General features: G+C 37.1%; 3 protein-coding genes and 1 pseudogene across 7 annotated transcripts; 2 read left to right on the forward strand and 2 right to left on the reverse strand.

Moving 5' to 3' along the window:
- Nucleotides 1-8,082: 8,082 nt before the first annotated feature.
- Nucleotides 8,083-11,422, forward strand: LOC149022867 (small COPII coat GTPase SAR1A-like). The gene is made up of 3 exons (XM_089150760.1): nt 8,083-8,473; nt 8,571-8,702; nt 10,773-11,422. Exons 1-3 carry the CDS (start codon nt 8,345-8,347, stop codon nt 11,091-11,093), a joined length of 582 nt encoding a protein of 193 aa, XP_089006886.1. The 5' UTR covers nt 8,083-8,344; the 3' UTR covers nt 11,094-11,422.
- Nucleotides 11,423-14,304: 2,882 nt separating this feature from the next.
- Nucleotides 14,305-27,522, reverse strand: LOC149022868 (holliday junction resolvase). 2 transcript variants are annotated; one of them, XR_016172476.1, is made up of 8 exons: nt 27,423-27,522; nt 25,761-25,853; nt 24,337-24,471; nt 24,147-24,236; nt 20,809-20,958; nt 18,537-20,140; nt 17,439-18,417; nt 14,305-15,336 (listed from the first exon to the last, which is right to left on the reverse strand). XR_016172476.1 is itself a non-coding variant. In XM_089150761.1 (7 exons), exons 1-7 carry the CDS (start codon nt 27,483-27,485, stop codon nt 17,526-17,528), a joined length of 3,027 nt encoding a protein of 1,008 aa, XP_089006887.1. In that variant the 5' UTR covers nt 27,486-27,522; the 3' UTR covers nt 17,186-17,525. The 2 variants fall into 2 exon arrangements, 1 of the variants encoding a protein (XP_089006887.1); XM_089150761.1 differs by lacking the exon at nt 14,305-15,336 and having other exon boundaries at nt 17,186-18,417.
- Nucleotides 27,523-37,084: 9,562 nt separating this feature from the next.
- LOC149022869 (HIT-type Zinc finger family protein) lies at nt 37,085-48,057 on the reverse strand. Of its 4 annotated transcripts, none has more exons than XM_089150766.1 (8): nt 47,882-48,057; nt 45,912-46,015; nt 45,719-45,750; nt 41,851-41,892; nt 41,379-41,495; nt 39,918-40,006; nt 39,730-39,780; nt 37,085-37,958 (listed from the first exon to the last, which is right to left on the reverse strand). In XM_089150766.1, the coding sequence occupies exons 2-8, from the start codon at nt 45,983-45,985 to the stop codon at nt 37,935-37,937; spliced, it is 429 nt and encodes a 142-aa protein (XP_089006892.1). In that variant the 5' UTR covers nt 45,986-46,015; nt 47,882-48,057; the 3' UTR covers nt 37,085-37,934. The 4 variants fall into 4 exon arrangements, with proteins under 4 accessions (XP_089006892.1, XP_089006891.1, XP_089006888.1 ...); XM_089150765.1 differs by having other exon boundaries at nt 37,087-37,958; nt 45,912-46,073; XM_089150762.1 differs by having other exon boundaries at nt 37,087-37,958; nt 45,912-46,083.
- An 8,217-nt stretch (nt 48,058-56,274) lies between these two features.
- On the forward strand, nt 56,275-56,772 carry LOC149022870 (non-specific lipid-transfer protein pseudogene; annotated as a pseudogene).
- Nucleotides 56,773-72,089: the final 15,317 nt, after the last annotated feature.

Below are 72,089 nucleotides of genomic sequence, written 5' to 3' on the forward strand. Positions count from 1 at the left end.
AAAAGGAAGTCAAACCCCACTCTTGAAGTAATTGATGTAAATAGAGAACTCCCCTGGAGGATTGGAGTTAACTCTCTCATCCGGGTCTAAGACATGAAGAGCATAGGAAGGCAGAATCGAATAATCAGAGCGAAGATCTTCAAGGTCTGCGGGGCGGACCTCAAATACATAGTCTGAGGGGCTGGTCGAAGGTCTCTTTGACGATCGAGAACTCCCAACTGTCGATTACTTAGGAGCCTTCCTCTTCTTAGAGGAAGTCCTTTGAATTTCAGGAGCATTCCCAAGTGGATCCCTAGGGCTAGCAGGAGTAGATCGCAGCCAATGATCGGTTACCCTATAGTCCCGATCACTGGAAAGCTCAACTGAGGCAGTGGGAGTTCTTTGCTCAGCAGAACCTTCTCCCTCAACCATACGGTCAATAGAATCATCGTCTGAAGTCCTACCACTACCCATTTTCGAAGAAAAGAAACATGCAACAGGAAGGATTTGGAGCGAAAAAAGGAAAAAGAAAACTAGTAGAATCGAAGTAGATAGCCCGAATACAAAGAGAAACAAGAATGAAGATATAACAAAAGCAAGGAGAATGAACTTACTTGTGATCTCAGAAAAACTGTCAAAGCAAGGCTTGAATCATGAAGGTTGTAACTGAAGATTCGTAGGAACTCAAGCAAGAGCGATTTCTGGAGCGGAAACAGAAGCGCAGAGAAGTGAAAAGGAGAAATGAGGCAAGAGGAGCTTTTTATAGGTTCAAAATTCAAATGGACAAACAAGATTGAACTTTATCAACAAACAAGATCATACGTCGGTTCGAGTAGAAAGAACGAACAACCCAGATCAAAGATCATCAACGGTCTTTAATCGCCGACGGTTCGAAAATTTTAGTAATGATGATAAAAATTTGAGACACGACGGTTCGAACGACAATACGCAATGTCCGCACCTCCCACTGTGCACAGGGAGTGAGGAGTTAAGACGGCTCGACAGCACCTTGCTAGAAGTGGGTGTCAAGAGCATTAAATGTGAAGATATCTTAACGTGAAAAGACTTTTCTTCTTCACTCATGTTCAGTAAAAAAGCAAACCACACCAAGCATTCAAGGGCGTTGCTCGAACGCTTGTCTGCCGGGGCAAATGATACAAAGAAAATTGCACCGAACCCATTGGACCGGGTTCATACCCTTTGTTCCAATTAGACCACAGTCAGGACCCACTTTAACCTAATCTCACGATCGTACGAGGGCGCCACACTATCTTTACCAGTCACGACGACCTCCCGAATCATGCGGTAGGCAAGCTAACTTATAGGAAGCAACTATCGTCAAGGCGGAGAGGGAATCGTGCTAAGATCGGTAACTACTTGCACCCCCGAACATCCAGGGAAAAACCCTACAATCGGACGCTCATCCGCAAAGATCATGAACTCATCTTACGGTCGAGAATTGGAGGTAAAGTCTATATAAATGAGTAACCCACTCACTCGAGAGGTATCTGAATCGTTTCCCTACTATTTGAATTCAAGTTTATGCTCTGCAACTAGCCAGAGCTTTGTGATCAATTCAGCAACTGACTTAAGCTTCAGAGGTGGCCTCCTACCCCCATAGTCGGGCCACGTCTAACTCTGTTTTGTAGATCATCTTCAGAGATCCGGAGGCTTAACAATTTATGGACGCATCATCTAGAGTTTCCATATTTCTTACGAATATTTTTGACAAAGGACTTTTTTGATAGTGACAAAGTCACATCTTTCTATATCTTTGAATTTCAAGTCCAATAATTTGTTGGCCTTGACCAGGATCTTTCATTTCAAATTTTTGCTCAAACATTCTTTGTGCTCTTCAATTTTGGCTTTGTCCATAGTCATCAAGAGCATATTATCCACATATGCAACTAAAATTATATATATACTGTTATCGAAGAAGTTCGTTTTTAAACAAAAATATTCACTTCTTTTGCAATCAAAAGTTAAAATAAAGGAGTTAAAAAGTTTTAATATTATTGTCTTGAAGCTTGTTTAAATTTATATAAAAACTATTTTAACTTGCACCCAAGCTTTCCCTTCCATTTCTCAACAAATCCTTCCAATTGCCTCATATACACTTCTTCAAGAAGATCTCCATGTAAGAATGTCGTTCAAGGCCAATTATTCAAGCTCTAAGTCATATATAGAACAACACCAAACACCAATCTAATAGTTACTAACTTCACAACTAAGGCAATACTTCAATAAGCTACACCTTCCTTTTGTGCAAAGCCTTGAGCAATAAGCTTTCTCTACACTTTTCTACCTTGTCATCTGTTTGCAAAATAAAATAACCGCAAGTGCACAGTATCGTGTAGCTAACGGGTCGATCTCAGGGAGATATGCCACCTAGAATTCAACTTCTTAATAGTAATGCGAGAGTGGAATGATTCAATTGTTGTTAACTTATTACTTAAACTAAACCAACGATCCTAATCCATACATCTAATGCAATCGAATTGAAACGAAAAATAAAGCAAACATAACCAATGCATAAATAAAAGACAAGAAAAATAATGCGAACAATAAAAATAAAAGGGAAGTGATTCGAGTGTCAGCTCTGGATCGAGGGAAGGGGAGTATAATAATAATGACTTTGACCGTGGACCATTTGCCGTAGCTTACAGTCCATCGATCGGGGGAAAGGATTTTAGAGAAAAAGAAATTGCAGAAAGGAAATAACAGAAAAGTAAATAACAAAGCAACAAACAAAGCAATAATAGTAAAAGGGAAACCTTAACCAAAGAGAGGCACGACTGTAGACATCTTTGATCAAAGACCCAAGGGGAAGAGAGAACAATAATAAATGCTGAAATTTAAATCCTAAATTAAGAATATGGAGGGGTAGATAGAAGCGGGAATAGAGGGAGAGAGAGAAGATTATTGAAGAATCTTACGTACTTGCATCTTCCAAACAAAACTTGAATAAACGATTCGAATCTTAACCAACCCTAACAACCAGATCTAGATCTAGAACAATCTAGATCTGCAATTGCTAGACCCAGAGAGTAAGCAAATCCTCGAACTTGAAACTTGAATTTGAACTTAAACTTGAAATTGCATTGAAAAACTAAAAGAATTACACTTGCATAAAAGAAAAATTACACAACTTCAATATTCCTAACCATTCAATCTAAAAAAAATAGAACCCACAAATTAATCAAAGAACTAGAGAAAACCTAGCACAAACTAAAGATAATAGAAAGTGCAAGACTAAAGTAAACTAAAGAGAAAATTAAAGTGTAAAACTAAAGTAAACTAAAGAGAAAATCAAGTGTAAAACTAAAGTAAACTAAAGAGAAAATCAAGTGTAAAATTAAAGTAAAACTAAAGAGAAAGTAAAGTGTTTTCTAGACCTAAGAGGGAGAAAATATTTATAGTAGAAGGAGAATAATTTACAAACAAAGAAATAAAATAATAATACCTAATAATAATAATAATAATAATAATAATAATAATAATAATAATAATAATAATAATAATAATAATAATAATAATAAAAATAATAATAATAATAATAATAATAATAATAATAATAATAATAATAATAATAATAATAATAATAATAATAATAATAATAATAATAATAATAATAATAATAATAATAATAATAATAATAACGACAACAAAAGAGTAAAATAGAAAAATAAAACAAATAAAGAAAGAGCAAAATTCGTTAGAAATAAAGAGAGAGAGAATGTGAGGAGAAATAAAATAAAATTAAAAAATAGAAATACGTTAAGAGGGAAAGTGGAGAAAAAGAATAAATAAATAAAAAACTTTACTTACAAGTAGAGGATGTGGAGAAGAAAGAGAGAGTGTGGAAGAAGGAAAGAAGGAAAAAAATATATACTTTTAAAAAACGATTTTGGGTTAATTAAGGAAAAAGAATAAAATAAAATAGTGAAAATAATAGAAAGTGGGAAGAGAGAGAAAAAACTAATTAGAGAAATAAATAAAATCTAACAAAATAAAATCTTCTAAAAAAATAGAAAATCCTAGTCTTTGACTATTTGTGGGACCCATACAGTTCTCAATTACAATAAAGAAAAATAAAATAAAAATCATAATCTAATTTTACAAGATATTCTAGAGTTGGCCCATAATTGCATCTCTAGCCCATCATGCTCCAAATTAGGCCTACTTTCGCACTGAGAATTTGAACGGACCTCTTGACGTGTAAAATCGCATGTTTCATACCCAAAACTTTAGATATTCGCTAAAGTCCTAAAAATTCATAAAATCTGCAAAAACAACATAAAACTCAAGGTAGCTCTACTCAAAGTGTGTAAAATGCATGCTTTATGCCCTAAGATTTCACACATAAATGTGCTCATCATCATCCACCCTCTTTTGAGTTTGTACACCCATTTACACCCAATGGCCTTTCTTCCCTTTGGCAATTCTACTAAATCTCATGTTTGGTTCTATTGAATTACTTGAAACATCTATTTCATTGTATCCTTCAAACACTTTGTATTATCCCTAATGATGGCATCAAAATTGAACTTAGTTCTTCATTTAAAGCTACAGATGCTCTAAGAGTATTTAGATCAACATAATCGTTGTAATTTTTGGCAAACAAGTTTGTCTTATCGATCTTCCTACCAAAAGAACCACAACTTCTTCTTCAATGTCAATCAGCATTACATCTTGAGTATCTCCTTGTATACCTTGATTATCAAGATCGATGACATCGTCGTCATGACCACCCTCATTTAAAAACCATTTAGGTTTCAAGTGAACTTCATAGTTATCCTCAAGAATTGGATTTTCTTCATCACCAACATAGGGTATTCATCAAAATTCACAGTACGGGTTATGATGATCTTATGTGCATTTGGATCCCATAATTGATACCCCAATTTCATATCCAATACAAGAATATACTTCTTAAATTATGGATCAAGCTTACTTCTTTGACAACTTGGAATCAATGCATATGAATGACATCAAATATTTTTGAATCTGAATTATTACAAGGAGTTTCATACCATAACTCATTTAGAAGCTTTCCACTCAAAGTCATTGAAGGAGATCCATTCACAAGGTAGCATGTCAATAACACAGCTTGGGCCCACAATTCTTTATTTAAGTTTGCATTGCTTAGCATAGTTCGAACTCTATCTGTCAATGTCTTACTCAAGCACTCTCCTACTCCAATTCTTATCTCCTTGTGAAAATTAGTAAATTCATTTTTTTCATATCTCATGACATTATCTATCTTTAAAACCTCAATGCTTCTATTGATTGTTTTATCCACCTTAATCTTAAAGTTTTGTAATGTCATTAATATATCGTTCTTTTACTTGAGAATTAACACTCATACTTTCTTTGAAAAGTCATCAATGAAAGTAACAAAGTATTAAGCACTACTATAAGACACATCCGGAGATGGACCCCGAATATCCGAGTAAATGTAATCATCTATCAATTTACTTGTGTTCATACCGACTTTAGCCCTTCAATGATACTTCTCATAAACACAATACTTATACCTCTGAAAAAAATTTGTAATATGTTTCTTTTTTATCAAAATTTATATCCCCTTTCACTCATATGCCCAAATTATCGATGCCACAACCTAAGAGGAACATCTCATTTATCAATTGCCACATTTACAACATCATCCATGACGAAACTATCAAACAAGTTGTACTAGAGAAACCTAGACTCCCTTCATGATAATAAGAACAGTTCTTGTAATTTTGAGGCCTCCATCTCCCATGAAAAATTTACAAACGTCCTTTTCTTAAAATAGGTTAAGAACTCAAAACTGTTGTTACATCCAAAACATGTTGAATATTTTCAAATGTGCAAACAAAACCATCTAACATCTTGATACTTACCGATCCAATGCAAAGTTTTTACATGGCTCATATGTGCTAAATTAAGATCTATGTGGACATATATGATGTGCTTCCAAGTGAAAACCCAATTTTTGTAAAATTCTGAATTATAACCCACCATCAACACTTCATATTCGATAAAACTAGATGTAGCAGCACAACTTAGTTTGCTTCCTTAGAATTGTCACTAACATCATCTTTAGCTTTTGCATTTCTAGAGTAAGAACTCTTTTTCTTTAGTTTAGGACAATTCTTTTGATATTCACTTTCTCTACAAAAACAATAACTATACTTGCCATCATGCCCCATGAATGATGTCTTGAGTTGCTTCTTGAAGAATCATTGGAAAAGTCATGACACCCCTTGCTTTTACGCTTGTCATATTAACTTCTGATCTCATCTTGAAATAACTTCTCAAATCAGCATTTTTTGGTGTTCCTCGACAAATAATGTACTACAAAGCAAATCTTAGTAGAAAAAAAAAACCCTCCTTGCTACAACTTAAGGTCATTACCCAAGCTGCATCCCTTTTTCCGGCCAATTCATCATCATCTTTATCTACTTCTTCTTCTTCTTCTCTCTGGTTCTCTGTTTTCTGAGGTTTAGCAACTCTTTTCTCTTCATTGTCTCCGCCGTCGCCTTCATCATCTTATCCTTTTCAATCTTGCAACTTGTGAGACATTCTGGCAAGAACAAACACGAGAAACAAGGTATTAAACTAAGGTTAAAACTTTAAATAAAATTGTTATACATAGAAAATCTGCCAAGTAAGAAAACCCAAGAAACCAAACAAAGATACAAATAAGGGGAAAGTTCGACCTATGTGATGCGCAGATGGGATTAGATTCAGCCCTAGCAACATATAAATTATTTAATATACCCTCTCAATGTATCCTAGAAACTGTAATTGTCTTATGATTGTAATTTTAATTTCTCGAGTGAAACTAGGGTTCAATGTTTATCCTACAAAGCAAAGGAACTGGTCAAGAGGAGTACTAGAAGCTCTAGGACTAGTGGTGGGTGATTTCAAGCAAGATGGCTGGGTGTGGGTGGGGGTATTTTGATCATCTCAGGAATAAGGTTAACACCTTTCAAAAGGCGTCAAAAACCTCTAGACTTAGACATAAATTTTCTAAAGGGATTCAACCCGATTTCAACCTTCACTAAAGGGACTAATGTAAATTTTTCAAAAAAAAAAAAAAATGCTTTGATGACTAATATAAAAAAATTACTAATAATTAAGATACATTTGTGAATGTGCTTCTAGCATAATGGTGGTAGAAATAGTAAATCTAAGAAGGTCTTGGGCTTGAACCCCCCACCCCCCTCCTTCCCCTCCCTTGTGCTTTGTGGACTCCAATTTTGGTGACTAGTCTGAAGATGACAAAGTCTAGTTGAAAGATATAAATTATTTCTATTAAAAGATAGAACTTGTCAAAGTTTAGTTGAAAAATATTAAATATCCAATGTAAAAATGAATCGAATTGTCTTACATATTAGGTTTTGGTGTGCATCTTGAGTGCAACCAAAAAAAAACAAATTCTTACATAATTCATAAATAATATAGCCTTACTATAGCCTTATTAGGTTTTGGTTTGCATCTTGAGTCCTTTTTTTTTGCCTTAAAAACTCAGGTTTAATGTATCGTATCAAGAGTCGATCAATTGATTTTAAGGCTGTGGTGGGTGAGTCTAATGAAGAGACGATCAAGATGTATATTCGGTTAGGAGATTTTTTGTATCTACACCGGAACCTTCGTGGATACTTTAAACCTTGTCAGACACAAGTGGCTGAACCAACCCCCGTTGATTGAGTCCTTTACTACTCAAGAGGATAGCTATCATATATGTAATTTAAATATAAAGTAAGACTTCATCCTATTCAAAGTAAGACTTCATCTTATTTCGAGAGGATTCGAGCTTTAATCTCCTATGTAGAAGTGTTGGTATTTTGCCAGCTGAACTGCCATCCCACACCAAACAGTAAATCCTCGCCGCTGGCTTGGGAATTGACGGTCAAAATTCAGACGATGACTATGCATAATCAATCAAATGTTTCCACGAAGAGTTTACCGGATATCCCAGGTTACCTATTTGCATCTTACCACCTCGTCCTGCACAATTTGGCCGTTACAATACTGGTTATACCGGTAACCTGTTCCACCCCAAGTCACAGCTGCTCCGCGGATAAATCCATTTTCTTACAAGCTTTCGTCTGTTTTTCAAAGTTCTTTGCTCTTACACATTCACTCGTTGGTTCTGGGGTTTCTCTTCTTCGATCTCGACCTCTCTTTCTCTCTCTATCTCTTTCCATATCTCGCTAGAGTCTCTGTGATCTTCAGCAGTTTTAATGTAGGAATGAGATTTGTGATCTTTCGGTAAGCGGATCTGGTAGCTAATTCGGCCGGATAGTATTATATTTGTGGATTCTTTGAGTGGTTTTTGTTCGATTTGGGAGTCTGATTCTCTTCAGCAATCATGTTTCTTGTTGATTGGTTCTATGGTGTTCTCGCCTCTCTTGGTCTTTGGCAGAAAGAGGCCAAGATCTTGTTTCTGGGCCTCGATAATGCCGGAAAGACAACCTTGCTTCATATGTTGAAAGATGAGGTTCGTTTTCTTCTTTCTTCTCCACTAGATTCTGTGTTATTGTTACTATTTTCTTCTCGGTTTCGTGTTTATAACAGTTTCGATGGATTACTTGCAGAGGCTAGTCCAGCATCAACCGACACAGTTTCCGACGTCAGAGGAATTAAGTATTGGGAAAATCAAGTTCAAGGCCTTTGATTTGGGAGGACACCGGATCGCTCGCAGAGTCTGGAAGGATTACTATGCTAAGGTATTCCTCGATTACAGAAAAGGGCTTTTTTTTCCCCAAACCTAAAATGGGTACATGATGATTATGGATTATTATTTGGATGAAGGATTTCACTACATTACTTAATTCGGCAAGCTTCTGTTTGGGCAATTTCAGTATGAATTCATCTAACATAAAATGCGCTAAGGAAACATAAAATGGTTCCTGTTGACTTCGATTTTTTAATTGAATGGCATGGAAATTATACTTTTTATCAAATCCAGGCATAGCCTGTACTGAAAGTACAATACAACTCAACCTAGCTTTATCCCAATTCAATGGGGTCGATTACATGGATCATATTTCTTCGGCCAGCTCTTTTCAAAGCCATACACGATTCCAGTCCTAAGCTATTCATGTTGATGTCTTTCCTCAAAGCTCCTATCTCTAGAAATCAAAATAAATAATTTAAGGTGCTAACAAAAACCAGAGTTAGGTCTAAAATAGTCTTAAGAGACATAGAGAGGAAGCCTTGTATAGCTTAGAAAGAAGCATTGAGTTTTTATTTCTTGATAGGTTTTTCCCCCTTTTTTTGGTTGGTGGGAGAGTCCGGGTTAGGGAGCTCAAAGATTTCAATAGGTTATACTATAGGATGAGTCATCATTATTTTTCTATTTGTCTCAGTTTGAGTCCATGAATATATTTCGTTTCACGGGTATGTTGTAAGCATCAGTTAATGTTTCTTTTTAGGCTTTAAAAAATTTCGTTGTTTTTATTTGTTCATGATATTAGTTGATTCTTCTTGATGCCCAGAACTTGTTGAGCTGTACAAAATTTAGCTGCTGGAACTCCCAGCATTTGATCAATGCTCTGTGTGACTTTTGGTCTATCAATTAATATGTTATTTTATTCTTGTCATCTCTATCTGAGGAGAATGTATGGTTCCTGAATGGCTCAATAGCACTTGGGCTTGGTAGGATTGTGTGCCGCTTTTCTTTTCTTTCTTTCTTTTTTTTAAATTAATTTTTCTAGTTAGTAGCTTCATGTCTTTGAACCATGTTTGGGGTATGATAGGAATTGATGATGACAATTGGTGACATCCTTGGCAGGTTGAACTTGCCATGGTTTGTTGATTTGAGCGTTTTAAGGCATGAGCTGTGTATGTGCCTTTCTACTATTTATTATTTGCTTGGCTTTGAGAAGATGTGAACTTCTGTTATTTCATTTTTTCTCTTTTCAGACCAGTTCATGTATTTCCGTACGTTCATCTGGAAACAAGATTTGTATAATTGTACATTTTAGTCAAGCATCCTTTTCTTTGTTTGTTTTTGTGTTGTGTATACTCTAATTTCTGCATGGAGAATCAATAAGAAATAGATTGTTGAGAAGCCCAGCCTACCTCATGTCACTTGTGCCAGATGCTCCTTTTTTTTGGATATGCTATCCTCGAAAGAGGCTGAGTAATGTTGGACCTCAAGGGCTATTCTTTTATTCCATGTAATTTATTATTTCAACCCTATCTTTTGCTTTTGACATCAAAACGAACAGCATAAATCTTATTCTTTTGAGAGATCATACCCAGTGCACATTGCTCCCATGTTTAGTAGGGTTTAGGGAGGAGCAGATGTTCAGCCTTATACTTGTTTTCAAGAGGCTGTTTACGGGCCCCCCATCTATGGTCGAATATTCAACTGAGCACTTGACTAATGTTCCAAAAATGACCTCCTGGAAACCCTGTTCTATACAAAATAGAAGATAAAAATATCCCGCTGGCTTTGTACACTAAGAAATGATATGGAGGCTTTCAGCAGTCAAATCAGAATCTTTTAGATGGTGTTTGTTTATTGTCTTCTCTTTTTTCTTATTGATGGAAAGAGAGGAATCTTTGTCATGTGTTCATCAAATTTACTTCTTTGCATTCCTAGAATTTTTTGAAGAGGAAGTCACAAGTAATGGCATGTAATGTTTTTCCATTCCTTGATATGGTCACGGCCTCTATCAAGCTAGTTGTGAATCGTGAGTTGTACTCTTGTTAATTCTTGATGATTTCATCTTTGAGCTTGACATGTGAGACTGTGATTCATATCATAAATGTGCTCATTCGTGGTGCAGGTTGATGCTGTGGTGTACCTAGTTGATGCTAATGACAAGGAGAGGTTTGCAGAGTCAAGGAGAGAGCTGGATGCCCTCCTCTCTGATGAGGCCCTTGCCAATGTGCCCTTCCTGATACTTGGGAACAAAATTGACTTACCCTATGCAGTTTCAGAGGAAGAGTTGCGTTATCATCTCGGCCTAACAAATTTCACTACAGGCAAGGGTAAGGTAAACCTTACGGACTCCAATGTCCGTCCCCTTGAAGTCTTCATGTGCAGCATAGTTCGAAAGATGGGCTACGGTGATGGCTTCAAGTGGCTTTCTCAATACATCAAGTAGGGAAGGTAGCGAGATATAATCCACACACCCAAGGTGATATCTCAACTCCATTCTGTTGCAACTAGTGTGATTGAACGTGTAGCTTCATGGATTAATGGGGCAGGTATTCTATTTACTGTTATCCGAGTCAAATCAATGTGGCGTACGTAGTTGCAAATTGGGCGTGGTTTTGTAGCTTCTTCAGTTAAGACACTGTTAATTTTTTTTTCCCCTTGTTTTGGTCCTTCCTTTAGCAAAAGTAGAAGATTGTTGTTCTGTATTACTATCTATTTTTACTGAAGAATTCATGATTTGGCAAACTTAATAATGAGAATTAGCTTAGTTTGGCATCTCTGTTCTTTCAAACAGCAGTGGGTGAAATGCTGAGACTTCGTTCATGAAGGTAGAAACCGGCAAAATATCGCCGAAGCTTCCCACCATGCAAATTGCAGCAAAATCGGTCACTATAAAATTGTCATACACATCAAGCCGCTGCTGGTGTAAAAAACCTTTGGACTATAACAGGAAGGCAAGTGAGGAAATGACCTGGGTTTTGTTAGATTAATGGCCAATAGCTGAAACCTGAATGTGAGGGGGGAAGTTACAAAAAGCTATGGCTTGGATCCGCTAAACAACGCACCCTGTGCACACACAAACAAGTTAACATACATGCAGATAGACTAATCTCTTATAACCAAATGTCCTAAATTTAACGAGTTTCACCAAAATCCAAAATTTTTCCAGGGCCCTTTTCACTGTTCTGCAACGATTCTATTACTCCCGAAGACATTTTCTCACCACTTCATCTTCTCCTGAGTGTTGGTGTTGAAAGTCTATTGTACGTAGATAATTGTTTCAGTTGTGATCGTCGAACAGATTCTTGACTTTTTGAGTTGTTCATGGAATCGTCGACCAGAGCTTCATTCTTATACCACGTTTAAGCCTTTGCTGGGACGGACTTTTCAGTCATGGGGACCAGTGAGAAATTCGAAGAAACTGACAAATTCCTCTCCTTCAGACTTCTTGCTTGGTAACCGTGACTTGTTTCAGATATTGAACTTCCTTGTTTTCAACAATTTTTTAAAAATCCTTTTGAATAGTAGTAGGAGGTAATTTACATTAGGATGGTTGGTCTAATTTGCTATTATAGTTTTCCTGTCCCTAATTGTTTAAAGTTAAGCTATTAAAACCTATACTTCCACCTTTTGGCTATTCTCCAAAAAGTTCAATTGTATTTTCAAATGCGCCTTTCAATTTATGATCTATACCCGTTTTTGGTTTCTCTATTTAACGTCTTAGATAAGCCTAGAGATATAGGAGGTTGCTTCACCCAATCTTTAACTGATTCTTTTAAGAGGTACTCCTATTCAACCAACACCCCCTTACATCAAATCTTATGTCTCTCCTCCCCTATTTCTCTCTCATATATATTATTCATAACAGCAAAAATTCTCAATATATTTCACCCTACACCAAAAAATCTGCCCAAAATTTTATTTTCAAAAGACACCTTTAAAATAGAAAGAAAAAAGGTAACCCCTAAATAATTGCCACTTCAATCAACATTAATAATGCTTAGAGTTTAAAACCATGAAAGGAAAACTGATAATTTAACCTTAACCCTTTTGTCTATTCTCCTAAAAGAAAAGGTTTATATATTTAAATTATCTCATGAAATAACAAAATCATTATGATATCCAAAGTAGAAAAAAGTTGTAAAAATGATGAAAGTTGGCAAGGCACAAGTTCCTAACGAGATCCTAATAGAGGCTTAGAAGAGCTTAGGCACCTATGGACTAACTTGTTATTGACTAAATTAGTTAAGATTATGAGTACAAAGAAAATGCATAATGAATGGAAAATCATTGTACAAGAAAGGCGATATCAAAATTGTAGTTAATAGAATCAAATAAATGATGAATCATACTATGAAATTATGGGGGGAATAAATGAAATCCGTTTTAAGACAATAAATCACTATTACTAAGTATTAGTGATGTTTCGGCAAATAACCTAGCAAACCACACAAAACCCTAGACACCACTTCCTCTCAAGCTTATGCGGCAAGGGTTACTTCTAAGGCATCCACAATTGATCAAACTCCTCCACTCAAAATAACCTCTACAAATGATACTCACAAGGACTCTAACCAATCCAAAGAAGAGTTTGAAGAAGACTATAGTTTCTATAAAACCTTGGTTTATATTTTTTGTAATCTCAAATACTTATTTTCATATAAATCCAAACTCTACAAACATTGTAACTCAAGGAATCCACACGAAGACAACTACAAGAAACCTAAAATTCTCTAACTCTATATAAGAAGCCATGTACACAACTCAATTATAGTAGTAGAAAATATCTCAAAAACTCTACCATAGACGTAGGTCGCATTCACCTGGTCTCTCTTTTCTCAAACGCCTATTTCTCTCTCTAAGACATCATGGTTTCTAGCACAAAAACTAGTTTGATTTATGTCAAGAAGATCTACAATGGAAACTATTTTTCTTTTTAGGAGACTAACGGAAAGGTGTAGAGAACATAAGAAAGATATTCATATAATATTTATTAACTTGGAAAAAGCTTACGATAGAGTTCCCTAAAGCACTAATTTTGCAAACCTAGAAAAAAATATATTGCAAGTATTTATGTGGACATAATTAAAGATATATATGATTGTTAGTGACAAGTGTAAGAATGGTGGAGGAGACAAGGTGGTGAATCCCCAATTACAATTGGTTTGCATCAAGGATCAGCTATAAACCCATACTTATTTGCACTTATAGTGGATGATCTAACCAAAACATTTAGGATGAGGTCCTTGGTGTATGTTTTTTGCTGATGATATTGTTTTGGTAAATGAGACACAAGTTAGGATTAATACCAAAATAAAATTATAGAGAACAACCATGGGGTTTTAAACTAAATAGAACATAGAAGGAATATCTAATATATAACTTTGGTTGTGATAGCGGATGATAGAGTAGTGAAACTTGAGTAGGAAGAGGACTCCATAAAGTGATTACTTTAGATACAGAGGTTCAATCATAAATAAAAAACTTGATATAAAGGATCATGTTTCCCAAAGAATTAAAATAAGATGGATGAAGTATAAAGGTACAAACGGAGTCTTGTATGATCGTATCAATCTAAAGCTCAAAGGAAAATTATATAGGACCACCTATGACCAACTGTGATGTATAAAGCAAGTTGTTGGACTGTAAATAAACATTATATAGATAAACTCAATATAGCAAAAATGAAGATGTTAAGATGGATGAGTGGTAACACTAAGAAGGATAAACTAAGGAAATATCATATTAGAGTTGATCTAAGAGTAGCTCCAATAAATGATAAGTTACAAGAAAATCAATTAAGGTGGCACAACCACATTTAACAAAGACTCTTAAATGTTCCTGTATGGAGAAATGATCTAATCCAGATTGAAGAGATTACGGGAACTAGGCCCAGATGTAAGATAACCTTTCAGAGAAGTGATGAAAAATGATATGCATAGGTTAAGCCCTATATCTAATATAGCCTCAAATAGAGCTGTTTTGAAGGGAAGGGTTGATGTAGCGAATTCCATTGAATTGGGGCAAAGTTTCTTCTTCTTCTTGTTTTTATTGAACAATTTAGTCTTTCATTTTCTTATATCCTTCACTATTGATTTATTTATTTACTTAGATTTGCTGAGTTTGTAGCAATGTTAACCTTTTTCCATGATATTAAGGAATTAGGATTCTGTTATCGAGTGTAGAGTTAGGCTATATACTTTTTCGCTTAGTGATAGTGAACCATGTATTCCTAGCTTGGACATAATTTTGTGTATTGGATTTGATTCTGGTGCTGGTCTTATATATCAGTTTATTTCTTTATTTTATGAAAAAAAATACATATCATTCATAAAGAAAGCACAACCTAGGTACAGAAGTCATCTTGGGCTACAATTCAGGTGAGGTCCTTGTAAAACCAAGAGCAGAATCATAACTGTTTGATATTATTCAACAGTAGCAGAGCCATACCTAATGACCAGGGAGCAGAGGGTTTTGGTAGCTACCCTTCCAAAAAGAGTTCTGTACAGATCCTTTTCCATTCTCAGTTTGCTGGATTTGGCATTTTGAAGTGCATCTTATAAAGCCCAAATGACAGCCCTCAGTCTCTCTCCCTGTCACTAGGCCCCCTGGTTCCTGCAAAATACAGTTACCACTATGTACACTACAAGAAGCCCATCCTCCTTTCTTCAGGCCATCCAAGGACACTCCTGCAATCACCAAGATCTTGCCTTGAATCAGAGTCCAATTTGATTGGAAGATTCAAAGAACAGCGAGTTTTAGTTTGTACATTCTGAGTTAAAGGTGATACCTGTAAGTAATCCAACCAAAGATATATCTTATTTAGGGAACTAGTAGGATTAGGGGAATCATTGAATGCTACCTTATTGCTCACTTCCCATATGTAGTATCAAGTTGAAGATTATAACCAAAAAGATCCACTGCAGAGTACCATTATACCACTTTGTGAAATACAGAGTTTAGGACAAAAGTTCAAGCATTACAGCCTAGCAGATGTACCATTACCCATCAAAAGATTTTTAACTTTGGATGCAAGCATTTTGACAATTAGTCCTCAATTTATGTGAATATCACAATATTATTATCACTGCTTTTCAAGTGTAAACATTCAGAATCCATTTGTTCTATCTATAAATTTTTGTCATTCTCAAGAATCAGATTTCGACCATCTTGTTAAGATTCTGAGCCAGTTTAAATGCATCTGAATTGAATAACATTTATGTTACCATTTCTGTTTAACAATGATTTTGGGTTGACTTGCAGTTTTATAGCCTAGCAGATGCTCATTTTGGTGTAAATTCTTCTTGCTGGTCCCAGGGAAAGCCTCCATACTGTTTGCCATAGGCAAGCTTTTGATCACATAACTATTCCCAATCATTAATGGAATCCACCATTTTTCTGACAATTTAAACAGAGGAGAGTCTTCAAGAGTCATCACTATCTTAAGAAAGCGATACTGTTTAGTAATATAACCTATCTAGAGGGAGTCATTATGAGTTTATGCTATTATCATCCACACAAAGCTATTTATTTTCTTCTAAAATCTTCAGCTTGGCCATTGAAGTTTCTTGTTATAAGTGCTTCACTCCCAATGGACAAATACAGTTCGTATTTCCCCAGTAGCAGGACAAATACAAGCAACTGTTGAAGGTTCCCCCCAACTTTCCATTACCATGGCTGCAATGAATAAAGTGGAGATGGAAGTGGCGGGTGTACTTTTTCATCTGTCTTAAATAGCACAGGGAGCCGAGCATCCAAATTACTGTTCTTGAGGGTTATTTCTGGATTTTAAACAAAATATACTCCAAAAACAATCAAATTCTCTGAGTCACTCTCCCCTTTCCCCATTTTCTGTCATGTAAAGTGTAAACTATAGACTACAAATGAAAGAATTTCTATGCTCTCAAGAAAGAATGCAAAATTTGAAGATTCTGAATTAATGAACCTACACCATATCTGTAACATTATAAACATATTTGTTACTTGTTTTTTTTTTTTTTTTCTTTTTTTTTTTTTTTTTTTTTTTTTTGAGTATTATAAATGGATTTTGATGTACTATTGAGAGAACATTGAACTACCCCTCCAGGTCATTTTATGTGCACTTTATCAATTGATGAAGCCTTGTTGAAATTTAATAGTTCTTTAACAAACAACAACAACAACAACAATAAGCCTTGTCCCAACTAAATGGGGTCGGCTACATGGATTCTTGCCCTCCAATTAGTTTTGTTCAAGGCCATGCTAGATACAAGGCCTAAGCTATACATATCCTTTCTCACCACTTCGCCTAAAGTTATCGTAGGTCTACCCCTAGCTCTTCTAGTTCTTTAACAAAGGAACCTGCAAAACCCAAAAGGCTTCTTTATGCTTTCTACAAAGCCAACATGCTCCCATCAAGGATTCAATACCAAACTAATCACAGTATACTAGAGATCCTTAACTAGCTTACGTTATGCTGAATGATGAATCCATTCTCATAACAGTAAATGGCATTACTTTTCAAGCAAAAGCTCTAGACTTTTTATCACTTTAGGGCTTCAAGGAGTTATATTCATGATGAGACAAAACATTTACGCATTGGATCCTAAATATAAAATAGCTGCAGATCCCAATTATCTTTACAAAGGGAGTGATATATGTTGTTCCACATATGGACAAATTTCAACCCTTAAACTTTTCACAACTATCACACTGTGATTTCTAACTTTTGGCATATATGGTTTAGAGACGGTGTACATAAGAAAATAAAGAAATATGTATACCTTTTCGGGATTAGTTTAGAAAACATTACCTTTCATTTTGTCAGCATACTGGAGGGAATCCAATTTATGGAGTTCCCCACTACATAAATTGCTTCAATAAATGACCAAGAAAAGAGTCACCCGCTATCTGCAAGATCCATGATTTGAGCAATTACATCTTCAAGGCAAGAAAGGTGATTTGTAAGTTTCTCTTGCAATTCTCTGGATTCATGTTGTTGCTGCCATAAAGCAAGACCTTCTCCAATAACCTTCAAACCATTCTGCATCAGACTCATTCCTTCTCTTATTTGACCAGGAAGTTTTCTTTTCTTGTTCGGATGGTTTTCCTCATTAAACTCCCTGTTCTCCGATCCTGGATCCACTAAAATAATATTTGAGACCTTAAAAATTTCTTTTAGCACCAGGCCTTCCTTCAAAAGCAGCCCAAGTTGATCTGTACATGGTTTAAATGCAACAATAGCCACTTCCTTCTCGAGAAAGGTCTTCAGCTCAGACATAAACCTCTCTTCATTTGAATCACTCCCTGTCTCTATATCAAAAGAAAGAGCAGCATCTGGTGGTACGAATCTCCATAGTTGATTACAAGAAGTACGAGCTGCAAAATATCCAAATGCTGTGATTGCCGAATGAACAAGTGCCCAGTGTCGTTCCCTCAACAACATGTGATATAACTCCCATATGGCACAGCAGGTTGCACTTTCCTCACCTTCTGCAATTTGAATGTGACCAAGACCTGCCATGAAAGAAGCTAAATATGGTTTGCATTGATACAATTGACTATCAGATGCTGCAGATCCTTTGACAAACAAATTTTGAAGCTCAAGGATGACTTTGCTCATCTGATCGGATGCATATAGATGCTTGACATTAGAGACAATTCTTAAAGTCTGACTCAAAAGTGTAGAGCACAGGCTCTTTGTGAAACCATGCACAGCACTTCCATAGTGATGAATAACATCAACTGTGAACTTCAGGGTCTTTGCATTGACATCACTGGCATTGATATTGCTAGACAAATAAAAGAACAATAACAAGGTTAAAAACATTAATATTCTCCCTAAAGGAACTCTTAATTTACATTACAAATAGCATGAACATCATTAACTCAAAAGAACTTGACTACTTACAGACAGTGTAAAGCAGATGAAAGGGCATATACTGGTGCCTCGAGTCCATCTGAACTAAATGATCTTGAACCATCCAGCCATAGCTTTTCATCATTAGTCTCTATGACCCCAGAAAAGGATGCAATGATTCTCTCTTTTGCATTCTTTCTCAAGTTGTCTGACATCAGATTTAATGGAAACCCTTCCATGAGCAATGCAGTGCACATAACAGATGATAAGTTAGATTTATCATAGATGATGGAATTGTAAACACGGTCTATGACAGAACAAGAGGCACAATGAATAATCACACAAATTGATCTTGCCATCTTCCTCAGAGCACAACCAGGCATTAGTGATGGTTCTGAAGATGCTATAACCTTGAACAGTAAAGAAAATTTATCGACAATTTCGTTCACCATATCTATCTCGGCATGACGCACAATGAAGCACCAGAGTTCCACAATGATCTCCCAGCAAAGAAAGTGAGGATGAATAAGGTTCTCAAGTAGGAAAGACTCCATCTCCCTCCAAGCTAGGTCTGAAGATGCCAGGATCAAGAATGTTTTCAAAGCATGCAAGACAAAAGAAAACATGGACCACCACACTACTTTTGGCGTTGATCCAGAACCATATAGCATTGGAACATCCAAAGCAAGAACAGTTGAATAGATATACTCATCCATCAAAAAGTTCAGAAGACATCCAACTTTTCTGGAGATACCAATTCTTATATCTTCTTCAAGATTGGCAGAACTTCTCAAAAGATCAAGAAACAAGATAACCCTGCCAAGCACCAGGATTCTTGCTCTGGGCATAGTTTCACAGTTCAAACTAAAGATTTCATCCATTTCGGTTGTTGCACCAACAGTTTCCTCATTCTGTGAACTAATGTTGCTTTCATCAGTCAGCAACCAATCCAAGAGTTTGCATTTGGACTCACATTCAACATCAGGCAAATTAAGCAAGGTGTGCAGAAGAAGAAAAGAAGTTGGCTCCAGAAGCTCTACCAGTACTTCACTAGCAGCTTTCAGATGAGTTTCCTTGCTAAGTGAAATGCCAAAGCTTGAGATTATCAAGACACACATAGTTATCTTTTTATGTACTGTGAATGCTTCGCAAGGGTATTGAGATGAAATTCGGATGGCATTTATCAGATAGAATTTCACTGGAAGAAATACCTTTCTAGCTTCTGTTACACTAATGGTTGCCTTGAGAGGGGAAAGCCATTGCTCTGATGCACACCGCAAAGACTCAGTCACCAGTGAAATTAGGGTCAAGATAATATCGGAGATCTTCACCTTTGCAGCTAGAACCCCCTTACCAAGATGTAGCAAGCTAACAACACCTTTCCATGATGCATTTAGAATTGTCACCAGACTTCCACCACCAGTAGCTGCGATGGTGCCTATGTCCTGCAAACTTTCAATTGCACATGCTGTTATGTGCATGACATGATTCATATTATTGATCTTTTCACTATCTGTGGAGCCTTCAGTTTCCTGAATTCCCAAGTTGTATGAATCACAATTTACTGCTTCTGAATATGCTTTGCACAGTCTGACAGCAGCATCCACAACCACCTGTGCCACTTTCAGTACTTCTGAACCAACAGAAGGAATTCTCTGTTGAGAACAATAGAACATTTAGGTCAGTCCTGAGTCCTGACAGCAATGGGCTAATGGTGCCTGCATTTTCCACCACTATGTGTATTTACCTACTTATGCTTCCATATAAATTGAACAAGCATGTGCACTTACATAAATTGAAGAAAATAAAATCTACTTCAGTTTTATAGATCACCAAGTCACCAATGATGAAGTTCTCAGTTTTCTAATTTTGGTTTTGAAAGTTTCCTCCAAGTGATGACTGTTCTGTTCTTTCATTTTCCCTGTATTTCTATTTCACTACTATCACATTGATCAACCCAAATTCAATTTCCAATCATTTAGATAATTCATGAAACCAGGATTTGCATCCAACCAAATAAGTTGCTATAGTTTTTCTTTTCATTTACTAGATGAGTTTCCCAGTTTCCAAATTATGGTATTGGATTTTTCCTCCCCAGCTGATGACTATTCTGTTCTTTCAATTTCCCACTATTTCTTTATCAGTAGTAACACAATGATCTTCCCAAATTCAAATTCCAAACATTTAGATAATTCATGAAATCAGGATCTGCATCAACTAAGCAAGTTGCAACAGTTTTCCTTTTCATTTACTGGACATTTGCTATAAAATAAATCTCATTGATGAAATAGCCCATATAGCATTCAGATAAATTCTCTAATACCTTGAACTCTGAAAGTGAGGCCTTTGTAAGGTTTAATTGTTCAGAAAAGAACTTCTCAACAATAGGCATCACCACCTTCTCCCCCAGAATGGGTGAACTGATCAAGGCTGAAGAGCAAGCAACAGAGAAACCCAACAAATCCAAGACCAACTGCAAAAAAGGAAGACAAACACTGCATCAGCCAAACAAAGAAAAAGGGAAGATGGAAGAAACTAGGTAAGCACCATAATCATTGAGACACTATGGCACATTAAGAGAATCTGAAACTTATGTTAGTCACTGAGAGAAAAGTTTCAGAATCACAACTGGAGTTTGTAATCACTAACTAAACCAGTAATGTTTCAACAGTCGAGTCCCTCACACATGCATATCCACAATCAATTCATTCTACCCTTGACATCAATTTGTACTATGGATGTCAAAGATGCTTCTTTGACATTGGACCCCGAGTTCACCATGGAATCTAGACAGTTGTGCATCCATAAGAACAGCCATAACTTTTTCACCAGCATTGGATCCACTTGGCTTTGGAAAGCTGACTCAGAGATTACATTTCTCATGTTTTAATCTCCCACAAATTTAAAAAGAAAGAAAGCTCAGACCTTCATGAAATCATGTCACATGCAGAAATAGCATCTGAAGAGTGCATATGACAACTAATCTCCAACCCATAGCATCTTCATCAGACTGGGGAATCATCTAAGTTCTTAAGCAGCATTATACCTTGATGGGGTACAACTTTTCTTCCTTGGGGTTCAGCTCAGAATATATCTGAGAGATCCTAAACTTCTTGAAGTTGGTGGATGAGCAAAAACAGAGTTATGATATCCCTATATCATACCTAATGTCTAAACCACAACTTCCAAAAGATATCCAATGAACATGATTCCAGTTGCCACTGGAATCTTAAAACCTCAATCAAGGATCTCATATTCAAGCAGGTCCAATAATGAACTCCATGATCAGTTCTGAGATAAAGGAATTAAGTGTTCTGTTAAGCAAACAAATCAGATAAATGGAAGGGGAGGAAAGAGAAATGAGATCGACCTACTTGAAAGGAAGAAGAGAGAAGAGAACAGAAGAAATCCATTTCTACACGTCTACAATTCATAATTTGACTAATAAAAGGACTCCTAATCACTTTGATACTTTAATAAAGTAAATAAACTTAAAGCAGAATTCTGCCTAGCTATTAAGTATCCTAATCTGAATCAAACACTCAGTTTAGCAATCAATCCTGTGTCCTAACATTATCCTCATTTTAAGGACTTACAATTAGGCCCATTACATCACAACAACAACAACAACAACAAACCTTGTCCCAACTAAATGGGGTCGGCTACATGGACTCTTACCTTCCAAATTCCAATCAGGCTTTGTTTGAGGCCATGGTAGATACAAGGCCTAAGCTATGCACATCCTTTCTCACCACTTCTCTTAAGGTTATCTTAGGTCTTCCCCTAGCTCTTCTAATTCCTTCAATCTGAATTATATCACTTCTCCATAAAGGGGAATTTACAGGCCTCCTTTGAATGTGGTCATGCCACCTTAAATGACTTTCTCGTGTTTATCACTTATCGGAGCTACTCCCAGGCCAACTCTAATATGATCATTCATTATCTTATCCTTCTTAGATTTGTCTCTCATCCATCTTAGGATCCTCATTTCTGCTATACTTCATTAATCTATATGATTATTTTCAACAGTCCAACATTGCATCATACATCATAGTTGGTCAAATGACAGTCCTATAGAACTTTCCTTTAAGCTTTAAAGGAATACGTAGACCACACAAGACCCCCATTACATCAATAAACAAAAATAAGAAGCTAAATGTCCATAAGACCCAACCATGAGCCAAAATTAAATTTTTTAAGGTCGAATTGATCCAACTGGACAACGTTAACTACATCAGGTTTCCTTTACATCTTGTTACATATTATATTTATATGTACCAATTCATGGTCTGACCAACAGATAAGAAAATGAAACTCAATAAAATTATAAATCACCACCTTGACATTAAACCTGAAATTGGCAACACTTCTCACTTCAACCGAGGCATCCATCATTTTATCTCCATCAAACAATAACACAGTACTCCATGCAATTCTTAGCTGCCTTGTCAACTCTGTTACCCTCACATATTACTGCAAGTGTTTGCATCTGCTTTACACTCGGCTGCTGCCATATCATCTGCTCTACATACCGCTGCATCACCAACAAAACATCTGCACTGTACAGTCATCACAGATCCCCTTATTCCGTTGATCCAGAGTTGACAACAATGACAACACCACACAGTGGTGGCCAAAACATATCACCTGGTCTTCGACAACAATTGAACTACCTTGGATGCTTTTTGCCAGCAAATGGAGCTCTGTATAAGAGGATATGCAGCTTATAACAGATGCCTAAGAAAGAACATTCATAGATTCGTTCAATATCAAACCCCAAAGAAGCCACTTAAGCCTCATCAGAAAAAATGTTGCATGTGATGAGTTCAGCTTGTTATTCAGTTTTGCATATAAACACGTTAGAACTGTGGTTACTCATTCCTACCAAATTATAAACTGGCTAACTTATAAAATTCTAGTGGTAACAAAGAAGAGTTAAAGCATCAATGCTGGCACCCTAGACTCACAAGTGTGGAACTCTCTCCCTCCCGTTAATGCTTGCACCTCCCTTGACACCACCATTTGGCTTCCTACCTTCACCAAGCTCTTCACCACCTCCCCTGTCTGGAATCTCCTTAGAATCCCTCTACCCCTGCACCCTGGGCCCCCCTAGTTTGGTTTAAAGGTCGCATTCCCCATCATTCCCTTATCCTTTGGAGAGCCCTTAACGTAGCCCTACCTACCCAAGCCTCCTCATTAGCAGTTTTGACTCGGCAATTTTGATAGAGTGTAGAGCATATTGACTGGATTTGCATCAACTGATCCCAACATAGATCAGCTGATCCACCCAAGCTAATCCAGACATTTAGAAACTTGCAGTTAGTTTCCAATCATTCACTGTTAGAGGTGAAGAGTAAACTGAATTCTAAACATTGCAGTTGGTTGCTAATATTTTACTTCTTGAAGACACCCAAAAAAGACTGATTTTAATGACAATTTCTATGGTTTCCTTCCGCAAACCCGATTCAGTAAGCTAGTATCCCCCAAACAAGTACAAATAGACCCTTTACAAGAAATCCTACTGTAATAGTTAATAGTTGAAGTAAATAAGATAAAAGCACCATCAAAGAAAACCACAAGAACAAGGCAATATATCCAATGAGACATAGAGAATCAACTGTAAGAACGGAAAATTTGCAGCTAGCACTAATTGATACCAACCTGGAAAAAGAGATCAGTATGTTCTTCCTCTTGAGACTCTCCAATTGACATAAGTGTCATCTTTAGATGTTTCCCACACCATGTGCTGGCCTAATGAATGAAATCAGGATATCGTTTTTAATTTATTAATACATCTCCCTGAACTTGATAAGTTCCCAAAATGAACACTTAAGAGTGGGGAAACAAGTACCTTGGTTCCAAGAGCAAGAAGTTGTCCTAGACATCCAGAGTCATCAGATTTTAAGTATTTCGCAGCTACATGCAAAATAGTTTTGTTTAACATGCACTGGGATGCATCCAAGCAAGTAAAATCCTCCCAAAGTGTCTAGGACAGTGTTAAGATAAAAAGCATGGTATTTAGCAACCTTGAAAATAGAACAGTTTGTAAAAAAGCTTATACAAGCACTTAGCATTCCTGAACCTTGAAAATAGAACAGTTATTAAAAAAGCTTATACAAGCACTTAGCGTCCCTGAAAAATAAAGGTAAGCAATGATCAGATGGCTACATCCAGGAGATGTACAACCCCAAATCCTAAGATTGGAAGAGCCCTCATTATTGATGCATTAACTTAAAAGCAGCTTTCGGGCTTAAACCACGCCATAAGGGTAATACAAAACAGGCATAAAAGGGAAGTGAAATATCAGGCAATCCCAACATTTTACTACCATGTCCATTCACAAGTATGGTACAGACATGCATGAAAGAAACACGTAAGAGGGAAGTTTTTTGAATGATTTCTAGCTGAAAACGATTCTCATGTAAATGAAAATTCCTATTAAAATGCTTAAGCCTTTTAATATTTTTAAATCCTCTGAAGCTGCTAGTTGCAACATGATCCAATCATCAGTTAACATACTTCAACTTGAAGAGTAAGGATTCAAAGATATCCTACTTGTATATTTTCTTCAACATTTGAATGCTCCAAACTTTCTTTGAACTTCCTATCTACTAGTAAATACCATAGCTTACAGAAATATGTTTCTTCTTGAAACTTGAAAGCTCCATTATTGGTGAAGAAAATTTGAAAAAGCTATTTCTTTCCAAGTTGAAAATTTCAATGTGACAGTGGAATCGGATGGAATTAACACCATAAATTATCAATTCAACATATGCAAAGTACATCATTTAAGTAAAAGAGGCCACATGAATAATAAAAAATATCCAATATTCCCACATCTTTCGGTCACATTTATGGAGTAGCATCCTCTCCTCTTCATCATTGAGTGTTCACATGTATCATAGTCGACTTATTTTGGTATTTCATTAACAATGCTCCTTTATCAGTAGGAAAAGACAATTCTACTCCCAGATCAACTTACAAAAGAAAATCTTTTGAGAAGACAGTAGAGAAAACTTCTATTTATGTTGTAGTCATATATTTTCTAGTAGTATGAGGTATTCTTAGCGGGTCATCATGGTTTTTCTCCATGTTTTGAGAGTTCATGGAGATCCCATTATAAATATACTTCTAAAAGTTAAATGTCCAGAGAAAATGAGCAAGAAATTGGCCCAAGCTTTTAGTGAAACTGCCTGCTAGTATTAGGACAAACAAACACAACATCTCACAAAAATGAACAAATAGAATGACCTAAAATGTCAATAAACTGGATACTGAAAGAAAATCAGCAACATAAGACAAATCAGTCCTCTTAGAAAAGTCCAAATCCCGAAGTTGGCGGAGACGATGAATTCGATTTTCGACAACCTGTAAAAGACAAAAAGGTCAAGTTTTAAAAGCAGCATTATAAGATCCATTAGTTGACTGGAACAACAGCAACATCATTAGAATTCTTAAATATCCAAACTATAGAGAACATGACTGTTTAAAAGGAAAGGCTCAAATTATGAGCAACCACTATGAAATAAAGCCGTGAAAAGAAAAGAAAATCATATAAAAGTGACAAGAGAGAACTCATCATTCTGATAGAAAGAAACCCCTCCAGCTATATCTGAGGTGAACTACAGGAATCCAAATGCTTCCCATCAAAAAGAAGTTACAGCTCAGTGTTACAGCAAATAGATAACTTCACATAGGAACATCAGAGTGAGTGATTTACAACAGTATTATGATGCCAATCAGCCAATGACAGAAGTTAGGAAAATATGCAGAATCACAACAGTGTATTCTGAATACTCTGACTCTAGCAGTATTTTCGGGGCAGACATCATCTGAAATGGATAGTATTTTTCCTTCCCACTCTACTGCATTCTATTATCCTGAGTTTGGAGGTTGGAGAGTGTAATAGTAAGCAGCCTTGCACTACGATGCCTCTGCCTGACGATGTAGGCTTAGAAATTTCATTTATAAACTGATTGACTTTCTGGATTTTGCTTTTTAACTGGTATAAAGTTCTGACACCACAAGGTTTTTAATGCATATAAACAGAGTACTAGTAGTTCAAGGTTCATTTCTCTTCAGCCGAAGTGAGGAGGTGGCCTTCAATGGTGATACAATGAAATGACCACTAAAGGTACAGAGAATGCTTCAATATATTAACTTACTCCAGCTTCAAGGTTAAAGAATTATGTTCTCTTATTACAGCTCTAGCTTCAAGGAGTAAATACAACTGCCAAACATCTAGGTAACTCGAGATATAAGATTATCAATGCTCTGCCGTTCAAACTATTTATAGTTTGAAGCTTTCTTACTTTCAGAACACTATGACCCTTGCTAGTAACCACATGGTTCTGGGAGAAACAATCTCCTACCGGATAATAACTTCAGGGATAAAGTTGTGGGACATGGTGAGTATTTGAGCACAAGAAGAGGTTCAAGCTTTTGCATTCAATCAGATTAAATAGGCTCGTCCTGACTCGTGCAACATCAAATAAACAATTATCTTCGTTTAAGTATTCGAAATTTGACTAATAATATGATAATACAGCGAGTCTAGCCTACTACAAATTTCCCATCTATCATTCCCGGAACAAAATCAAAGGGAGCAGAAAGCAAATAATGAAGAAACTAAGCATCATTCCCCGGTTTCCTTGTACATCAAAAGCTAGTTCCATCGTTGTTAAATTTCAGATATAACCAGAAAATCAACCAAACAAACACACATCTGGTTCAATCAGTCCAGCATCTTCTGGTAATAGTAAAAGGAATAAGTCTAACAATCCGATTTCGAAAACAATTCCAGTCAATGACCTAAAAAAGGAGAAATGTAACACCGACTCTTCAAAAAGAAAGATCTTTCTATGGAGGATGAAAGATGGAGAGATTGAAGAAGAACTGAACGAACTGCATTGACGAATTAGGTGAAAAGAAGCTTACCTCTGAAGCTTTGATGGCGAGTATTAAGCTTTGGACGTCGTTATTCGTTCTTCCTCCGTCCATCTCCGCTTCGCTGAGTTACTGACCACTTCTCCCTCTTTCTCTCTCTCTCTCTCCTCTCTCCCTCTCTCCCTCTCTCCCTCTGTTTTCCCGCCTAGTGAAATGAATCCGTTCCGTTTTTGATTCGTTTAAATGAAAGGTTACCGGCACAAACAGTTCGTGGGACCGTGGGCATCCTCTTGGTTCACCCCTTCACCCAATCTCAAAGAGCGACCAAAACAACCCGAGGATGGAACTTTGTCCGGTTTATTTATGACAATAGATGGACCATCCATTTGTCTCAAAATAAATGACACATGTCTATCAATCACATCCCAAGGTTGATGTAATATTTAAAAGATAAAAAAAATTTAATATGAACCTTTAGTTGTGACTAAGAGTAGCAATTGCATTTTGAAATCTTTTAAACGTACTGAACCGTGCCGTCTAAAACCGCACGTTCAAAATTATGTACGGTATGGTACCGGTTTCAAATACTTATACCATCGGTATGTACCGAAACCGTACCGAATTGGTTTCCTACCAAATTAAGGGATATAAATGTAATTTTACAATTAAAACACTTTACCTCTACCATATCCCTAATTCCGTGTTTCAGTCTTTTGCTTTGTCCTTAATTCTTCTTCTTAGATTTACTTGTTTTGTCTCTATTAATTAGATTTACTTGCTTTGTCTTTGTTAACGTCAAATTTTATCGATTGTTTGATCGCAATTTCATTAGGATCTTAACGAACTAATAACAAAAGTGGCATGGGTTCATGCGTACTAAAATTGTACCACACTAAATACCATGTTTAAACCGTTTTCTTGCACCGATTTAATACCGAAACTGTACCTAACTGTTTTTGCAAATACTTAAACTGTACTGTACTGTACCATATAAATTCGGTATAGTATGGTTTTGGTTTTCAATATTTAAAGTTGGTACAGTACCGAAATCGTACTGATTGACACCCTTAAATGTTACTGATAGACATGCGTCCTTCATCCAGAGGAAAATGGATGGTCTATTTTTTTGTCATAAATGAACATGATAAATTTCCGTGTCGCAATTGGAAATAGATCTTTTGTTGGATTTTTGTTTTAAAATAAATAATAATATAATATAATATACTTTTTAGATAAGTTTCAAAACATTGAAACTCTATCTCCTTAGTTTTGTTTTAGGACTCTTGTTTATTCTTACCATATAGGACTCTTCTGGATGTATAGATTTCAATCAAAGGGTTTTGGCAATTCAACATATATATTAAGTAATTTAGATTACCATATGGGTTTAGTCCCACATCGGATGGTGCTGATGATTATATGATTTATATATACATATATAACTCTTAAGTGGGGTGTATGTCGGTAGAGAGTTGAGTGTGGATCACACGCATGCACTGAGGTAGACCGAGTTGGGCAAGATTGCAGTAGTGGTCCGTAGACCCTAGTCTAACCGAGCCATGGGGCACTATAATATTATATAAATAATATCAAGTTGTCTATGATGGGACGTGGGTCGTGGATCCAGAAAACCCGGTTTTGGGTTTTGCAGTAGGGAGGTGACTAATCATACAGTCACAACTCTCTGAAGGTGACCTTACGTACATATGTAGCTCTCTAAAGGTGACCTTACGTACATATGTAGCTCTCTAAAGGTGACCTTACGTACATATGTAGCTCTCTAAAGGTATCCATACGAGCTTATAAATAGAGGTGAAGCTTTGAACAAAGAACTTACTCTGATTTTGGGAAAAAACTGAAATTTGTATTCTAGAGTTAGAAAATTCCGTTTTGTTTTCTTCATTCCATGTGCTGTGTACTACCTTCGTATCTCCTTAGCAAGTAGACTCTCTTGGAGTGCAAGCCTTCAAATCTTAGGAGTTGTTTTATCTTGGAGGTGAGAACGTCAAGGTCAAACCCAGTTTGCATAAAAGGGGGCGTTCAAATACCTTAAGGAAAAGTACGATACGTACGCCTCAACTCACCCTGTTCGAGCTCGTGCTGGTTTTGTTTCTGCTTTTCCTACTTCATTCGGGTAAGTGGTTTTAACATAAAGTATATTATTTTGTATACTTTATATATTCGTTTCTCCTTGATTATGTTATTGGTCTGTCTATACTGTGCCTCTGGTCTTCTGGTTCTAACATCTTTTCCCCCAAGTGTTCGTGCCCCATGCTCCCACACTCCCATGAATGTGGGTCCCACACTTTATGTGAATGTGGGTCCCACACTTTATGTGAGTGTGGGAGCATGGGGCACAAGTAGGTTTGGGGTAGAGGATCTTGACTCGTGCAAAAGATTTTTCCATCAGGCGTTAGAGGTGAACAATGTACTCCCCTAAGAATTTTCAGCCACATAAAACTTCTCCTTTACTGTAGAACTGAATGATGATAATATAAAAAATAAAATAAAATAAAAAAAGAAAAAGAATAAGAAGAAGAAGAAGAAAGAAAGAAAAGAGTCAATAATCACATTTCACAATAATCAACAGCAATGAAAAGAGATTTGTCAACACAATTTCACATTTTCCCAATATTTATCGATAATATCTATTTGGGGATTCCTCTTTTTCCAACAAAATTGAAATGAAAACATTGCATTACTCTCCTTCATAGAGTCAATAATTGGCTACAAGGTTGGAAATCCAAATACTTGACTTCTCCTGGGGAAAACCGTCTTAATTCAATACACTCTAGTAGCACTACATTTTCACTATATGTCTTGCTTTTTCCTGCCACTTTCTACCATAGAAGATTTAGAAAAGAAAATGAGAGCTTTCTTTTGATCTAACGGAGAAAAGCAATAGGTACACACCGTTGACTGGCGTTCTATTTGCTCACCAAAATCTGTAGGTGGGCTGAACTTTTGGAATCTAAATGGTTTTAACTGTCTCGGAAGGCATGGGATTTACTTCGAAACCCACATTGGTTGTGGGGATGTTTGTTGCTAAAGAAGTATTGTCACAGTTATTCCTTCTTGGATGTCTCCCCTTCTAAATCAGATTCCTAGGGATGGAAATCATTTTTTGCTAGGACAATATTTGCTCAAAAAAGGGATCATGTGGCAACTAGGAGATGGTCAAGCAATCAATCCCTAGATAAACTGATGGATTCCTAATACAGCTTTAGACATTGGTTGTTATCCCTTCACCAACCTTGCCCCAACAAAGGTGAAACAATTCATCGATCCTTGCACTCATTCTTGGAACATAACTACATTGCAATAGTGGTAGCCGCACTAGACTTGGTCACCAAGATTCTCACAATTTCAATCCCCAAACATTACAATTAGACATGTTAATATGGCATGGGACAACTTATGGAAAATTCTCAATCAAATCTGCATACAGACTAGTCATTCACTCTCCATCTAACCTAGAAGTTCAGATGACTATCTGGAACAAACTCTGGAAACTGCCGCTACTTCCAAGAGCTTCCCATTTTCTATGGAAAGTACTACATAACAAGCTTCCAACTGCTTCATTGTTAATCCAGTGAGGATGCTCAGTTTCTCCCCTATGTCTTCATTGTGGAGAGAAAAATACAACACCAGATCATATCTTTATCCAATGCCTGTTCACAAAAGCAATTTGGCAAACATTACAATCCCCCATTATGGTCATAGATGGAAATCTAGTGGACAAAGTAACACAAGTGGTCAATCAATGGCATGAAGGAACAACAACAAAGTTCACACTCACAATATTAACCACTCTCTAGTTATTTTGGAAAGCCTACACCAAATTGATAGATTTAAATGAACATCCCTCTATTGCACAAACAAACTTCCAAATCTGGAAAGGACTTCACTTCTATTGCCAGCAAGCTAAGAAAGATCTGCCTCCAAGATGCGACAAACTCATTAAATGGGAGGCTCCTATTCTTTCCCAAATAAAATTTAATGTGGATGGGTCCCCCTTCCAAGATCAAAGAGTAGCAGGATATGGAGGTATAGCACGAGATTACTGAGGGCATATACTCTTCTGTTTTGGTTGTGGAGTCGAAGCTTAGGACATTTTGAAGGTTGAAGCCTTAGCCATTTGACAAGCATTAATCTGGGCTATTGACTTCAAATTGACCAAGATTAAGGTAGAATCAGAAATTCAAGCTATCATATGCATCCTACAGAATCACATCTTTGATGCACCTTTGAAGGTCTATCCAATCATCGCAGACATCCTTCACCTCAAGGCGTCTTTGGAGACTATCTTGTTTAGAACACGTTCTACGCGAAGCTAACATGGTGGCCAATTCCTTAGCTTAGGAGAGTGCTCTCACTCAAGAAGCATTTTTAACTATAAACACCCCTCTCTTATTTAATGGCTTTTACTTTTTGATATGTTAGGCTTAAGTTGTAATAGAGGTTTTTCCTTTCAATAAAGTATTTTACTTTTTTCCTACCAAAAAAAAAGAAAGAAAGAAATATAGAAAGAATGATGAAGTTTTGTTTTCATCCAATCACCCCTAGATTACCCCAATGCGAAAAGGTTAGGGTTTAGAGGTTGCTAGACAAGAAAGATGTCCTTTGTACATTCAGGATTCAACAAATAAAGCTTCTACATCCTCAACCTTCATTTGACTATATCCCATGCCTGCACACTACTTGACCTGACAAAGACAAACCTAACACAATGTGGACCCTACACTCATGTGAGTGTGGGAGTATGGGTGCATAGTCAAGGTCAAGTGGGTCGTGCTTCAGTGCTGCGCATTCAATGCACAACATTGAGCTACGTATGGTCAAGATTCAAAGTGGTGGTGGAGATTCGATCTCAACCACCGATTTTACCTCTCTTTTTTTTTGTTACAATCGGTGTAGTTAAAAAGTAGTTAAAAAAAAATGAATGGTTGAGATTCACAACTTTTGATCATCACCATTCGCAGCTTAGTGTTGCGCATTAATTATGTAGTATTGAACCCAAATGCTAGTTAAGTTGGGAACAAGAAATCTTAATCTACAAATAAAATAACATGCATGTTCCCTAGCAAAATTAAATTTGAGAAAATAACGATCTAGGTCTGCTTTCACAAGGTGTATTTTCTTTACTTTTACAGATCTATGTTGCCAGGGTCTCGAAGAGCTTGTGATCTACCATTAGGTACCCAACCGAAAAGAAGGAACCTTAAATTTTATCCATATTTAATAATTTTAGAGTTTACATTTAATGAATGGTTATTCTTTGGTGGAAGGGCTAAATGATTTGGAGTTCATCATACCATCACATAGAATTATGACTATAGAAGTTCTTTACACTTTCGTTCTTATGTTTTTTTGGGTAAATCTATACGCTTTCGTTTAAGAGTTGGAATCGTTTACCCATCTCTCTTGACAGTTGACATCCTTCTTCTACATGTTTAGGATGGAGACCCATGTCTCTCCTCACATTCTTCTTCAACATGTAAAATAAACAAGAATCTATTAGGATTCCCCCAATATTTTTGTCTAATTGTGTGTGAATATGTGTGAAAGATAATTTTGTTAACAAAATAATCTTATTGGAGCTAAATTTCTGCAAATTCCTTTATTTTATAGAATCTACTTGATATCTGAGTTTCAAAATAGTATATGTAGTGGAGCATATTAGAATCCTATTAAGGGTAGAGAGTAGAATTTCATTACACTTTATTCTTAGAGAGGTCAATCTTGTTGCGGACTCTTTAGCAAAGAGGGCCCTATCCTTGGCGAGTAGGATGGTCTGGTCCATTTCTGATACTTGGCTGTTGGATTTATGTAATCTGGATGTTAGATTTGTAATCTGGATGTTGGGTGTTTTTCTCGCCCATTTCTCAATAGAATCAATTCTTACCAAAAGAACGAAAAAAAGATATATTGTATAAAAATAGAAAATCTATTCCCCCTTTCTCTCAAAAAGATCTTGGAGATTGTAATACTAACTCTCAAACTCTTCATTTATACAATAGTGATTTTTTTTTTTTTGTTTATCTTCATCTTTAGATTCCTATCTAATGATCAAGAGTGTAATCTTGGGCATGACGGATAAAAGAAAAAAAGGGAATTCCTCAATTTTTTTGTTTGATTTGTTAATTTTCTTATGTATGTATTACTGAAAAAAAAAAATAGATTTCCTCCTAAATATATAAGTTTGAGTGGGCAAAATCCTAGAGAGATACCTCTTATTTTGGTTTTCTTTGCAACCTATGATATATGGGTCTAAACTCTAAACCCTAAACCTTACATCTTAAAAGGAATCTTTTGTTAGGTAGAACTCATTCATTCCATGATAATGACGGGCAACATTCAATCCTTTTGACCAAGTCTCACCTACGTCGCTGGATCTCTTCATGTGATCTGATGAAAGTGAAAATACACAGTGCATGATTAGATTCAGTATATTCTATGGAGCTGACCCATCCGATTAAATCTGCATTAAAGCCGTTTTCTATGTATTACTGTTTTAATTGCTGAGATGAAATGCCGAGGACTCACTCGAAGAACAAATACAATATTCTTTCAAAATCTAAAAATCTCAATTAAGTCACTTTCAAGTCTCAATGAAGTATTTGTTAGTTCAGTGAATCGTGAGTCAACCCAGGTGAATTTCGAGTCCTCTCTATCCTGAGTCATTTCGGTAGACAAAGCTAGTTCATCCATTACCCATGCATGCAACAACTTTTGATGCTACAAGAAGTACCAGAAAAACAGAAACAAGAGCAATAATCCCTCGAAACTTTTAACTAACTGTCAAAGTTACAAAACCCAAGATAACTAAAGAAGAGGTGTCTTATGGTTGATAGAACGATCGACCTACAGTAAGGGGAACAAACAGAGCTTACAAACACTACTCGTGGAGAAAACAATAACGTATAGAATGGAATCAAGGAAGAAGACCACCAATGCCAACGCCGCCGCCGCCACCCCCACCCCCGCCGCCACCAGCGGCTCCACCACCAACACCTCCACCAAAGCCAGCACCACCACCTTTTCCACCTCCAACACCACCACCTACACCGCCACCCCCACCAGCACCACCCCCACCAGCTGCTCCACCACCAACACCTCCACCAAAGCCAGCACCACCACCTTTTCCACCTCCAACACCACCACCTACACCGCCACCAGCACCACCACCTACACCACCTCCACCACCAACGCCTCCACCAATGCCAGCACCACCACCTTTTCCACCTCCAACACCACCACCCCCACCAGCACCACCACCTACACCACCTCCACCAGCTGCTCCGCCACCAACACCTCCACCAACGCCAGCACCACAACCCTTTCCACCTCCAATACCACCACCTACACCGCCACCCCCACCAGCACCACCTCCAGCTCCACCACCCAAGCCACCTGCACCTCCTAACCCTCCAAGTCCGCCAACACCCCCGAGTCCACCAAGCCCACTTGCACCCCCGAGTCCGCCGAGCCCACTTGCACCCCCGAGTCCACCGAGTCCACTTGCACCCCCAAGTCCACCGAGTCCGCCAAGCCCACTTGCACCCCCGAGTCCACCGAGCCCACTTGCACCCCCGAGTCCACCGAGCCCACCTGCACCACCAAGTCCTCCAAGTCCGCCTCCGGCTCCTCCACCTGCACCCCCGCCAGCACCACCAAGTCCTCCCAGTCCACCTCCGGCTCCACCACCTGCACCACCACCAAGTCCTCCAAGTCCACCTCCGGCTCCACCACCTGCACCACCACCAAGTCCTCCAAGTCCACCGCCAGCTCCACCTCCGGCTCCACCACCAAGTCCTCCAAGTCCACCTCCAGCTCCACCACCTGCACCACCACCAAGTCCTCCAAGTCCACCTCCAGCTCCACCTCCGGCTCCACCACCTGCACCACCACCGAGTCCTCCGCCGGCTCCACCCCCTGCACCACCACCACCACCACCACCAATCGCACCTAGAGGTAAAACACCACCTACGCCAGCAAAACCACCAACGCCGGCAAACCCACCAACACCACCTCCCGCGATGATGTTCTTCTGGTTCTTCACACCAACGCTGCTTGGCACATTGCCACTGTTCTGGTTGTTTTCATCGATAGGTTTAAGAGCAGCTTTGCTAGGCGCATTTCTAGCACTAGTTTGAATCACAACCAGTGCAAGCACCAGCAGCAGCGTCCTCACTTTCCTACTTGTCATCTCTCTCCCTCTCTCTCACTGTCACACAAAAGCACACACACACACTCTCTCTCCCCTCTTTTCACGAAAGGCTTCTGAGATCCTATGTTGATGGTGTACTGTGCTGCTTTGCTGACATGCATGCCATTTTATAGACCAAGAATAGAAACTTTTGGCAGTTGGGGACAGTTCGGAGTATTAATGGAGACGTTAAATGCTCATCTCACCGAATTCTCGAGGTGTCCGTCTTTGAATTTTGCTACATATATGCATGCAGTCAAAGCCTATGTTCGTGAGCTTAGCTATCAGGGTTGGTTAATCTATCTTAATAGATTAGTTCATCAAGTCATTTAGAGTTCCAAACTTCTCTACGAAAGGACCCTCAACACTCGTTTCACGTGTTGTCTTGTTGAATGACCCATAATTTTTTTTGTAGGTCAAGAGACCAACATTAGCATTAATTGCCCATAATAATAAATGGGTTACAAAGATATCATTATCAACAAGACCAAGTAACATTACATTTGACAAATATATGTACGGTGTGAGCTACACTTCCCATGCTTTATTTTATATCTTTCCTCATGCAATAGGGATAAATAATTTGATCTCTTACAGCAGAAAATGATACAAGGGATAATTTAAGAAACAGGAACACACAAGGGAGAGGAGGGAGAGGTTGAGCTGAGTTGACATGGATCACTCTTTGTATTGAATGAGGTTGTTGATTATTCACAACATTAACTCACAGTGGAATGAGTTGGATCCCTGCTGGTTTGCATTACACTCTCGGCGTCTCTATGGTGCAGTGTCAGTGAAGGTGGAGAAACTTCGCAGAGAGAGAGAGAAAGAAGTTGGTAAGACGAGGCAGTAATCTTTACGTCCTTGAGAACAAAGTGAAAAACCTCTGGTGAATTTCATTAATGAGAATAGACAGAAGGCGTTAACTGTAAACGCAGCGTCAGGGCACCACCACAGTAATCAAAGAAAAGTAGAAACAGTTCCTGAGTCGTGATCACAGTAAATTCGAGGTCTGTACGGGAAGTCGGTGATATTAGTATTACCATGTGTGGACTACAGCATTGTACTTCGGTAGGTATAGTGTCAGGATTTGCTGACTATGTACCTTCCAAACGCGATCCAAGAAAGAAGACTAACAAACCCGTCACTCGTATTGCGGGTGTTTACCATGTAAAACAGTAAAACTACCTTTTACCAAAAAGGAAAACAAAAGTACAAGATGCTTATATTTTTCCCTTTCACATTCAACCCGAGTGGCGAGAATGAAAAATGGGAAGAAGATCTGAATTACCTATACGAGATCAGTAGATCTATAGTGTGGGTCCTACACTTATATGAGTATAAGTAAATGAGTGGAGGGTCAGGCTAGGGAGAGAAGATTTCCACTAAATGAATCATGTAAGCAAGAGTCGTGAGTCTGGATCCTCGTCAAATCATCCTTCCATATTCACATGAAATAGGAAGACCCACACTTATAGAATCAACCTGTATCTTGTAGAATAGTGTGATTGAGTATCAGAAGATGGTCTAATGGGCAAGCTAGATGGAGAGAATCTCGATTCTCCACTAGTCCCCCTCCCTGTTAGGTGAGCAATATGTACTCATCTAACGCATTTTCATCCCGCAATAACTATAGAGCTTATACAAGACCCATTAAAAGTCCCACTTAAAGAATTATTTTACCAATACTCTGACCTACATTACACTGTTACTATGTGGTGAAGAAATGTCAAAGAAAGCAGCATGTACTCTCCAAATGAATGGAAATAAAGATTCACTCACCAAATCCAATGATATGATGCCACTTCTAATGAACCATATTACATTATAAAGATAACACCCAATTGTGTTCCAAGTGTCATACCTGCATTTTTCCTGTACACAACCATAAAGAGTATTCAAAGAAGCTTCAGAAGAAAAGGCCAGTAGTCTTTGAAGCAACTTTTAGGAGAGTGAAAATGCTCAAATGGAGCTATTTGAGACATTGAAAACCTAAATCATAAGATTCTGGATTACAAGAGACCACCATTCATGTTTTACGTACTTCCTTGTAACGAGTACTCTTAGTTTACTCTGGGTTTGCACACACGTTACCCCCAACATGCATTCAAGATTTCAGTTTGAACATATTGATCAATAAAGATACCCGAGCAAATATTCATGGAGGAAACTGGTAAAGACTGACAGAAAATGAAAGGACATTCTTCTCGTGACAGCCATCTTACAACACTTCAACTCTTCAAGACATTCAAAGTTTGACTCAAGTTGAAGCAGCAGCTACTTGGATACAACATACTTCATGTATCAAAACGAATCAAGCTTAATCATCATCTTTCAATCAAAACCAAATGTTGTCATGGCCTAAGAATGTTTAAAACCTGCAAAAATAAAACATAACAGCTTATAAGTTTAGTTATGAAAAAATCTCTACCAGTCCACTAAACTATCTTAAATTTACTTACCTTATAAGGGAGTACAACAAAGCAAATCTTTGTCCCTTCTTCAGAAATAGAGAAAGGGGGACCAAGGAATAGGTGACAGTCTAGTCTATTTTCATCATTATCTCTGCATTTATGGTTTCGATTTCATGGGCAGCTTGAGCTTCAAACCAGTCAAAGAAAATGAGGTTGCCCAAAAGCCTTCTTCCCATTCTCAACTACATCCAACTTTTCACCAGAACAAATTCTTCACATTCATCAATGATAAAGTCTTTACCATAAAACCTCCGTGTTATTCCTCCATAACACCAGTTGCATGAATTGCACATCTAAGCAGATATTTATTGTTCCAAAAGTTATGGCCTACCACTCAAAAGTCTCAAGCAATAGCCACAATTGTGAAGGCCTCTCCTAAGTTGCTGATTATCCCTTCATTATTCTTAGCATGACAATTTTAGAGAAATGAACGTCAATATAGAAATTTACCCCCAAATTGGCAATGTAGATGACATTGCATGGATTCTTAGTGAAGTCAATTTTATGACTTGCAGACAGAAAAAAGAAAAATAATAAGTATCTTGGTCTCTCCATAGGACTCTACCCCACCATAGATGTTGATGGCACTTCAGTGGAGATGGGCTTGGTCTCATGGTTAGAAAGTACAATGTTGCAGTTGGATCACATGGTTGATGCCTAAATACTTGAATAAGGACCTATCCATTGAGAATCTTCTAAATGAAAAAAATGAAGCATCCATAGCTGAAGACCCATTCTGGGTAATCAGAGGAGGTGGAAGTACAAAATTGGGGTTACAGCCACAATATGATATTAACCTTGCTGTTCTCCTCAACTAGGGCACTGCTTTTAGCTTCAGTTGCTTTATTGAAAGCAAGGACGAGAAGTACCTAGCATTTGAAAGCAAGAACAAGAGGTACCCCTTCCTCCAACTCCTTGTTATTTACTGGGCTCTTCTTTTTATTTTATTTTATTTTATTCTGCCAAACCCCCCCCCCCAAAGAAAAATAAAATAATAAAATAATAAAATAAAATATAAAAAACCAAAAAGAAATTCCCCTCCTCTCCAAATGGTAAAAGTGGCTTGGGTTTTGTCACTGGGAGGGTATGTTTTAGCAGTCCCATTTAACCCCAATGCGAAGTCAAAATTCCCTATCCTGGTTTCAGCCATGGGAGCTGGACTTATCAAGCCTCTCATCATGAAACACTTCACTTAGAAAGCCAATGGAAGTGCCATAAGAGATTCCCAATCAGTGGGTTGGCAACACATATACCTCCCAGTGAAGACTGCAGTTCAACTTGGGCTTTGTCATGTTCTTGTTTTGAATGGAAACCTGTTGGGCCAGTGGGTAGAGCTCGTTGAGAGTGCAGGAAGGATGGGGTAGAAGGGGCAAGGCAGCGGCAAGGGGTTGAGATGGGAGGTGGGTTTGCCCAGTTTGAAAAATGAGGAAGCCCCCAAAACAGAGGACAAGGAATTGCAATTTTATTTATTTATTTTTGTATGTGTGTGTGTGTGTGTTTTTTTTTTTTTGGGGGGGGGGGGGGGGAAAGGGTGTTGTGTCGGAGAGGAAGATGTGAAAGTTTGAACAGGGGAATAAGAGAAAGTTTCCCATTAGTTTTGTAACGAAATGGGAACAAAAACTCCATCAGCTCGATCACAACAGACGTACACGATGTAACCAATAGTAGCTTGTACCTTTTCGGTGAAATTGTAGAAGAGCTCATTTTCCATGGCTTTATCAAGTTCCTGCTATCAGATAAATTTTTCTTCAGAACAGAGAATTGTCTTATTGCTTAGTGGAAGCCAAATGCAGGTTATTCTAGAAACAGAATCATTTCAGACAAACAGTGTGCACGAGTTATATGATTTGTTGCAGTACTTACATTTTCTGCACCTATGGATGAATCAATCTTCCAAATGGCTTTTTGAAGTTCTACATCCTTCAGAGCTTCACGAACTTCAGTTGAAAATGCTGCATGAGGAAAACATAGAGTTGGTTATAGGTGGAGCCAGAGAAGGATACATCAGATACAATCCAAGAACATAGATAATGCCCACTTAAACATGACATAGACAACCAATTATTTTTACTTTATAAATACAGATTGTTGACATTTTGGTCCATTATCTGAGAAGTAGGACCACAACTTTGGGGGGGGGGGGGATTTAGTTGTAAATGCAAGGGTTATGGTTTTTAGTTATTTTAATAAATCAGATAATAAAAAAATAATGCCTTAATAGGGAAAGAAGTATTGAGAATGATGCTCGTTATCTGAAGCCAAGTTTGTGTATCTTCCACAGATATCATCCATGATGGAATTTCTCTCAAAAGGTGGGAAAAAAGAACACAACAAGACAGCTCTATTGTCACCCTAAGACCCGGAAGGGTGTAGAAAACCTCAGTAAATGCAATGCAGCACAACTATTTCTTCCATTAAAACTTCAAAAGGGCAAACCCCTTCCACCCCCCACCCCCCCCCAAAAACAAAATAAATATAAATAAATAAAATAAAAGAGAAAAAGAAATCCCACCTCAAAAAGAGATGTAAATTAAGCGTTTGTTTTCTTGCAGCCCTTAAGAGAAAATTTTCTCGAATATTATGGAATGGATGAAAAAGCCTGCAACCAGACGCCTAAACTATAATATGAAGTGCCAGACATAGGTACAGTTCCAACTTGAAGGTCAACATAGAATATCCCCTAATGTATGGACCGTGGAAATGAGTTTCAAATCCACCAAAATATCAAACAAGTATCTTAAGTAACATTAAGTATCAACTGGTCAAAGAAAAGTTTGTCATATCAGTTAAAATGAAGTGAGGTTGGTTGCATATGGTGCAATAGAGTAACTAGGTTTGCTTGGGAATTTTGGAAACGTTGAAACTGCGAACAAAGATGCGGGGGTCCTTGTTGGAGTCGAGGCTCCACAGGAACAAATAGAACTCCTGCAATACACCAACATAGGCATATCTATGCACCAACTAAAAATTATAAGGAAATAATCCATGACTCAACTAAAACATGAATTGCAGTTGTCAAAGTATCATTTTAAAGCACCACTAAAGGCCTTGTCTAGGCAACTGCCTTGGTGTCTTGACACCTTGAAAACTGTGATCTCTCCGTTGGAGTCACCCTTGCATCCCAGCACCTTCCAATGCTTTTGGTCACCTTAAAAAAACACCACGATAACAATACAGAGTTGCAGTAGGATAGCTAACGGAAAAATGATTTTGCAAGGTTCATCCTTTTTCGATAAATGGAGGTGACAGATAAGATCAAGATGATGCTGATACCAATAAGGGCACAACCAAAAATGGAACCATATTCAAGTTAGGAAGCTGCACCTAAAGACTCTAGTCGTTCCTTCTGAAGCACAAGACTTGGCTCATCTACTTGGAATGACTTTTCTGGAAGCCTTATTGAACCAATATCAGATGACTTTTCTGGAAGCCCTTTTGAACCTGTGTTAGACAAATGGGAAACAGCAATCAGACTGAGTGGAAAGGAAGTAACTCTTGGAAAAAGACTCTACAGGGTTAAAAGATTAATATATAGAGGAAAACACGACTAATTGACTAACTATATATACATTTACATTTAGATAATAACATACTTAACTATCATTTCTGTTCATTGCACCACAACCTATGATCACGTAGATATCATAGCATTAAAAATAATCTGCATTTGTGCAAGCAGCACTTTTTCCCATATTAATTACTTACATCTGGATAAGAAAGAATATATGTATAATCTAGAAATTGACATGGATAATATTTAAGATTACAATTAGAGATAAATTAATAGAATTCTTACATGGTTCTGGCACAGGAGTTACCGGCTTCACACATGGAATTTCTGCACCATCAAATAAAAAGCAAGTTTAATTCATAGGTAACAAAAAGGACAGTATTCACAAAGCTATAAATACAAGAGTATTCAAATTGTTGAAGTAAACCAAATACTTATGAAAAAATTTGCACTTCGTAAATAGTTCCATTGATGACATTACAAAGCTGTTTTTCTAGTGCCTGGTTGTTTATTTATTAAATGATGGAACATATTAGGGGTCAAATATAACGCTTCCATGTGCCTTAAACTCCTTCCCCCCCCCCCCGGGCTTGATAACCTTGAAGGTAATAAATGTATTTTTTGACGTATAAATATCCAGCTAAATTAATTTAGGTTGTCAACCTAACTAAAACATGCTTTCTAAGACTATGCTACATTAAGGTATATGAAAATAATTAATCTTTTGGTATCATGTAACCATGCTAGTCGGCATCTGAAAGGCTAAACAAAGAAAGCTTAGTTGGTTAACATTCATACAGCTTTGGTTTTGCCTTAGACTCTGTTAGAACAAAGCAAAGGAGGAGGCTGAATGAAGAAAGAAAATAAAGGGTGGTCATGCCTGGCATCAAGGCTGCAGGTTCTAGTAGACCTGTAAATGGATAGTTGAAATCTGCCTCCAAATTTGCATTTCTATTTGTTTAAGGGTGTCTAGATCCGGAATTTTTCTTACCGGAAAATATCCATATCCATCCGATAAGCAACCAAATTCGGATTCCGATATCAAATCGGATAACATCTGGTTAAATATTTTCTGGTTACAGTAAATATTTTTTGTTAAAAGGAATATAGTATGTTTAAAGTTTAAATGGTATCTCACAAAGTGACATTTTGACCCTCACTAAAGTTGAACTGGTTATCCCTACTTAGTAGGTTAACTCACCCTAAACCCCATCAATTAACCATAGCCAAATGGCCAAACTATAGAAAAACTATTAGATTAAACACTTTTTTTCTCTAAGAAGGGTTGATAATCGGATCCGGAAACCGATAATTGGAAGTCATAAATTGACAATGACAATCAGCAATCGGATAGTTTACCAAATCGGATAATTATCGAATGTCTGATAAAGTTCCGGCCTCAAATTCCGATATCTTCTGTAAATTTCTGCCAGATATCGGATCAGATTCAGATAAGGCTTTGCTTATCGGGTTTGGATATGGAGAGTGATGTATCTGAGCTGAATCGAATCCGTTTATAGCTCTAGGTTCTGTGGTAGAGGATGGTACTAAAGCCCAAACGTCATAGGACTTCTAGATGGGCTGATCACTCACCAAGTTGAGACAGTAGAAAAAAAATTCGAGTTATTTATGTTTGAGTCACTCATTCTGGACTGAAACTCATGTTACATCACTAATGTGCCCAAAATTATGTTCAAGTCACAAGTGAAACTAAAACTGTTAAGCGCAATCAACTTTCATTGTTAAATGACCAATATACCCTCCTATGAAACTAAAAGAGACAAATGTACTAAAGTAACGTTGTTTTCTCATACCATACCCAACCCTTAGGTGGGTGAAGGGATTCCTACAACTTGCCAAAACTAATTAATTACCACCACCCCCCGCCGAAAAAAAAAGAAAGAAAAGAAAAACACACCAACATTTGAATACGTAAGGGAGCCAAAAGAAACCACATGTCTATTGCAGACTGATGTAGGGTTCTTGTTCGAGGATTCGGGCATGAATTGATTCTCCATGTTAGGGTTTTTCATCACAGATTAGGTTTTTCATCCACCAAAATAAAGGAATAGAAGAAAACACCACTGATCTCTCTCTCTCTTTGTATGTGTTGGCTTTTGCATTCGATCCAAGGGTTTAATGAGACTAAGGGAAGGGTCAAAGATGAATCAACTTCCGAACAAAAGGATTAAGCTCCAGTTTTCTTTGAGCTTGGAAGATGAGGGCGAGCCGGTACTTGCCTGAAGTGAATAGACACTTTTGTTCCTACTGCTGAGAACAGAAACCGTCTTTCTTTATTGGAAAACCCAGAAATAAGAAAAAGAGAGCACTCAGCCTAGAAAGCCTATAAGGCTACAACATGTTTGGCAACATTAAATTCATTACAGACAACGTCATACTCTGTGCTTAATTTTAACAAATTCTTGTGACATTACCTAAATCACAAAGTTTCTCAACCCAAAAAGAAAAAGAAAAAGAAAAAAAATCTGTTCCGAAAAGTTTCCCTTTGCCTGCTTGGGATTTTTGTTGATTAGTTGCGGTGGTTTAGAAAAGTTTCCTTGTAAATCAGAAAAAATAAGAAGGTGGTTTTATGGTGGGTTTTCCTCTTCTTTTTTTTTTTTTTTTTTTTTGGGGGGGGGGGGGTGGTGGTTTGGGTGATTTCTAGCAAGGTGAAGGAAGAAGATGGGTGAAGGGGGAATCCCATAACCCACCTACAAGAAGGGTTGAGATAGGTAAGGGTATTTTAGTCAAATTGAATTTATTAATCAGTTTGTAGGTATTTTGGTCTTGGGCGTTATTTTGGTCATTACATGGTTCAATGGGCAATTTCGTCCTATTAAATTCAAAATTTGAATTCTATAAACGGTCTTTAACTCCAACATAAATAACTCAAAAATTTTAACTCCCTAAGTGTGTCGGTGCATGCAAAGTTGGAATCCAAAATGACGGCAAATCACGAACCACCACACGTATGGAGGCTCTGCTTTGACACTTGGTCCTTGCCGAATCCCTTCCTTTGACCCCCCCCCTTTTTAATCTTATTATAGGGGTGGAAGCTCACTGCTCAAAGACAGATTCCTGTGAGCAAATTGGCTGGAAAAGATCATGCCAGGAAAGAAAAGAATAGGCATTTTTTTTCCTGAGCCTTTTTTTGGTAGTTGAGCTTATGAACTTCCCCGAGAATCTACCCTATCCACCTCACCCCTCCTTCCATCCCTTTCTATTGTTCAATGGGAGCGTAATATCCATTGCGCTAGGGTCTAAGGGATATAACCAAACTTCAGAAGGCAAGCACTACTATGAAAGGAAGTGAGACAAGATGGTAATAAGTCTATCATAAATCTAAACAACTTGAATAACTCAAATCTTTCTTTCTGGTGCCCTTTTCAACTTAGTGAGAATGATTTCATTATGTTTTCTCACTCCAAAAAGGATTAATTCCTTCATATAAATTGGCCATTAGCTCTAAGCATGAATATCTTTCTCATACAATAATGTAATGGCTGATGGCACAGGTTACTGTGATATCCAAGATTAGCCATGGATGTCTTCCTACCCTTTTACAAGGTGGAAACTACAAAAGCTTGGCACCAAGCTCTCCACTTAGATTGCTGCTCTTCATAAATCCAAGTTAGATCAATGTCTCTAACATGGGATTTCATGTAATAACTCCAACGATATCGTGTCAAATTTAGTGGGATAAAGTTGAACATGACAAATACTGTAGGGCTATGGAAGTTTGGATGATAAGGATGGGCTTTGGCGCAATGGTCGGTGACCGGTCCATAGTTGTAGCCTGAGGTCCCTCTAAGCTAAAAACTAAGGGGTTAAAGCTGTACAAGAAAATTGCCCCCCCCCCCAAAAAAAAAAAAAAAAAAAAAAAAAAAAAAAAAAAGAAGAAAGGGTTCTGCTTGTGCAGAACTCTTTGTCACTGGATTTTCCCTTATGGAAGTCTGGATGATATGATATAAGGCTAAAATTTTGAAAAGAAAGGTGTGGTAGTTGGTAGCTACATATGTTGATGTTCTTAGAGAAAAACCTCACAAAAGAAAATCACAAAGATTGGAAACATATGAAACAATACATGGCAATTTACTTTCTCTTGCTGTAAACCTAAATATTTATGTAACAAAGAGATATAAAGGGGATATACCTTTGTGCTTCTTGAAACAACCCAGAGAACAACTGCACAAACCAACACATTGACAATGAAAGTAATCAAAAACCAAGGCACCATTGCTCACCAAGAGAAAGACAAACAAAAAACTCCAAAGAGTTACAGAAACAAATTGCATCACTTAATCAAAGAGATGAAAGAGATGCAAAGTCAGATAGAGCTTCCTTACTAAGGAATAAGGCATGAGGGGCACTTGTACTTGGATTGTGCATCTTTGCACACTCCACACTGTCGAGGACCCATCAGTTTTCTCTGTTTCTTCTCTTCTCTCTTCTGTTTCTTATTTAAAACCAGTAAGGGTTACTCCTAAGTGATCCAAATCTCAACGGAACTGAAATGAACTTTAATCAGCAGTAGATAATGTCAGGAAATTAAATAGCAGAAGTGTGATAATGAAATTAGAGCTTAATGGAGACACAGAAGATGCAATTAAAATGAAAGCATATAAGCATCTGTGAGACAATGAACATACTGAATCCCCTTGCCACCCACAAAATCAGGCATCATGTGTTCATAACAAACCACAAAAGTTGCAGCCCAGCAAGAGAGGGAGTATACATTTTTCTACCCCTCCATCCCATGGTTTTAGAGTTTGACATCAATCCAGATCATATTAGTTATTTAGGGTATGCCGATAATACAGTAGGTATTAAACAGGCTTGACGGTAATGATACTTTTCAAAAATCCACAGCAATAAAACACATAGAGCAACAGTATACCCTGTGTTTAATACAGCTGACCTATGAGCAAAACTATAGGCATATATGACCAACATGTGCACCACCTAATGAAAACAATAGGACACAGACAATGATTTTACAGGAAGCTTCAAACTGACCTAAACACATGAACACAACAAAACCGAGAAATCAATTATCAAAATAATTCAACTTTTACACACAAAAAATAATCAATATTAAATATAAATAACTGGATGACACGACCAAGAACATCCAGAAACAGCTAGGGTTGTTTGGATATCAAGGCTTATAAATAATCATATTCCACAGCCTTGACATGCCTACTACAACTCATAGTTATGAAGCTAAGGGACTGAAATAATACATGTACGGATGTGTAATGGAAAATTTATAATTATTTGGATAATAAAGCAACAATACTTTTTCAAATTCTGAAGCCTAAAATTTTTGTGGCAATGATAGAGTATATGTTAACATGGTTGTTCTGTAAAAAACCAAAGACAAAAGACAGAAATATATTCACTCTGGAAGAAGATGTATACTAGGACTATGAATAGCAGCAAATACTGATGCCCCTAATATATATTTTGATTGGTTACCAAAATTGAAGTCATTCTTCATTTTGGAGTTTGAAGACAATTAGACACTTACAGAATAGGTTGGGAATTGCCAAATATCATGAAGAACCCAGAAATTCTCAGGTTTATTAAATCGCCCAAGGAGAACTTATTGAATAACCTCAACCCGAACCAAGAAAGCGCTGTGCAATACCACTTTCAAGTGTAGTTAACAGTAAGGATTTCAAATTACAGAAATAAAGAAGAAGAATCAGACAGTAAATAGTAAATGAAATAAATAGATCTATCCTTCCAAAGCAAAACAGAAAAGCAAGAAGCTAGAGACAGGTGAGGAAGATCAATCAGACAAACTGAAGCTCAGAAACAGATTATTCCCGGCGCAGGGCAGAAAGACCAAAAAATTATACGAATGAAATGCAAGACTATAAGAGTTGTACATGTTACAATTCCATTGAGTAGGATTAATATCAAATATTAGGGTCACTTGAGTCTTTCCGTTGGCTGCAAAGTTGACACAGGAAATTTTCAAGAAACGTCTCATCATTCCTCCATTCACTAAGAAGATGTCAGAAACACGTAGTAGGTACTACAGGAAATGAAATTCTAGTTGAAAATCAAAGAGAACTCATTATTTATGTTCCGGCTACCCTGAATCATTGGTTTTTCTAACCAATGGAATCGAATTGTCAGTCAGCACGAAAGAAACTCTGGTAGAATCTGTACTCACGGATCAAATTAAAGAAGAACAAAGTAACTTTACAGCATACTAGATACACTACAAGCCTTGAATTTCACATTTGATTCACTATGACGCCATCGACAACGCCCACCTTAACTAGTCCAGTAAATCTGAACTGACCTTCAATTAACTGCTCTGCTTCTCAGAATCCCATAAACCGGAGACACCGTGACGGAGAGGATGGAGAACGGAGAAGATGGACTGGGTCACCTGAGATGGGAAGAATGAAGAACAGGAATCACCTTGACAGTGACTAAAGAGGAATCCTTTTCATTACTGCGTTTCGTTTTCGTTTTGGGTTTTCGCTTTCGTTTTTTTTCCCTTCCCTTTTTATTTTCGAAATTCTTTTTCTTTTCTCTTTTATTTTCGAAATTCTTTTTCTTTTCTTTTTTAATTTGTAAAGATATTATTATTATTGAAAACGTTTTAACCGTTTAAACTGCGATTAATTCGAGTTTAATATTCACAGAGTTTCTTTTCCAACAAAACAATTAAAAAAAAAAAAGAGTATCTCATATCTAATAATTTTTTATTAAAATCCGATATTTAGCCCTAGCGCGCCTCGAATGCATCATCAGGGGGAACTTTTATATAATTATTATAAGTGAGCTTTGCCCTTAACTCGAGGGGATTCAAACTGTGACCTCCTAGGTAAAAGCATTTGTTTTTTTTTGTCAACTAAGCCATCCTTTGGAGTTAAGTCTAATAAACTTATATTTATTGAATCTCTCTTTGGTTTTATTTTTCAAGTAAAGTGAATTTTTGCCTGAATTCTACTTTAAGTGGAAAATGTTACAGATTGTCCACACTAGGTTTTCTGAAAAATTACAAGTTACCCTCGGATAAAATTTGACCCTTTAACCGGTAAGTTTTCAAAATTTAAATGTTGATAGACAAGAATACCCATCATCCATGTAAATGACCATAATGCTCCTCTCATTCATTGTGCTCCTCTCATTCATTGTACTCTGTCCCTCCCATCATCTCTCTCTTCTCTCTCTCTCTCTCTCTCTCTCTCTCTCTCCACTTGCAGCTACCATTGCAAACTAGCTCACTCACCACCACAGACCTCCTCCTCTCTGACTCCCATTAATTTGTCTAGATCATGCAAATCCACATTAATGATAGAGAATTTTGGAAGTCTCTCCTCTTCAGTCTACTAACATCTATATGTAAGGCAACTGAGCTAGTTGTGTACCTCCTTATGAGGGTGACTATATGAAATAAATATTAACATTGCTCCTTATTGCGAACTCATTTCTCCATCTACTCATAAAATTTTGCTTTCTTTATATTAATTAAGAGACTAGAACTTGAGAACACTAAAACTGTATAGGTTTCCAATTTTGGGTACATGGTGATAAATTTGTGGTCAGCAATGTCTTGGTATAAGATAGTGTGAGAGCCCAACACCTGAGTAGCTGTCGCTTGATTCTTAAAGTCCTCATTTCTCAACATACCAAAATGGGGGTAAAAGGATAAAAATAAATAGTTTTCTTGGGATGTCAAAGAGCATATTTGTCCCGTTTTAGTAATATGGCCAATATGACGTTGCTATATAATACTACCCTTCCACTTGTGGTACCTCATGGGTCAATCTTGAACTACCCTTCCCATTATTTTGGTGCATTCACCAGTAGCCTAAGCAAACTTGACCTTGGCAGAGGAGGATGGGAGATATTGATATTTGGTCAAGATGGGAGAAAAATTAGCAAGGCTTGGGTGAGGATAGCTCTAGTTCAAGGCGTTGACCTCAGCTCAACCTTTTCTAGCAAAGCCATGGGGTAGAAATTCTTAATTCATACCCCGCCTCAAGGATACCTCATATCAGCTTTGATTCTATTAATGTTCATTTGCGCTAAAGCCAATTGGTGCAAACTTGCTTCCTTAAATTTTGGGAATTCAAATTCAGCACATACACACGAAAAAAAAAAGAAAGTTCAGATTTACCTAAAGACTCCTTATGAATGCAGCCTCCATTGATAGTCGGGAACATTGATCAATTGAGCATAAGAAAAGCTAGTGTCAATTTTGTCGGTTGACGATCCAGTCACCCAAAACCTTTTTCATCTATATATATGTATATGTATACACAGGCACAGACACAAAATTCCTCAATAATAGTTAGTAGTTCTTTACAAAAATTTAAAAGCAAACTATGTACCATCTTCGTGGGAAGTAGTCATTTGGCAACCCTGCTAATGCATACATAGAATTTTGTGGAAGAGGATAATAATTTGGATATTAACTAATCGATGCTACATTATTTTTTATGGGGCTAGAGGCATTTCCTCGTCTCAATCGGTCACAACCCATTTATGTTACATGACACGGCTGGAAGGATATAAAGTTCAAACCCCAAGTGTGTCTTGTACCATCCATCACTCCACGAGTGTCTTAGTACAATACATTTAGACGATAATTTCCAATGTAGTAAGATTTTTGTAGGTGGTAGGCTAGACTTTTTCAAGCACACTCTGTGTAACTCAATCAGAGGCACGATCTACTATTTTGAGCCATGTCAATGGATTTTTGTTTTACTAATTTATACAATAAATGAATATTGAATTAGGTTGCATAATTTATGGATTTTTTTTAATAATTTGTTCCTTTTTTTATTTTTGGGGGGGGGGGGGGGGTTACTAGCCATCGTCTCTACTAAAAGAAATGAAAGGAAGTTTACTCTTTGGAAATAAAAGTAAAAAACTTAAAAAGACAACAAATGACATCAATAAATGTCTCACCAAACAATGAAACCGTAATGGAAAAATAAATGAAAAATGACTTCTTTTCGAGGCATTTACTTCCTTCTCATCAATTGTAGGAAGAGAAAAAGATTGGAAGGCAAAATAAGCTCTCCTCTTCTCTACTGATTTTGATAAATAACCCACGATTAAATTAGCCTGTTCATAACAGTGTGAAATGTACTACACTTGGCGTATAAAAAAAAGACTTCGAAGTGTGCACAAACTATGGAGGGTTCACCAAATGGTGCAGATGACTCGAGAGAATTGAAATGAAAACAATCGAAAGTGAATAACGGCATAGCAAGTGATGCAACATATAACATAGAACAAAGAAGTCTAGAAACTATTATAAACTAAAAACTATTATTCAAAAGTGCAATGTGCCTCAATAGATAACAATGATGCCTATTTATAGTTCAAAAAATAAAATAAAATAAAAAAGAGCCTAAAAATATTTGGGAAAAACAAAATGATGCAAATTAGGCATCCAAATCTAACTAGGAAATTAAAGTTCCTTGAAATCCCATTAAAAATAGAATTCGGTAGTCAAACGGGCACCAACCCGGCAAACCTAATCTGACATGCTATAGTTCTTGAAAAGCCGGTAATTTTGATAGGTTGTAGGTCTCGTAACTCTTCCCGGATGAAAAGCTATGCATGTTTTAAGGATTACCGTAAAACCACATCAACAAGACTACCTAAAATTCTTTTATCCCCATGGTGTTTGGCTATTACTCTCTACATGTTCCAAATACTTCTCTCTCTAAATAAAAAACTAACAATGGAAATATATCCCTTTCAGGTGAAAGTCTAAAACTATGATAGGGTAGAGACGGAAACCATTTATAAGGAGAAACGAAGAAAAAGAAAGAAAAAAGAAGGGTGTATTTTTAAAGCAGAAGTAGACTCAAAATAAAAATAAAAACAAAAATAAAAATAAAATCTCGTTTTGATGGCCCCATTCATTGGTTTTTAGGATTTTCAAAGGCTAATTTGAGATGGATATTCAAAGCGAATGGGTATGACTATAAAGGGGAAATGAATGATATATCCCTTTTAATTGCTTGGTAGAGATAAATATGGCCTAGATTCACCACTTGTTGAATTTTATATCAAAAAAAAAAAAATGCAGCTAATCCCGTACGTGCGATGTGTATGTCCATGTGTGTAGACCACAACTTTCTATATTACTTTTGAACACACTTCACCGACTGCCTAAAGAATAGAAGACCTATATTAAAGTAGAAAGGTCAAAACAATGCCAGTAGATTGTGTGGCTCTTACTCCAACATGGAGATCAACGAGACTGCAATGGAGAAATTTGGTTTTACGGTGTTTTCGATTCCACTGGGAGGTATGGGGTTTAATGATCCCTTCGCACACTTACATATTTGCCTCATCTATTTTGGGACAAGAATCATAAAGACTAATCATCATTAACCTGGATGACTGAAAAACTTACAGATATGTATACACAGCTTAAAAGCTAAAACAAAACCAAACTTACACCATCAAAATCTATCCCCTCTTTTCTCTAAGGGTTGAGAGGGGGGGGGGTTAGTGTAGGAAATGAGTCAATTTGCATTATAAGAAATAAGGGTTCTAATTGAACTTTGAAACTTAATAGAACCAATGCATGAAACAATTTATTTAGGATTCGGATTATTTGTTCCCATTGATCTTCATATTCTTTTTATTGTAGGTTTGTACGCCATGTACGTGAGCTAATCTTCCCAAAATAGTTCATTAGGCTTGCAATTTTGTTAATTATAACTGCAAATAAAAAAAAATAAAAAAAAAAAAGAATTAATTAGGGAGAACATTTAAGCTTCCAAATTTAGAGATACTCCAAGTAAGAAAAACAATAGACACATGACACATCAAAAAGCATTCAACTTCAAACAGCCTTCCATCTTCCTAGCAAGAAAAGGAGAATCACACCAACCAAATTAGTTCTATAAATGGGTGCACAGAGAAGAGTATGTTATTTCATTGATCAAGCAAAACACTAATAGGAAAGAAAGAGTGTGATTGAGTGTCAAAGAGCTTGCAAGTGTGGGCAGCTATGGCAAATTCCGGTGTCATGAAGGTTGTGTGCTTTGTTCTGGCTTGCATGGTTTTAGCAGCACCACATGTGGCAGATGCATTTACGTGCAGCCAAGTTGTATCGCGACTGCTTCTTGCGTCACCTACCTACTCAAAGGAGGCAAGGTGTCTTGGGCTTGTTGCGACTCTATAAAGGCACTCAAATCCACCGCTAGAACCACTCCTGACTGTCAAACAGCTTGTCGCTGTCTCAAGAGCACCTACATAGCCAATCAAGGCATCAACACAGCCTATGCTGCTGCGCTTCCTAGAAAATATGGCGTCCACCTTCCCTACAAGATCAGCCCTTCCATTGATTGCTCCAAGTATATTTTCTTCATCTAGATAACCCTATGAAGGCATTGACTGCTCCAAGTATATTTTCTTCATCCTATTTTCTTCCTTTGAGTGCTCCAAGTATATAGATCTAGTTCAAGGTGTTGACCTCTGCTTAGTCTTTTCTAGCAAAGCCATGGGGTGAAAATCTTAATTCATACCCCACCTCAAGGATACCTCATGTCAGCTTTGATTCTATTAATGTTCAAGTGTGCTAAAGCCAATTGGAGCAAACTTGCTTCCTTAAATTTTGAGAATTCAAATCAGCACATAGACTCAAAAAGAAAAGAAAGTCTAGATTTACCTAAAGACTCCTTATGAATGCTGGCCTCCACTAATAGTTGAGAACATTGATCAATTGAGCATAAGGAAGCTAGTGACAATCTTGTCAGTTGACAATCCGATCACCCAAAACCTTTTTCATCTATATATATGTATATGTATACATAGGCATAGACACAAAATTCCTCAACAATAGTTAGTAGTTCTTGACAAAATTTGAAAACTATACTTGATACCATCTTTGTGGAAAGTAGCGGTTTAGTAGGAACCCCGCTAATGCATACTTATAATTTTGTGGAAGAGGATAATAATTTGGATATTAACTAATCTATGCCACAATATTTTCTATGGGGCTAGAGGCTTTTCGTCATCTTGACCGGCCACGACCCATTTATGTTACATGACATAGCTCGCAGGATATAAAGTTCAAACCCCAAGTGTGTCTTGCACCATCCAACGCACCTTGAGTGTCTCAGTACAAAACATTTAGACAATAATTTCCAATGTAGTATGATTTTGGTAGGTGGTAGGCTAGACTTTTTCAAGCACACTTTGTGCATCTCAATCAGAGGCATGGTCTACTATTTTGGGCCTTACCGATTGATTTTCATTTTACTATTTTATACGATAAATGAATGTTGAATTAGGTTGTGTAATTTATGGATTCTTTTTTTTTTTTTTCTTTTTTATAATTTATTTATAAATAAATTATATTTTGTACCTTTTTGGGCGGTTACTAGGAATTGTCTCTACTAAAAGAACTGAAAGGAAGTTTACTCTTCGGAAATAAAAGTAAAAAACTTAAAGGACAACAAATGGCATCACAAAATTTCTCACCAAAAATTAGGAGTCAGGCTTGGTCTGCCAAACAATGAAAGCGTAATAGAAAAAATAAATGAAAAATTACTTCTTTTCGAAGCATTTACTTCATTCTCATTAGTTATTGGGAGAAAAAAAGATTGGAAGGCAAAATAAGCTCTCCTCTTTTCTACTGATTTTGATAAATAACACATGATTAAATTAGCCTTTTCATAACAATGTGAAATGTACTACACTTGGCATATAGAAAAAAGACTTGAAGTGTGCACAAGACTACGGAGGGTTCACCATTATGGTGTAGATGACACAAGAGAATTGAAATGGAAACAATCGAAAGTGAATAACGGCATAGCAAGTGATGAAACAATAGCATAGAACAAAGAAGTCTAGAAACTATTATAAACTAAAAACTATAATTCAAAAGTGCAATGTGCCTCAACGGATAACAATGATGCCTATTTATAGTTGAAAAAAAAACCTCAAAATATTTGGGAAAAACGAAATGATGCAAATTAGGCATCCAAATCTAACTAGGAAATTGAAAGTTCCTCGAAATCCCATTAAAAATGGAATTCGGCAGTCAAACGGGCACCAACCTAGCAAACCTGGGTCGGAACACTATAGTGCTTGAAAAGCCGGTAATTTTGATAGGTTGTGGGTCTCGTTACTCTTCCCGTATGAAAAGTTACACATGTCTTAAGGATGATCGTAAAACCGCGCCAGGAAGACTACCTAATATTCTTTTATCCCCATGGTGTTTAGCTCTTACTCTCAACATGTTCCAAATACCTCTCTCTAAATAAAAAAACTAACGAGGGAGATGTATCCCTTTCAGGTGAAAGTCTAAAATTGTGATAGGATAGAGACGGAAACAATTTATAAGGAGAAACGAAGAAAAAGAAAGAAAAAAGAAGGGTGTATTTTTAAGGCAGTAGTAGACTCGAAATAAAACTTAAAATAAAATCTCGTTTTGATGCCCCATTCATTGGTTTTTAGGATTTTCAAAGGCTAATTTGAGATGGATATTCAGAGTGAATGGGAATGAATAGAAAGGGGAAATGAATGATATATTCCTTTTAATTGCTTGGTGGAGATAAATATGGCCTAGATTCGTCACCTGTCGAATTTTATATCAAATTTATATGGCAGCTAATCCCATACATGCGATGTGTATGTCCATGTGTGTACACCAAAACTTTCTATATTAATTTTGATCACACTTCACTGACTGCCTAAAGAATATATGACCTATAGTAAAGTAGAAAGGTCAAAACAATGCCAGCAGATTGTGTGGCGCTTGCTCCAACATGGAGATAAACATGACGAATCCATATCCCCACCTCGTCGGGGTAGCACAGAGTGTTCCCCGACGGATTCCCGACCACACAAAACAGTGGGGCTCACGGATGAAATTAAATTTTTTTTTTTGTTTTTCCAAAAAGTGTTTTTCACCGTGGGCCCCACTATTTTGTGTGGTCGGGAACCCGTCGGGGAGCTGATCCGGACTCAAACGTGACTGCAGTGGAGAAATTTGGTTTTCTAGCATTTTCGAATCCACTTGGAGTTTTGGGGGTTTAATGGTCCCTTCACACATTTATATATGCCCCATTTATTCTAGGACAAGAATCTTAAGACTAATCATCATTAACCTGGATGACTGAAAAATTTACAGATATGTAGACATAGCTTGAAAACTAAAACAAAACCAAACTTACACCATCAAAATCTATCCCCTCTTTTCTCTAAGGGTTCAGGGGGGGGGGGGGGGGAGTTAGTGTAGGAAAATGAGTCAATTTGCATTATAAGAAATAAGGGTTCCGATTGAACTTAATGCATGAAACAATTTACTTAGGAATCAGATTATTTGTTCCCATGGATCTTCACATTCTTTTCATTGTAGGTTTGTACGCCATGTACATGAGCTAATCTTCCCAAAATAGTTCATTGGGCTTGCAATTTCGTTAATTATAACTGCAAATCAACCAAAAAGAATTAATTTGGGAGAACATTTAAGCTTCCAATTTTAGAGATACTCCAAGTAAGAAAAACAACAGACACATCAAAGAGCATTCAACCTCAAACAGCCTTCCGTCTTCCTAGCAAGAAAAGGAGACCCACACCAACCAAATTAGTTCTATAAATGTGCACACAGAGAAGAGTATGTCAGTTCATTGATCAAGCGAAACCCTAATAGGAAAGAAAGAGAGTGATTGAGCGTCAAAGAGCTTGCAAGTGTGGGCAGCTATGGCAAATTCTGGTGTCATGAAGGTTGTGTGCTTTGTTCTAGCCTGCATGGTTTTGGCAGCACCACGTGCGGCAGATGCGCTTACATGCGGCCAAGTTGTATCGCGACTAGTTTCTTGCGTCACCTACCTACTCAAAGGAGGCAAGGTGTCTTGGGTATGTTGCGACTCTATAAAGGCACTCAACTCCGCTGCTAGAACCACTCTTGATCGTCAAACAGCTTGTCGCTGTCTCAAGAACGCCTACAGAACCAATCCAGGCATCAACATAGCCTATGCGGCTGTGCTTCCTGGAAAATGTGGCATCCACCTTCCCTACAAGATCAGCCCTTCCATTGACTGCTCCAAGTATATTTTCTTCATCTAGAAAACCCTATGAATTTTCAAATCCTTTTTTTCTCCTATAAGTGATCTCAAACTCTTAGCCAAGAGAATTTGATGATGGCCTAACTATTCTTTTATGGCTAATAATTTGGCTTTCGTTATGCTTGCAGGGTGAGGTGAAGTGAGGGTGCTTGATGTTGAAGGAAACCAATAAATTTGTCTAGATCCTGCAAATCCACATTAATGATAGTTTGGAAGTCTCTCCTCATTAGTCTACTAACATCTATATGTAAGGCAACTGAGCTAATTGTGTACCTCCTTATGAGGGTGACTATACGAAATAAATATTAACATTCTTCCTTATTGCAAACTCATTTTCCTTTCTTTATATTAATACAGAGACTAGAACTTGATAATACTAAAACCGTACAAGTTTCGAATTTTGGGTACATGGTGATAAATTTGTGCTCAGCAATGTCTGGGTATAAGATAGTGTGAGAGCCCAACACCTGAGTAGCAATCACTTGATTCTTAAAGTCCTCATTTCTCAACATACCAAAACGAGGGTAAAAGAATAAAAATAAATGGTTTTCTTGGGATGTCAAAGAGCATATTTGTCCCGTTTTACTAATATGGCTGAGATGACGTTACCATATAATACTACCCTTCCACTTGTGGTACCTCATGGATTAATCTTGAACAACCCTTCCCACATTATTTTGGTGCATCCACCGGTAGCCTAAGCAAACCTAACCTTGGTGGAGGAGGATGGAAGATATTGATATTTGGTCGAGATGGGGGAAAAATTAGTGAGGCTTTGGTGAGGATAGCTCTAGTTCAAGGTGTTGACCTCAGCTTAGTCTTTTCTAGCAAAGCCAAGTAGAAATTCTTAATTCATACCCCGCCTCAAGGATACCTCATGTCAGCTTTGATTCTATTAATGTTCAAGTGGGCTAAAGCCAATTGGTGCGAACTTGCTCCCTTAAATTTTGGGAATTGAAATTCAGCACATACCCATGAAAAGAAAAGAAAGTCCAGATTTACCTAAAGACTCCTTTGAATGCTGGCCTCCATTGATAGTCAAGAACATTGATCAATTGAGCATAAAAAAACTAGTGACAATCTTGTCAGTTGACGATCCGGTCACCCAAAACCTTTGTCATCTATATATATGTATATGTATACACAGGCACAGACACAAAATTCCTCAATAATAGTTAGTAGTTCTTTACAAAAATTGAAAAGCAAACTAGATACCATCTTCGTGGGAAGTAGTCGTTTGGTAGGAACCCCCTTAATGCATACTTAGAATATTGTGGAAGAGGATAATAATTTTCATATTAACTAATCGATGCTACAATATTTTTGATGGGGCTAGAGGCTTTTCGTCGTCTCGACCGGTCATGACCCATTTATGTTACATGACACAGCTCAAAGGATATAAAGTTCAAACCCCAAGTGTGTCTTGCTCCATCCAATGCACCACGAGTGTCTCAGTACAATAAATTTAGACGATAATTTCCAATGTAGTGAGAATTTGGTAGGTGGTAGGCTAGACTTTTTCAAGCACACTCTGTGTATCTCAATCAAAGGCATGGTCTACTATTTTGAGCCTTGCCGGTAGATTTTCATCTTACTATTTTATATGATAAATGAATGCTGAATTAGATTGAATAATTTATGGATTGACTTTTTTATTTTTTTTATTTTAATAATTTGGTTAAATATAAATTGTATTTTGTTTCTTTTGGGGGGTTACTAGGCATCGTCTCTGTTAAAAGAAATGAAAGGAAGTTTACTTTTCAAAAATAAAATAAAAAAATTAAAGGACAACAAATGGCATCACAAATTTCTCACCAAAAATTAGGAGTCAGGCTTGGTTTGCCAAACAATGAAAGCGTAATAGAAAAAATAAATGAAAAATTACTTCTTTTCGAAGCATTTACTTCCTTTCATCAGTTATAGGGAGAGAAAAAGATTGGAAGGCAAAATAAGCTCTCCTCTTTTCTACTGATTTTGATAAATAACACACGATTAAATTAGCCTGTTCATAATAGTGTGAAATGTACTTACACTTGGCATATAGAAAAAATACTTCGAAGTGTGCACAGAGTACGGAGGGTTCATGTGAAATCCCCCGGATTTCTACCCCTTTAACCCGTGGTTTCAAAATCGAGAACCTGAGCCTTGATTCGGCGACAATCATGGACCATTCATTTCGAGCCCGAAGGATTGGAAATTAAACCAATGTTGGTAGATGACCCTTATAATGACTCAAAAACTCTCCTAGAGTTTAAGTGAAGAGAGAAGATTAATCCCGATGGTGTAAAAAGGGTGATCTTAAAATGTTCATAGGTCAACGATGGAGAATCCGATTGACGCGAATAAGGTATCAAATCGAAAATCATCCAAAGACCTTTTCAACGAGCCAAAAATCATCAAAATAGGAGTTTGTTTGGGGGTCCAACCATGGACCAAAAGTTTGGGCCGTTTGGGTGAACCAACCCCCACCCCATTTTCTATTTAGGGGCAAAATTGGAATTTTGGATTTTTAAACCCTATTTATGTTTTATCTCATCCGTAAATGCATTTTTGGAGGCTAGAAAGAGGCAGAGGCTTTGGAGAAAAGGAGAAACGAAAGAGAGGAGTGATTTCCATCCTTCCGAAGGTTTTATGATCCAAATCTTCGCAAAATCACTAGAAAATGTTAGTTTTCTTTAATCTTAGTTGGTGAGAGTTTATCTTCTCTTCTTTTGTAGAGATTTTTTGAAGGGGAAGGTTGTTAGGTATCTTAGATGCTTTCCTTTCTTGTATTAATGTCCCTTCCTAGTTTGTGGGAGTAATTTCTCTTCTCTTCTTTTGAGGGATTTATGAAAGGGAATAATGATAAGTATCCTAGATGCTTATCTTTTGTTATATTAATGTTTCACTTGAGTATGGGAGTAATGGTAAGATCCTATGCTAAGGTTGATGCATTTTGACTCTCTAGGTCACCCACGGGTGATTTATGTGAGTCAAATTCGGGGCTTTTTGAGATGGGTCAAATTTAATCAAATTGAAGGTACCCGTAGGATCCTTTTGTTGCCAATTAGACTTTCCCAAAGTTTTGTTCCGTTATAGACTTCGAATTGGTGGCAAATTAGTGATCATTCACTAGTGACCCTTTTTAACCTAGTTTTCAGATTTGGGTTTTCGTGGGAAGATTTTAGGATATCCTTTGAAACCTAAATTGGCTCTAATTTGTGATAATTATTTCTTTTGCATAAATAGATTAATATATCTTTAATCACTAATTTGTGAGAAGGAATTACTGATCATTGGAGAAAAGAACAAAGTAAAAAGTGAGGAATATACTTAACCTTATCTTGCATGTTTAATTATGTTAATAAAATTTCATTATTAATATCTTAATTTGCTTTACTATTATCTTGTGATTATGTCTTCTATTTTTCAATATCTTGAATGATATGAGAGTGTATGAGATGGATGAGATTGAATGGATTGAGTTTTTCTTGTTGAATCCTAAATTATTGATATAAAAATACATGGATGATATTGAATTAAATTTCTCATTCTATTTCATGTTGCAAACTAGGGTTGTAGGTTCACCCATTGCCCTAGTGACATTATGCGATTGCTTAGATTGTGATTGGGAATGGGGAATGCCCTTTTGGCATTTCTGCCATAGGATACCAAAGGAGGTGGGATGAGACGCATTCCTATGGTGCCCTTGGCTCTTTCTCGATTACCGATTGACATATATAGGGTATATATAGAAGTGTTTGGTTATGTGACCTCATGAGTACTACTGCCCTTTCGGCAGGGGTATTGAAGCCGGTTAACCCGTGATGTTAGTGGCTAGGTCCTGTGTGCCAAACAGGCCCACTATCATCATAGAGAGGTAGGGTTGTATATAATAGATAAGGGCTCATGGGCGCTCAAGACCGGTGAAATGACCCGTGAGAGGACATGGAGATCATTATGTCTATTATATGTGGATGACCACTGGGTTAAGGAATGGGATCCAACAGATGCCTCCCGTTGAGGATTCCATTCATAGGTGGGAATGTATTGAACCAACAGAGCACTAGGCATGAGGGGAAGTATCCGGACCATATGTAGTACGAGACCGTATGATTTTGCATGGGCCTAGGATTATCCTTGACACGCGTAGATCTTATACCAATGGTGATGTGAGAGAGTGGTGACCTAATCCCCAACCATGGCTTGGCAGGACTGTACACAACAACCGCGGAAAACCCAACAGACGTGCTTGAGTGCCGTGAGGGAAAAGTGATGAGATTGCCCAAAGAAGACTGGTGTGTGACTTACTGCGTGTCTACCATAGAGACTTCATGATAGAGTTAGGAGCATAATCATTCATATATCATATCATTGTCATTAATTACATTATCGATATTCATGTTATATGTGTGGTGTGGAATCTTGTGAATGAATGTAGAATATGATGTTGAGTTGACCTCACTGAGTTCTTTTGAACTCATTCCTTTTATATGTCTTTTCTATTAGATTATACTGCAGATTATGAGGACTTCTTCCAAATGGAGGATTCGTTGCTAGTATATCTTCTTGAAGAAGTGACCGAAGAAGAAGTGGACGCACTTGGAGCTTAATGTCAGTGTGGATTCCATTAGAGAACTGGTTTAGTTTATTTTTCCGCTGCAAATAAAACTATCCTCTTTTCTTTTCAAAACTCTGATGTTATACATTTTATTTTGAAGTAATGGATGATTGTAACCATTATTTCGATTTTGATAATTTATTACCTGAACTTGATTTATTCTTGTCTATTTAATTATGCTATATCATGTTTTGTATAGATTTGTCACTGAACCTAGATCTTGCGGTGTATCACCCCCACGGGTATTCGGGTATGACTGGATCCTGCTGGGTGGGGTGTGACAGTTCACCATTATGGTGTAGTGACTCAAGAGAATTGAAATGGAAACAATCAAAACTAAATATCGGCATAGCAAGTCATGCAACAATAGCACAGAACAAAGATCTAGAAACTATTATTCAAAAGTGCAATGTGCCTCAACAGATAACAATGAAGCCTATTTATAGTTTAAAAAAAAGCCTAAAAATATTTGGGAAAAACGAAATGATGCAAATTAGGAATCCAAATCTAACTAGGAAACTGAAAGTTCCTCAAAATCCCATTAACAATGGAATTTGACAGTCAAACGGGCACCAACCCGGCAAACCTGGGTTGTCACACTATGGTGCTTGAAAAGCTGGTAGTTTTGATAGGTTGTGGGTCTCGTAACTCTTCCCGGATGAAAAGTTGCGCATGTTTTAAGGATTACCGTAAAACCGCATCAGCAAGACCACTTAAAATTGTTTTAACCCCTTTGTGTTTAGATCTTACTCTATATGTGTTCCAAATATCTCTCTCTAAATAAAAAAAAACTAACAAAGGAGATGTATCCCTTTCAGGTGAAAGTCTAAAATTGTGATAGGATAGTGACGCAATCAATTTATAAGGAGAAATGAAGAAAAAGAAAGAAAAAAGAAGGGTGTATTTTTAAGGCAGAAGTAGACTCGAAATAAAAATAAAATCTCGTCTTGATGGCCCCATTCATTGGTTTTTAGGATTTTCAATGGATATTCCGAATGAATTGGTATGACTAGAAACGGGAAATGAATGATATATCCCTTTTAAGTGCTTGGTAGAGATAAATAGGGCCTAGATTTGTCACTTGTCGAATTTTATATCAAGTTAAATATGGCAGCTAATCCCGTACGTGCGATCTGTATGTCCATGCATGTACACCCAAACTTTCAACATTACTTTTGAACACACTTCACCGACTGCATAAAGAATATAAGACTATAGTAAAGTAGAAAGGTCAAAACAACGCTAGCAGATTGTGTGGCGCATGTTCCAACATGGAGATAAACGAGACTGTAGTGGAGAAATTTGGTTTTACGGTATTTTCAATTCCACTGGGAGGCATGGGGGTTTAATGGTCCCTTCGCACACTTATATATATGCCTCATCTATATGGGACAAGAATCATAAGACTAATAATCATTAACCTGGATGATTGAAAATCTTACAGATATGTATACACAGCTTAAAAGCTAAAACAAAACCAAACTTACACCATCAAAATCTATCCCCTCTTTTCTCTAAGGGTTGAGAGGGGGGGGGGGTTAGTGTAGGAAAATGAGTCAATTTGCATTATAAGAAATAAGGGGTCTGATTGAACTTTCAAACTTAATAGAACCAATGCATGAAACGATTTACTTAGGATTCAGATTATTTGTTCCCATGGATCTTCACATCTTTTTCATTGTAGGTTTGTATGCCATGTACGTGAGCTAATCTTCCCAAAATAGTTCGCTGGGCTTGCAATTTTGTTAATTATAACTGCAAATAAAATAATAAAAAAGAATTAATTAGGGAGAACATTTAAGCTTCCAATTTTAGAGATACTCCAAGTAAGAAAAACAACAGACACATAAAAAAGCATTCAACTTCAAATTGCCTTCCGTTTTCCTAGCAAGAAAAGGAGATCCACACCAACCAAATTAGTTCTATAAGTGTCTGCACAGAGAAGAGTATGTCATTTCATTGATCAAGCGAAACCCTAATAGGAAAGAAGGAGAGTGATTGAGCGTCAAAGAGCTTGCAAGTGTGGGCAGCTACAGCAAATTCCGGAGTCATGAAGGTTGTGTGCTTTGTTCTAGCTTGCATGATTTTGGCAGCACCACGTGCGGCAGATGCGCTTACATGCGGCCAAGTTGTATCGCGACTTGCTTCTTGTGTCACCTACCTACTCAAAGGAGGCAAGGTGTCTTGGGCTTGTTGCGACTCTGTGAAGGCACTCAATTCCGCTGCTAGAACCACTGCAGACCGTCAAACAGCTTGTCGCTGTCTCAAGAGCACCTTCCTGGAAAATGTGGCGTGCACCTTCCCTACAAGATCAGCCCTTCCATTGACTGCTCCAAGTATATTTTCTTCATCTAAATAACCCTATGAATTTTCAAATCCATTTTGTTCCTATAAGTGATCTCAAACTCTTAACCAAGAGAATTTGATGATGGCCTAGCTGTTCTTTTATGGCTAATAATTTGGCTTTCGTTATGCTTGCAGGGTGAGGTGAAATGAGGTTGCTTGATGCTGAAAGAAACCAACAAATTTGTCTAGATCCTGCAAATCCACATTAATGATAGAGAAGTTTGGAAGTCTCTCCTCTTCAGTCTACTAACATCTATATGTAAGGCAACTGAGCAAGTTGTGTACCTCCTTATGAGGGTGACTATATGAAATAAATATTAACATTGTTCCTTATTGCGAACTCACTTCTCCTTCTACTCATAAAATTTTGCTTTCTTTATATTAATAAAGAGACTAGAACTTGAGAACATTAAAACTGTACAGGTTTCCAATTTTGGGTACATGGTGATAAATTTGTGCTTAGCAACGTTTGGGTATAAGATAGTGTGAGAGCCCAACACCTGAGTAGCCATCGCTTGATTCTTAAAGTCCTCATTTCTCAACATACCAAAACAGGGGTAAAAGAATACAAATAAATAGTTTTCTTGGGATGTCAAATAGCATATTTGTCTCGTTATACAAATATGGCCAATATGACGTTGCCATATAATACTACCCTCCACTTGTGGTAACTCATGGATCAATCTTGAACAACCCTTCCCATTATTTTGGTGCATCCACCCATAGCCTATGCAAACCTGACCTCGGCGGAGGAGGATGGGAGATATAGATATTTTGTCAAGATGGGAGAGAAATTAGCGAGGCTTGGGTGAGGATAGCTCTAGTTCAAGGGATTGACCTCAGTTTAGTCTTTTGTAGCAAAGTCATGGTGTAGAAATTCTTAATTCATACCTTTCCTCAAGGATACCTCATGTCAGCTTTGATTCTATTAATGTTCAAGTGCGCTAAAGCCAATTGGAGCGAACTTGGTTCCTTAAATTTCTAGAATTCAAATTCAGCGTCTATACACGGAAAGAAAAGAAGTCTAGATTTACCTAAAGACTCCATATGAATGCTGGCCTCCACTGATAGTTGAGAACATTGATCAATTGAGCATAAGAAAAGCTAGTGACACAAAATTCTTCAATAATAGTTAGTCGTTCTTGACAAAAATTGAAAAGTAAACTAGATACCATCTTCGTGGAAAGTAGTTGTTTGGTAGGAACCCCACTAATGCATACTTGAATTTTGTGGAAGAGGATAATAATTTTGATATTAACTAATCGATGCTACAATATTTTTGATGGGGCTAGAGGCTTTTCGTCGTCTCAACCGGTCACGACCCATTTATGTTACATTACACAGCTCGAAGGATATAAAGTTCAAACCCCAAGTGTGTCTTGCACCATCCAACGCACCACGAGTGTCTCAGTACAATACATTTAGATGATAATTTACAATGTAGTAAGATTTTGGTAGGTGGTAGGCTAGACTTTTCCAAGCACACTCTATGTATCTCAATCAGAGGCACGGTCTACTATTTTGAACCTTGCCGATAGATTTTCATCTTATTGTTTTATGTGATAAATGAATGCTAAATTAGGTTGCAAAATTTATGGATTGTTTTTTCTTTCTTTTTTTAATAATTTGTTTTAAAATAAATTGTATTTTGTTCCTTTTTTTTTTTGGGGGGGGGGTTACTAGGCATCGTCTCTACTAAAAGAAATGAAAGGAAGTTTACTCTTCAAAAATAAAAGTAAAAAACTTAAAGAACAACAAATGGCATCATAAAATTTCTCACCAAAAATTAGGAGTCACGCTTGGTCTGCCAAACAATGAAACCGTAATAGAAAAACTAAATGAAAAATTACTTCTTTTCGAAACATTTACTTCCTTCTCATCAATTATAGGGAGAGAAAAGATTGGAAGGAAAAATAAACTCTCCTCTTTTCTATTGATTTTGATAAATAACCCACCATTAAATTTGCCTGTTTATAACAGTGTGAAATGTATCATCCTTGGCGTATAGAAAAAAAGAATTCTAATTGTGCACATACTATGGAGGGTTCACCATTATGGTGTAGATGACTCGAGAGAATTGAAATGAAAATAATCGAAAGTGAATAACGGCATAGCAAGTGATGCAACATATAACGTAGAACAAAGATGTCTAGAAACTCATATAAACTAAAAATTATTATTCAAAAGTGGAATGTGCCTCACAAGATAACAATGATGCCTATTTATAGTTTATAAAAAATAAAAAAAAATAAAAATAAAAACTTAAAAAATATTTGGGAAAAACAAAATGATGCAAATTAGGAATCCAAATCTAACTAGGAAACTGAAAGTTACTCGAAATCCCATTAAAAATGGAATTCGACAGTCAAACGGGCACCAATCCGGCAAACCTGGGTCAGCACGCTATAGTGTTTGAAAAGCCAATAATTTTGAAAGGTTTTGGGTCTCGTAACTCTTCCCGAAAGAAAAGTTACACATGTTTTAAGGGATAACTGTAAAATTGCATCAACAAGACTACCTGAAATTCTTTTATCCCCTTGGTGTTTAGCCTACTCTCTACATTTTCCAAATACCTCTGGTGTTTAGCCTACTCTCTACATTTTCCAAATACCTCTCTCTCTCTCTAAATAAAAAAAATTAAAAAACTCTTTCAGGTGAAAGTCTAAAATTGTGATAGGATAGAGACGGAAACCATTTATAAGGAGAAACGAAGAAAAAGAAAGAAAAAAGAAGGGTGTATTTTTAAAGCAGAGGTAGACTTGAAATAAAAATAAAAATAAAATCTCATTTTAAGCAAGACACCAAGAACTTTTAAATTATTGTAATCAACAGGTTTACCTGACCATACCTCCTTTGGAGTTTTGCACTCAATCGTTGTGCAAGGAGACCTATTTACCAATCATGCTGATTTACTGATTGCTTCCGCCCAAAACTCCTTGCCTAATCTTGCATTTGACAACATGCACCTTGTCTTTTCTAACAAGGTTCTATTCATATGCTCTGCAACTCCATTCTACTGAGGTGTTTTCACAACTGTATGGTGTCTTGCAATTCCCTCTTTCCTGCAAAACTCATTGAAGTCTTCTTCACAAAATTTTAGGCCATTGTCTGTTCTCAATCTTTTAATTTGCTTCCCGGTGTGCTTCTCAATCAAAATCTTTCATTACTTGAAAGTAAAAGATAATTCATTTTTGTGCTTCAAGAAGTAGACCCAGACCTTCCTAGAATAGTCATCAATAAAGGTAAGTAAATACCTGGCACTAGCAGCAGCTCCTTTTGAAAATTACCTTGGATGACCCTCAAAATCTTAATGAATGTAGCTCAGAAATCCTTTGGTCCTGTGAATAGTAGTACTGAAACTAACTCTCTTATGATTTTCAAACTCACAATGCTCACATAACTCCATATTTCCTGTACTCTGACCGCACAAAAGACTCCTTTTGTTCAATGCAGTCATCCCTCTTTCAGTCATATGGCCTAGTCTTACATGTCATAATTTTGTAGTATCTGAATCAGAAACTGATGAAGTTGTTGCAATGCATCCAATGATTGTAGTTGTGAAATCCCCAAAGATCCTAACCCGAAAATCAATATTGTAGGTACAAGAACCCGAAGTGCAGGTAAAAGACAACTGTGGGTCACAGGTAGAGACCATTGGATTGGAATATGAACCAATGGAAGTAGATAGAGATGATGATGAGTTGGGAGTTCTATCAGAGTTTGGAAGGAGATCTGACTCGAACGTTGACAGGTTTAGTAGATGGATCAAGTGCTCATTGATGACACATGAGGAAGGTCCTAAAAATCAGGTAAAACTCTTTTAGAGTGTAGAGGAGCTAGGGCATAGCCATGGGCTTTTTGGGACTCGATTCTCCTTCTAGAACTAAGTTCCATGGGCTGGTCAATTAGCCTACTCACCCCAGGCAACCATCCTGGTTCTGAGAAAAAAGGGCAAAATTGAAATTTCTAAAATTGATCCGTAAGATTCACAGATAAGTTAGAGTGAATGGGGACTCACTCTAGAGTAAAGAGGATAGAAGAATTAGGTTGATACAATAACTAGGAGCCTTCAACTAGGTCTAGATAGTAGGAGAAAACAATCATAGAAGAGAATTAGAAAGAAGAAGATGAATACTAAACTTCAAGAAAGTAAATCGTTGTTTAGAAACTATTTCGAGTGACTTCCACATTGCCCTTCACCTTCATGTAGAGTTCTCTGGATAAGCTCGACATTCTCTCACGACTTTGGATCATAATGATATGTTTTAGTACGAACACACCTTAATTAGGGCTTAAAAAACTAAAATTCTAGAAAGCCTAGGGCTCTGGCCTAGCTCCTATTCTACTCTCCAAAAGGGTCTTACCTGATATTCGGGCCCTTCCACATATTTCATCAATGAACACTTGATCCATCGACCAAATTCGTTGACGTTCGAGTTAGTTTCCTTCCAAACTCTGATAGAACTCCCAACTCAGCATCATCTCCATCTACTTCCATTTGTTTGGATTCCAATCCAATTGCCTTCTACCCGTACTTCGACTTTTTGGACCTATAGTATGGATTTTTAGGTTAAGATCTTAGGGGATTTCACAATGGTCATGTTCCACAACTGCTTATCTTTACGATCCAAAACCTCAACTAGTTCTTCTTCATAGGAGAGGTCCACACCTAAACGTTCAGGTTCTTGCTATAGAAGATGTATTGTCATAGCATCAACACATGGAACACGTTATGCACACCCGCCAATCATGAGCCGCCAATTTTTGAGGCCCTATTTAAGGTGTTTTCATTCTAAAACGTGTCATTATGATCCATACTCATCAGAGAGTACTTCGCAAAGGTAAAAGGCAATGTGGAGATCTTTTGAAATGCTTTCCGTGCAGCGATTAATTTTCTCAAAGGTTAGTACTCATCTCCTTTCTTCTAACTTTCTTCCACCGTTGATTCTTCCTACTAATTAGACCTAGTAAAAGGCTTCTAGTTATTGTATCAACCTAGTTCATCTCTTCTCTTTGCCCTAGAGTGAATCCCCATTCACTTTGGATCATCCGTGATTCTTTAGGATTGATTTTGAAAAATACGTAACTTAGGATTTGCTAGGTTTTTGTTTATCTTGCGTTGTTGTATCCCTAAATCATGATAGATCATGTTCTATTACTATTTTATAATCTTTTATGCGTTTTTGGAGTAGTTTAGAACCCAATCTGGAAGCCTACTGTCCATCTGAGTTGACTCTGTTAGTAGTCGAAGATTGGTTGTCTGACTTGGTTGCCCCAAGTGACAAGCCCAAGCAACCAAGTACCCCTAGTCAGCTGCCTTGGTCCCCCCAGGCAACCCGCCCAACTAACCACTCCCTCTGTTTCAGGTTTTATTTCTCTTTTCGATATAGGACCTCTAGGGTTCTTTCTAACATTGAAGCATCATGTTATTAGAACTTTATGGGAAGCATGAAGCTACCCTCTAAGTGTCGTTCAAAGTTGCGAATCAATAGCAAGGTGAGGACATCTGTTTGAACATAACCATAGTTGCTCAATTTCTTATTTGATTTGAAACTTGCATATTGATATACATGTTATTGTTATAAGACTTAAAAATGATGATTATGTTCTGAAATTACATAATACAAGATGATTGTTTATGGGACATTGTTTTTTGATGCCCCCAGCACTTTTTACGGTTACTGTTTGCCATGACTAGGAGGTCTAGAAGAGTATGGTTAGGTACCCTGTCACATCATCACTCTATCGGTGGGGGTATTGATGTCGTGCGACCCATGCCAGACATCAGTTAGAGTTCTGATAATATCATCATGCATTCTAATTCTGATATTCTCCTTCCCAACTGTATTACAAGGAGAATTATTCTCCATCGATACAACTTCACTTCGAAAAGATTCGTAAGTAGAGAACCATTCACGGTTAAAGCACATATGGTGGAAACACCTAGAGTCAAGGATCTATTCTTTTGTGAACTGACTCTTTCATCAGACACCAATTACATCTTAGAATCACTTCCATCTTCAGCGACACTAGCTTTTGCAGAGGTTTCTTTCTTTGGTTTATTGGTACCACCACTTGCTTTTGGTTTGTTCTGAAAGCTTGTAGCATTCAAATTTGGTATGCCTCTTTTTCTTACAGTAACTATAGGTCAAGTTTTTGTTGACCTAGACTTCTTCTTGTCACTATCAGAATTCCTCTCAGTAGTTCTACCTATAACCGTCAAACCAACACCCTCAGATTTGGTTGATGTCAATTCATCATCAATTTTCTGTTTACTCAGAAGATTTGTATTGGCATCTGCAATTAAGATTGTCTCTAAAGTGCTTGTCTAATGGAGGCAATGAACATAACAATAATGAGGTTAAAACTTCATCATTAATTTTAACATCTATCTTTTGCAGATCAGTAGTGATAGAGTTAAAAGTCACAATATGAGATTTGAAAGAAGCACCTTCACCCATATGCAAAGTACATAATTATTGCTTTAACCTCAACTTGTTAGTCAGGGATTTCGTGACGTACAAACTTTCCAACACTTACCACAATTTTGCCGTTGTTTTCTCCGAGAGAACTTCTTGCAGAACTTTGTTCTATAGGTATAACTGATTTGCGGTGAGGGTCGATCATCCATATCATTCTAATTTTCTTCAGAAATAGCCTCAAGTTTCTTTGGTTTCCTAAGTATGGTCTTCTTCACTCCTTGCTGAGGAAGAACCGTTAACATCGGAACTTGCCATAAATTGAAATTGATGCTCCCATCAAATTTTTCAATATTGCATTTCGTTGATGTAAAAGCCATGGATGTATAGATTGAAAACAACTAAAAGCTCTGATACCAATTTGTTGAAACAAACACCATGAAATAACTAATCGAAAAATAAACAAAAATGAAAATACACAAAGATTTAATGTGGTTCACACACTGATATGGTATGCTACGTCCACGAGCAAAGAAGAAGAGTTTTCACTATGTAGAAGAAGAGCAAAAGGGGATCTCACAATCAATAGCCAAGAATGGCATTACAAGAACTCTCACCCAAAACCCTAATAAAAAAAATCCCAAATCTCTCAATAATGTGGTGGGTGAACATAAGATATATATGTATAGACTCTAATCGAGTAAATGGGTCAACCCATCGGATTGGGTCATACCATACCGCAAGGGCTCCGTCCCTGCACCCCCTCAACTGACCGAGATCAGTGGTGGGCTACAAGCAGGCCCAAGCCCTCCACTTCAACCACAAATCTCCACAAACGGGTCATTTGGGTCGCCCACCAAAATATGTTGGTGCAGGTCCATCTTCCAAATCGGGTACAAGAATTTGGATCAAAAGAGAACAACCATTGGTAGAAATATGTAGAAGTTATACTACTACTTAGTAAGGATAAAAGGATAATAACAACAAAACTATAAGAAAAAATTTTCCTCTCTGTATGTTTCTCTAAGCTCCACCTCACTCCAAATCTTCAATTCTATGATATTGTAGAGATGTTGATTGGCCTAAACAAAACAAACTGGGGTGAATTAGCCAAATTAAACTTACTTGAAACCAGAGTCAAAGATAGGGTTTAAAATCGAGAGAAGCCAAGAATTGATCTTTCACACAAAACACAACTAGTTTCTACTTGACATCTTTATCTTAAAAGTTTTTTCTAATCAATAAGCCAAGTACTGATATTTCACACATGCAAAAGAGAGTTAGACGGAAATTTTCAAAATTCCAGGAAGAGAATGGGTGGTAAATTTCAAAAAATTGGTGGTAAGTGCTAATATTTAACATATGGAAAGAGGATTGTAGGGAAAATTTCAAAAAATTGGAAAGGAAGAGAAGGAAATTTTAAAAAATTAAAAGAAAAAAAGGAGGGGGGGGGGGACATGGCTCCTTGGCCCCAATATAGCTTGGCCCATGCTTGAAACACCAAAACTAAGCCAAATAAGTTTAGTACTAGATCATGTTTTCAGTCAAGATTTTGTAAAATTGGAACCAAATCAAGCCACACAAAGCTGTGAATTATGAAGGAACTTAAAATCTTCGAACATTAAAACAGATACAATTCGATAGATACTTAAATCTGCTTCAAACTTATTAAATATGTATGTTTATTTTAATTGCTAAACATATTTACAAGGTAAAACTGAATCGATAATACATTTAATATTCTTTACTCAACTAGAATAAAGTCACCAAACATGCTTTTTATTTTATAATATAATACATCATGTCAATTAGTTGCCAAACGATTACTATTTGTAGCTCATTATGCTATTCTCACAAATTGCCCTCTTTTTTTTTTTTGGTCAAGGTTATTCTCATAATTGATGATTTATAAATGAGATAATTACTATTGCCCCGCTGTACTTTGATTTTATTACTACTCTATCCCTTGTACTTTTCAAAATTACTAATTTAACCTTTAACTTTGCCTACAATTACTATTGCCCCCCTACTGTGAAGTTCCATTAGTTTATTGATGATGTGGCATCTTTATATTTTCTTAAAAAC

This window comes from Hakea prostrata, chromosome 3 (assembly GCF_041222555.1).
Source record: "Hakea prostrata isolate BN-2017 chromosome 3, UWA_Hpros_2, whole genome shotgun sequence".
NCBI classification, from domain to species: Eukaryota; Viridiplantae; Streptophyta; class Magnoliopsida; order Proteales; family Proteaceae; genus Hakea; species Hakea prostrata.

Excerpts from the sequence above, each read along its gene's own strand:
- LOC149022867 (XM_089150760.1), top strand. The coding sequence starts at position 8,345 with ATGTTTCTTGTTGATTGGTTCTATGGTGTTCTCGCCTCTCTTGGTCTT. Across the intron at positions 8,474-8,570 it reads TTCATATGTTGAAAGATGAG|AGGCTAGTCCAGCATCAACC; the intron begins GTTCGTTTTCTT and ends GATTACTTGCAG. Across the intron at positions 8,703-10,772 it reads GGAAGGATTACTATGCTAAG|GTTGATGCTGTGGTGTACCT; the intron begins GTATTCCTCGAT and ends TTCGTGGTGCAG.
- LOC149022868 (XM_089150761.1), bottom strand. The coding sequence starts at position 27,485 with ATGGACGGAGGAAGAACGAATAACGACGTCCAAAGCTTAATACTCGCC. Across the intron at positions 24,237-24,336 it reads TTCTTGCTCTTGGAACCAAG|GCCAGCACATGGTGTGGGAA; the intron begins GTACTTGTTTCC and ends TTCATTCATTAG. Across the intron at positions 20,959-24,146 it reads ATACTGATCTCTTTTTCCAG|TTGGTCTTGGATTTGTTGGG; the intron begins GTTGGTATCAAT and ends CCTTTTTTGCAG.
- LOC149022869 (XM_089150766.1), bottom strand. The coding sequence starts at position 45,985 with ATGGGTCCTCGACAGTGTGGAGTGTGCAAAGATGCACAATCCAAGTAC. Across the intron at positions 41,496-41,850 it reads AACTCCTGTGCCAGAACCAT|GTTCAAAAGGGCTTCCAGAA; the intron begins GTAAGAATTCTA and ends TGTCTAACACAG. Across the intron at positions 39,781-39,917 it reads CATCCATAGGTGCAGAAAAT|GAACTTGATAAAGCCATGGA; the intron begins GTAAGTACTGCA and ends ATCTGATAGCAG.